Source organism: Centruroides sculpturatus, unplaced genomic scaffold (genome assembly GCF_000671375.1).
Source record: "Centruroides sculpturatus isolate CEXI.00-Female unplaced genomic scaffold, Cexi_2.0 scaffold2022, whole genome shotgun sequence".
In the NCBI taxonomy this organism is placed as follows: Eukaryota; Metazoa; Arthropoda; class Arachnida; order Scorpiones; family Buthidae; genus Centruroides; species Centruroides sculpturatus.
Genome location: NW_019386283.1, coordinates 1 through 70,070, shown reverse-complemented (window position 1 = coordinate 70,070; position 70,070 = coordinate 1). Strand labels below are relative to the sequence as shown.

Below are 70,070 nucleotides of genomic sequence, written 5' to 3'. Positions count from 1 at the left end.
GCTTTGAATTAAAAGATTTGGAAAAAAACTATAATTTAACAATTATTGTAAACTGGCAGTTAAACTAATTCAATTAAATTTCGTTTTCATTCCGTACTTACATATTTAAATGTATATACATTACATGTTTAAATCATTAATTTTATTTTTATTCATTTAAAAAATGTGTATAAAATACATGGGTTTTTCAGAATATATAATAATAACTTAAATTTGCATATCTACGCCATTATTTAACGACAGCATGTATAAACAAATCATAAACAACACACAAGGACGTTTCGAACGTCTGCTTACCATGCTGCAGCTCCTCCTCGATACCAAAATAACCAGTTTTGTTACTTTAAAATAAAAATAAATGTAATAATGCATATCGCATTACTTCAATCGCAGAAAGTAATCTTATATAAAACAGAAAAAAGTAGAATAATTTAACTGATATTTCTCGGAAACACATGTCGAAAAGTGTGGAGCACAAAGCAATAATGATTGCATAAGAATTCAAAATAACTGTAATTTCGAAAATTTCTGATGAAAATATGAAATATAATTGTTACTGTGAATGACCGATATCTGGAGAATGTCAACATTCTCCGGCGGATGTCAACATTCACACAGTCGTTTCGTGTATGTACGAAATATTAGCTAAATATCATTATTTCTCACTTACACCGGCAAATGTCGACATTCGGCATGCACTGATGGCGAATGTTGAATAAAAATATTATTATTACGTTAAGACAAAAATGCAACTTTTTAATGTCAAAATAGGAGAAAGCTTAAGTAACAGCAATGTAAATAAACTGTTGAACATAAAACGAACAGTACATTCTAAATCATTAAAGAGAATAATACAATAATAAACTTACACATAAATTATGCGTAACTTTATTCACATAAATTATGTGTAAGTTTATCACATAAATTATGTGATTAACGTTATACAATCTTATTTATTGTAACAACTTAAACTGTTATGGCACTTTGAATTGCACAAGAGTCCCTTGTTTTACAACTGCATTTATTCGTGGAACAATTCTTTTTGCAATGACAGCGTGTATAGCCTTGCTCTCCACTTTTCGAGCTGCAGCTGCTTCTCTCAGCGATATTTCTTGAGAAAAAAATCTCATCTATCGAAAGTAACTTTTCTTTACGAATTACGAACTGATTACGGGTATAAAGCTGCTTGAGGGTACCATTTTTGTTTGCTAATTTATAAAAGTCGGAATCTTCTATTCCAACAACAACCGCCAACACATTTCGGGCATCTGTACAGACACGGTCGACACAGGGACTTGTATTCGTACGGTATTACCAATTTGAGCAGAAGGACACAGCGAAGAATTTGGCGACAGACTATCGCCTCTGTCGACATCGGCTTCTCGGGTGTCGTTTCGACCTCCACCAAAGCTTATCTGTGCTTGTCGACATACACTGGCGATTGTTCGAATGTATAATAAGACAACCAAATATTCGGTCTTTCACCAACGTATTTTGTATGTGTCGACATTCACCGGAGAATTCTCTAATTTCGGTCTTTCACAGTAACATAATGATTTTATTCCTTTTAATTCTTTGTTTTGGAATCACGCAGAGTATAAATCGCATTGTAAATTGTGGTTTATAACCATTCTATTAATTCAAATTATCAATTTTCAATTTTCCATTTAACAACTGAATACTTGAGAGTGACAACCCAAGTCCATGAAAACAAATTTTCAGAAACATAAAAAGCTTCATATAACTCTTGGGATAAGCATTATCAAAAAATACTTTTTCTTCATTCTATAAGCTAAAATACAAACCATTTCTACATTTTGGATGAGTATTTCTCAAAAACAGAGGTGGATTTAGATTGCAGTTAATCTTGGATACTTTGCCAATAACATTATGTTAATGATAAGATTTAAAATATGAACAAATACTAACTTATCTCAAATACTAACTTAGATGTGTTTATTCTCATTGCCGGCTCAAAAAGTATATGAACCATGTATTAAATCACGTTGTAAATCTGACTGGATGTCCTCTATGCAGTCAAACTCATCTCCATCTAATTCATCACCAGCAGATACAACCTTTAGGATTATTTTATTGTTTTTGTTTACAGGAAGTATAATATATGCACGCAGTGACTCAGTCGAAAAAGTGGGATAACTATTACATTTTAAAATGGAATGTGAGAAGATCACTAGCATGACGATTCATGTTTCAGAGATGTTTATTTCACTCATCATCATTCATTTTCAGAGGCATTTATTTCAAATATATAATTAATTTTCAAGAAAATTAAATTTTTTCTTGTTTTAGAAATGCACTTCTTAATTTAAAAATACACAGAATCCAGGACTTAGGGTTTTAATGGTATTTTTTGTTTCTAGTTCGTGAATCATTTTATATAAAGACTTGGCATGTTTTTCAGCTTAAAATATAGTCCTGTGCTTACTCTATAACATGATATTACCTGCAAACTGGATGAACTCGGGTCATTGTCATCCTCAGATTTTAAAAAGCTAAAGAATAACTCCAGTAATGAGTTACTTAACTTTCTCGGCAATTTAAAATGCGTGGTGACGCCATCTGTTGTGAGATTTTGTTTTCATAAAATATAAATTATTACAACTTTTTTGAGGGTCTGGATGGGTTTTATAAATAAGAAAAATTGTAAATGCTAATAACGAGTAAAAGCGTCATTAACTCCGACCTACTCGAGATACGACAAATGATCTCCTCATCCCGTCGACCTTTAATCACCAAATTTTTATAGCATGAATTTCCCTAATTATACAAACCTTCCTGAAAAATTTCATAAATTTTCGATGAAAAGTACAGGAGTTATTAAGCTTCACAGAGGGTGCACAAAATTGTGCCACCCCACACACAAACATCCATACATACAGAAAAACCCCGATTTTTTCATTTCTCGACTTTTCAAAATGTCCTGGGTCCAAAAATGAAAAACTTCGAGAGAGGTTATTTTTCGCCACACATCCCCTCTGTTATATATAACAGCAGGGAAAATAAAAAGAATGATGTAACTAAGTTAATTCTGAGGTAATTGAGTAACATTCTCCGAGAAACGACTTAGAGCAGGTGCTTGGTAGCCCCCGAATTTGCCTTCAGCAGCACTCATTCTGAAAATCTTGGATACGTTAGTGACAACACATATAACACACAATTTGTGTATTTTTCGTTGCAGTTTTATTCAAAGAACATTAGATACTTCTTAATTTTTACTTTTCCGATTGTTATATATAACAGAAGGAAAGGATATAGCCCCCCAAATCAGCCGTACGCTCCACTAAGACTATCGCGTTTAATTATTTAGCACGAGACTACGGCGGCTTCGAGTAGCCCACTTGACTGTTCGTGGAGTACTTGAGGTTACATAGTTTTAGGGAGTGACTCGAGCGCAGAGGTGCGAACGACAGCGAACACTGAATCGCACGACTACATGCGGAGCCTTGACAACGCGGAGCAAGGAGAATAGGCAGTAGTACTGGTTGAAGGTAAAAACTGTTTTCGGTCAGTAGAAATTGATGCATTTATTATTTGTTATATGCACTGATCGCCGTGCCTATAACATAACTTGCTTGCAAGCTTGGCGTCTGCAAACAAGATGGCGACCGGAACAAAATGTATGGTTACTAGATACAAGAAATCCTTGTTAGTTCGAAATTCAGGAGTCGAAATATTCACGACTTCAAATTATCCGAGATTTACCTATTTCTGTATAATATGCCAAATGCCATAACTGATGTAATTTATTAAGCCAACGGAATACAGCTACTTGTATATATATATAAACTGCAAGTAAACAGCATGTGTCCGGCGAGAACATCACAGGTCTCCAGATGATAGGTTTTATAAAAAGTAAACCAGAATTCCTCGAAATGCAGTCCAAATGATTTTAAAAGTGTCCTGAAAAGTAGTAGCCTAGAGCCATACAAATATCTCAGTCTGCTACTCGTTGTCCAATCTTGCAATCTCGAAACCCTGCCGTATTTTATGAAATAAGAGAAAAAATAGATAATCCATATGTAAGATGACACCCGTAAATATGTTACTGTGAAAGCGAAGTCACACTGACCAAATTAGAGCTGTTCTTAGTCTATTGTTATCTTATAGCATGGAGGCACTTCGATCTAAACGAACAAGTTAACACGCATATCACAATTTGACAGAATTTTCACTTCAAATTTCGAAATAACCGAATTCCTTAACATGCAAATCCAGTAGCAAGGGGGGTGCAAGGGGTGTATCACGCATCGGGCGCCACTCGCAGAGGGGCGCCCAAATGGTCTCCAAGACAAACTATATGTGTTTCTGGGGGGGAGGGCGCCAATAAAGTGTCGTGCCCCGGGCGCCAGTTATGTTCGTTACGCCACTGTGCAAATCCATACATAAGTAGGTTACAAAAGTAGGGTTACGAACTACCGGGATTAGCAGCTCTCCAACCATATTATAGGAAATCCTCGATAATTCGAACTCGGATAGTTCGAATTATCGAGGATTTCCTGTAATATGGTTGGAGAGCTGCTATTGTTCTCACCCTTCGTTCTCGTTCTAGGGACAACTGCTCCCGATAGGTCTGCGTTCCAGTCGTCTGGTAAGCTCAAGGTGTATAAACACAAGGTCAAGACACCAATGTTCCCTATGGAGCCGCCATATTGGATCCTTAGTTCTAAAATCACGGTATAGATTTCATGCTATGTATGTGCAGTAAACTGCACGTTCCTTCGAGTTCAAGCCACAGAATTCATTTTATAATTTCAAATCGAGTGTCTTTTCATTTAGAGATTACTCTGACATATAATTATAGGCTTTAACTAAATAGGTTTCAAAATAAAAATCTGTCTATGGTTCGTACAATACAGTAGGAGGATAAATTTATTTAGTTTTGAAATGCAAAATTACAGAAGCACTTTGGAGATACTGTACTTGTTAAAATAGGAATATATTTAACTTTCTATATTCACATACATTTTTGCATTACACAAACAGCAAATAGGAGCTCAGAGTACACATTGTTATAAATTAAAATTAGATCAAAAGAAAAGAAAACCATTCTCACAAATTTTATATATTATGCAAAGTAAACCTTCAAAAGTGTTTGCAGAGATAATAAGAAGATTCCTAAATGATGGAAGTTATAAGCATATAAACTAAATTTAATTATTTTTATAGAGAATTAAATAAGTACATTTATTAAACATTAGACAATACCAACAAATAGAAATTCAATTTTATTTATTGTTTATTTTATAATAAAATGATTATTAAGCAGCATAATTACTCCTTAGAATGTGCAATTTGTACTATGTTACATTAATCTAAATTATTATGAAATATAATTTAAATGACTGAAAGTTTTAATTTCAGTTACTGTAATTTATTTTTAAATTTTAAAGTATGTTTTCAGTCCACAAACAACATATAACATTTAATCTGTTTAAGAAATCTGTCATTTTGTTTAATAAATTACAAAATGTTCTTATACAATCTGTCAGAAAACCACACACCTTACCACAGTCTATAGACTAGTAGTGATCTAAGAACCATGTTTTGATGTAATTTAAACAAGGTTAATGGAAACACTGTTTAAATTACATCAATACATGGTTTTAGAATAAGTGTTAAATGTTAAAGCAGTTTATATAAGTTTATATACTGGATTTTTGTTTTCATCTAACAACATAAAATATTTAAAAGAAATCTCTATTAGTAACCTGATACTGTATTTTTCAACTGTTACTTCAGAAAGTGCAACATATTGATATTAAAAGAAAGTATATGCAGCATTATTTGTATCAAAATATGAATTTATAAGAGCAATAATAATTATGAAACATGTGCTAAATTTCAGTTGAATTTTTCTTATTGAATATATTCAAGCTTTCTTGCATGGCTGTTGTTCCTGATAAAGAAAAACATCAACTAGAAAAGGAAATACTCTTCTAAGAGAGTAATCATTATTTATTAAAACATTTATTATTATATTACAAACCATAGCAGAAATCTTCACTTTTCATAATAATTTAATTAACATAAATAAGATGTTTTTGAAAAATAATTGATTTGTGAATAGTTCTTATGATAATATTATGTGGTTCCTGTGATAAATATGTATTTTTTAAATTTGAAAAAGCAATGTTTAATGTCCTAAAAACATTTGTTAAAAATAAGCTTCTAAAATGTAAACAGAGCATTTTTTTTTGTCTTAAAGATGTTAATATCCTGTAGAGGGATTTATAAGTATTCAATTTTAAATTCTTTCTTACATATTTACGTTTATATTACACAATTACTTACCATTCGTGCTACGTCTAGAACTCCAATCTCAAACACTTCTCTCGCATTCAAATCGAAGAACGCGCCTGCGCGAAACAAAAAGAGGGTGAAGGACGAAATGACCAATCAGAAGCGTCGATGCTCACGGTCGGCGTGTGCGGATTAAAAATATGCGTTAACAAATATGCCTGTAGAGAGGAACCTGGACACAGTGGCATAGCGTAGTGGGGGCGGCAGGGGCGGCCCGCCCCGGACGGCACTTTTAGGGGGCGCCAAAATTTCACAATAAATAATAATAATATCTTGTAAAAATTTGAACTATTTCATTTCATATTTTTGTCGCACCTACGATTTGGACCGATTGAAATGAGCACGGAATTTTTCATTACTTATTCTGTGACGAAACTGAATTTTAGTCTTTTAAATTGAGATACCTAAATAAGGGGGCGGCGAAATTTTCCTCCGCCCCGGGCGGCTGACACCCACGCTACGCCACTGCCTGGATAGTCGAAAAACTCGAGGAATTTTTTGAGGGTGATCCGTCCCGGACATATCGGGATCTGGACTAACCTACAATGTGCTTGATTTTAAAGGGCCTTGGTGACTACGGGCAGAATAAAACAATTCGTTGTTACGCATTCGATTGCACATATTACCGTTCGAAATTTTGAAAAAGTGTTTAATTTTCGCATGCGCAATTGATTAAGCATGCCTGTTTTTTTCGAATTTTGAATAAACGCGCGAAAACTTTTGATTTTTCTGACAAGTTTTTGAAGAACTTTTTCAAAATAAATTTCAAACAGTAAATTTATTTATAAGTGAAATTTTACATCGAATTGCTTAAATAGTTTTTGTATGTGTGCTTCATTACGTCAATCACACACTTAAAATCACTAAAAACTTCAAATACAATACACAAACTGGGAATTTCCAAACAAGCACAATGATGACAACAATTTAAATACAGTATTATAAAATATGTTTTTTACATAAATTAAATTGTCCGTTTTTTAAAGGCTAAAATATTAACAATATATTTAAATTAGATAAACATTAATTAAATAATGGAGACAATGAACAATTTTATGTAATTTAGACTATTACGTGTATTGTAGGTCATATTGTATCGGATATCNATACTTTTCTATTATTAAATTGACGTTTGTTTTTAAATGCTAATGTTTATTTATAAAATATAAGAAACAGTAACAATAATATTTATATCATTATAAAGTTCAGATAGAATAGAGCTTATTAAACTATTTTGATGTGGAAGTTTTTCCCAATGGATTGGTACCATATTTTTTCCCTTTAACAAGGTTCCCCTTCTTACTCGACTCTTAAATTTCCTGACTTTCCAGTTTATCCCTGACTTTCAAGACATATTTTACAGTAAACTTTTACTATTTTAGTATTATAAATTGACACGTAATAGAGCTGTATATTAGGTGGAAAACAAATCATTTCACTTAAAACCGAGCTTTTATAAAGATTAGAATGTCCTGTCAGCAAACATCCCACCTCGGTAGATCATCAACTTTCTCACACTTCATTTCAGTGACGATGGCAAAGAGTCAAATGAAATAAATAAATATCATTAAATTACATTTTCCTCATATTTATTATGATTATAATTTCGATTTGACTGTAATTACAAGTGTTTTAATAAATTTAAATGTATTAGCTTAATGATAAACTATGTCATTTAGTGTTTATAAATAATGAATATCTTTCTATTTTCCAAACTATACTTTTAACGGATACTTAATACTTTTTACTGTATATAATTCAAATACTCCTAAAAGCAGTGTAATTTTTGACTTAACGAATGCCTTTGCCTGTCGGATGGCTGAGGCAGTAAAGACGTCAGTCTGCCGCTCAGAAGAATCTAATTTCTAGGAAAATTCCTAGAAATTTTTCATAGAAGGTATATCTCGCATACGTCAGGGCTCGTTCTTCATCACCCGACCCCCCCAATTAGGAGACTGGCAGAATATGATAGTCCTGAAAAAGTCCTTTCTTAGTAGCCTATCCTACCCAAGAGAAAAAAGTCAAAATTTAAAACGACGACATATAATCGAGAAAATTATTTATAAGTAATAAAACGTCAAAATAAATTTTTAATAATTCTTGCCTTTGCAAATGAATATTTGAACCATCCAGTTTTACGACGAATGTTACCGGCCTGGACCACTGTACCGACTTTTTGCGACTCACACTTTCGATAACCATCAGAATTCACGAAAGTAATATAAAAACATTCTGTTCGCAATGAATAAAATCCAATAAACGGAAATAATAACAGCAATAAACTGATCAAAAGAAATATTTAGTTGTCAGCCGAACTGCTAAATCTGGCCCTAAGAAAATACAGTACATTATACTGATATAGGCTATAATATTCAGTCTATGATATTTACGAAATTGTAATCTTTACAAAAAAATATTTCGAAGTTATATATACAAAGTCCATACTTAAATTACCATTTGATGAGATGGCAGAGTTTATTTTTCAAAGTTTTCTTTTATCCAATGTTTAATCAAAACATGATATTTCAAAAGGTACACTATTACCACGTTTTAAATATTTAAATTGCATATATAATGTTAACAGACTACATATAAAATGTTAAGATAGGTTAGAGTAAGTGAGAAAAGCTAATTACAGTAGAACCTCGATTATCCGACCCCCGATCAACCGACCGTCCTAGTCGGCAAATTTCAAATGTCCGCTAGTGATGTGGCGCTACAATATTTGGCTATGTCTTGGCTACTTTAATATTATTTTTACGTGTATTAGCTGGCAACACTCATTCGACCATAAAAGGGAGCCAGTATTTAAACGAAGCTTAATTTTCTCATTTTTAACGATACAATCAATAGCGACGATTATTATTTTAAAAAATTTTTGTTAGGCTTAACATCGATGAAAATTCAACGCAAAATAGGTTAATAGCGATATACTAATATACTAATTACATGGGATATAATAATATACTACACTAATAATGGATTTTTTCATACTTTTCGGTTATCCGACNCAAAATAACTGTAATTTCGAAAATTTCTGATGAAAATATGAAATATAATTGTTACTGTGAATGACCGATATCTGGAGAATGTCAACATTCTCCGGCGGATGTCAACATTCACACAGTCGTTTCGTGTATGTACGAAATATTAGCTAAATATCATTATTTCTCACTTACACCGGCAAATGTCGACATTCGGCATGCACTGATGGCGAATGTTGAATAAAAATATTATTATTACGTTAAGACAAAAATGCAACTTTTTAATGTCAAAATAGGAGAAAGCTTAAGTAACAGCAATGTAAATAAACTGTTGAACATAAAACGAACAGTACATTCTAAATCATTAAAGAGAATAATACAATAATAAACTTACACATAAATTATGCGTAACTTTATTCACATAAATTATGTGTAAGTTTATCACATAAATTATGTGATTAACGTTATACAATCTTATTTATTGTAACAACTTAAACTGTTATGGCACTTTGAATTGCACAAGAGTCCCTTGTTTTACAACTGCATTTATTCGTGGAACAATTCTTTTTGCAATGACAGCGTGTATAGCCTTGCTCTCCACTTTTCGAGCTGCAGCTGCTTCTCTCAGCGATATTTCTTGAGAAAAAAATCTCATCTATCGAAAGTAACTTTTCTTTACGAATTACGAACTGATTACGGGTATAAAGCTGCTTGAGGGTACCATTTTTGTTTGCTAATTTATAAAAGTCGGAATCTTCTATTCCAACAACAACCGCCAACACATTTCGGGCATCTGTACAGACACGGTCGACACAGGGACTTGTATTCGTACGGTATTACCAATTTGAGCAGAAGGACACAGCGAAGAATTTGGCGACAGACTATCGCCTCTGTCGACATCGGCTTCTCGGGTGTCGTTTCGACCTCCACCAAAGCTTATCTGTGCTTGTCGACATACACTGGCGATTGTTCGAATGTATAATAAGACAACCAAATATTCGGTCTTTCACCAACGTATTTTGTATGTGTCGACATTCACCGGAGAATTCTCTAATTTCGGTCTTTCACAGTAACATAATGATTTTATTCCTTTTAATTCTTTGTTTTGGAATCACGCAGAGTATAAATCGCATTGTAAATTGTGGTTTATAACCATTCTATTAATTCAAATTATCAATTTTCAATTTTCCATTTAACAACTGAATACTTGAGAGTGACAACCCAAGTCCATGAAAACAAATTTTCAGAAACATAAAAAGCTTCATATAACTCTTGGGATAAGCATTATCAAAAAATACTTTTTCTTCATTCTATAAGCTAAAATACAAACCATTTCTACATTTTGGATGAGTATTTCTCAAAAACAGAGGTGGATTTAGATTGCAGTTAATCTTGGATACTTTGCCAATAACATTATGTTAATGATAAGATTTAAAATATGAACAAATACTAACTTATCTCAAATACTAACTTAGATGTGTTTATTCTCATTGCCGGCTCAAAAAGTATATGAACCATGTATTAAATCACGTTGTAAATCTGACTGGATGTCCTCTATGCAGTCAAACTCATCTCCATCTAATTCATCACCAGCAGATACAACCTTTAGGATTATTTTATTGTTTTTGTTTACAGGAAGTATAATATATGCACGCAGTGACTCAGTCGAAAAAGTGGGATAACTATTACATTTTAAAATGGAATGTGAGAAGATCACTAGCATGACGATTCATGTTTCAGAGATGTTTATTTCACTCATCATCATTCATTTTCAGAGGCATTTATTTCAAATATATAATTAATTTTCAAGAAAATTAAATTTTTTCTTGTTTTAGAAATGCACTTCTTAATTTAAAAATACACAGAATCCAGGACTTAGGGTTTTAATGGTATTTTTTGTTTCTAGTTCGTGAATCATTTTATATAAAGACTTGGCATGTTTTTCAGCTTAAAATATAGTCCTGTGCTTACTCTATAACATGATATTACCTGCAAACTGGATGAACTCGGGTCATTGTCATCCTCAGATTTTAAAAAGCTAAAGAATAACTCCAGTAATGAGTTACTTAACTTTCTCGGCAATTTAAAATGCGTGGTGACGCCATCTGTTGTGAGATTTTGTTTTCATAAAATATAAATTATTACAACTTTTTTGAGGGTCTGGATGGGTTTTATAAATAAGAAAAATTGTAAATGCTAATAACGAGTAAAAGCGTCATTAACTCCGACCTACTCGAGATACGACAAATGATCTCCTCATCCCGTCGACCTTTAATCACCAAATTTTTATAGCATGAATTTCCCTAATTATACAAACCTTCCTGAAAAATTTCATAAATTTTCGATGAAAAGTACAGGAGTTATTAAGCTTCACAGAGGGTGCACAAAATTGTGCCACCCCACACACAAACATCCATACATACAGAAAAACCCCGATTTTTTCATTTCTCGACTTTTCAAAATGTCCTGGGTCCAAAAATGAAAAACTTCGAGAGAGGTTATTTTTCGCCACACATCCCCTCTGTTATATATAACAGCAGGGAAAATAAAAAGAATGATGTAACTAAGTTAATTCTGAGGTAATTGAGTAACATTCTCCGAGAAACGACTTAGAGCAGGTGCTTGGTAGCCCCCGAATTTGCCTTCAGCAGCACTCATTCTGAAAATCTTGGATACGTTAGTGACAACACATATAACACACAATTTGTGTATTTTTCGTTGCAGTTTTATTCAAAGAACATTAGATACTTCTTAATTTTTACTTTTCCGATTGTTATATATAACAGAAGGAAAGGATATAGCCCCCCAAATCAGCCGTACGCTCCACTAAGACTATCGCGTTTAATTATTTAGCACGAGACTACGGCGGCTTCGAGTAGCCCACTTGACTGTTCGTGGAGTACTTGAGGTTACATAGTTTTAGGGAGTGACTCGAGCGCAGAGGTGCGAACGACAGCGAACACTGAATCGCACGACTACATGCGGAGCCTTGACAACGCGGAGCAAGGAGAATAGGCAGTAGTACTGGTTGAAGGTAAAAACTGTTTTCGGTCAGTAGAAATTGATGCATTTATTATTTGTTATATGCACTGATCGCCGTGCCTATAACATAACTTGCTTGCAAGCTTGGCGTCTGCAAACAAGATGGCGACCGGAACAAAATGTATGGTTACTAGATACAAGAAATCCTTGTTAGTTCGAAATTCAGGAGTCGAAATATTCACGACTTCAAATTATCCGAGATTTACCTATTTCTGTATAATATGCCAAATGCCATAACTGATGTAATTTATTAAGCCAACGGAATACAGCTACTTGTATATATATATAAACTGCAAGTAAACAGCATGTGTCCGGCGAGAACATCACAGGTCTCCAGATGATAGGTTTTATAAAAAGTAAACCAGAATTCCTCGAAATGCAGTCCAAATGATTTTAAAAGTGTCCTGAAAAGTAGTAGCCTAGAGCCATACAAATATCTCAGTCTGCTACTCGTTGTCCAATCTTGCAATCTCGAAACCCTGCCGTATTTTATGAAATAAGAGAAAAAATAGATAATCCATATGTAAGATGACACCCGTAAATATGTTACTGTGAAAGCGAAGTCACACTGACCAAATTAGAGCTGTTCTTAGTCTATTGTTATCTTATAGCATGGAGGCACTTCGATCTAAACGAACAAGTTAACACGCATATCACAATTTGACAGAATTTTCACTTCAAATTTCGAAATAACCGAATTCCTTAACATGCAAATCCAGTAGCAAGGGGGGTGCAAGGGGTGTATCACGCATCGGGCGCCACTCGCAGAGGGGCGCCCAAATGGTCTCCAAGACAAACTATATGTGTTTCTGGGGGGGAGGGCGCCAATAAAGTGTCGTGCCCCGGGCGCCAGTTATGTTCGTTACGCCACTGTGCAAATCCATACATAAGTAGGTTACAAAAGTAGGGTTACGAACTACCGGGATTAGCAGCTCTCCAACCATATTATAGGAAATCCTCGATAATTCGAACTCGGATAGTTCGAATTATCGAGGATTTCCTGTAATATGGTTGGAGAGCTGCTATTGTTCTCACCCTTCGTTCTCGTTCTAGGGACAACTGCTCCCGATAGGTCTGCGTTCCAGTCGTCTGGTAAGCTCAAGGTGTATAAACACAAGGTCAAGACACCAATGTTCCCTATGGAGCCGCCATATTGGATCCTTAGTTCTAAAATCACGGTATAGATTTCATGCTATGTATGTGCAGTAAACTGCACGTTCCTTCGAGTTCAAGCCACAGAATTCATTTTATAATTTCAAATCGAGTGTCTTTTCATTTAGAGATTACTCTGACATATAATTATAGGCTTTAACTAAATAGGTTTCAAAATAAAAATCTGTCTATGGTTCGTACAATACAGTAGGAGGATAAATTTATTTAGTTTTGAAATGCAAAATTACAGAAGCACTTTGGAGATACTGTACTTGTTAAAATAGGAATATATTTAACTTTCTATATTCACATACATTTTTGCATTACACAAACAGCAAATAGGAGCTCAGAGTACACATTGTTATAAATTAAAATTAGATCAAAAGAAAAGAAAACCATTCTCACAAATTTTATATATTATGCAAAGTAAACCTTCAAAAGTGTTTGCAGAGATAATAAGAAGATTCCTAAATGATGGAAGTTATAAGCATATAAACTAAATTTAATTATTTTTATAGAGAATTAAATAAGTACATTTATTAAACATTAGACAATACCAACAAATAGAAATATCAATTTTATTTATTGTTTATTTTATAATAAAATGATTATTAAGCAGCATAATTACTCCTTAGAATGTGCAATTTGTACTATGTTACATTAATCTAAATTATTATGAAATATAATTTAAATGACTGAAAGTTTTAATTTCAGTTACTGTAATTTATTTTTAAATTTTAAAGTATGTTTTCAGTCCACAAACAACATATAACATTTAATCTGTTTAAGAAATCTGTCATTTTGTTTAATAAATTACAAAATGTTCTTATACAATCTGTCAGAAAACCACACACCTTACCACAGTCTATAGACTAGTAGTGATCTAAGAACCATGTTTTGATGTAATTTAAACAAGGTTAATGGAAACACTGTTTAAATTACATCAATACATGGTTTTAGAATAAGTGTTAAATGTTAAAGCAGTTTATATAAGTTTATATACTGGATTTTTGTTTTCATCTAACAACATAAAATATTTAAAAGAAATCTCTATTAGTAACCTGATACTGTATTTTTCAACTGTTACTTCAGAAAGTGCAACATATTGATATTAAAAGAAAGTATATGCAGCATTATTTGTATCAAAATATGAATTTATAAGAGCAATAATAATTATGAAACATGTGCTAAATTTCAGTTGAATTTTTCTTATTGAATATATTCAAGCTTTCTTGCATGGCTGTTGTTCCTGATAAAGAAAAACATCAACTAGAAAAGGAAATACTCTTCTAAGAGAGTAATCATTATTTATTAAAACATTTATTATTATATTACAAACCATAGCAGAAATCTTCACTTTTCATAATAATTTAATTAACATAAATAAGATGTTTTTGAAAAATAATTGATTTGTGAATAGTTCTTATGATAATATTATGTGGTTCCTATGATAAATATGTATTTTTTAAATCTGAAAAAGCAATGTTTAATGTCCTAAAAACATTTGTTAAAAATAAGCTTCTAAAATGTAAACAGAGCATTTTTTTTTGTCTTAAAGATGTTAATATCCTGTAGAGGGATTTATAAGTATTCAATTTTAAATTCTTTCTTACATATTTACGTTTATATTACACAATTACTTACCATTCGTGCTACGTCTAGAACTCCAATCTCAAACACTTCTCTCGCATTCAAATCGAAGAACGCGCCTGCGCGAAACAAAAAGAGGGTGAAGGACGAAATGACCAATCAGAAGCGTCGATGCTCACGGTCGGCGTGTGCGGATTAAAAATATGCGTTAACAAATATGCCTGTAGAGAGGAACCTGGACACAGTGGCATAGCGTAGTGGGGGCGGCAGGGGCGGCCCGCCCCGGACGGCACTTTTAGGGGGCGCCAAAATTTCACAATAAATAATAATAATATCTTGTAAAAATTTGAACTATTTCATTTCATATTTTTGTCGCACCTACGATTTGGACCGATTGAAATGAGCACGGAATTTTTCATTACTTATTCTGTGACGAAACTGAATTTTAGTCTTTTAAATTGAGATACCTAAATAAGGGAACGGAGAAATTTTCCTCCGCCCCGGGCGGCTGACACCCACGCTACGCCACTGCCTGGATAGTCGAAAAACTCGAGGAATTTTTTGAGGGTGATCCGTCCCGGACATATCGGGATCTGGACTAACCTACAATGTGCTTGATTTTAAAGGGCCTTGGTGACTACGGGCAGAATAAAACAATTCGTTGTTACGCATTCGATTGCACATATTACCGTTCGAAATTTTGAAAAAGTGTTTAATTTTCGCATGCGCAATTGATTAAGCATGCCTGTTTTTTTCGAATTTTGAATAAACGCGCGAAAACTTTTGATTTTTCTGACAAGTTTTTGAAGAACTTTTTCAAAATAAATTTCAAACAGTAAATTTATTTATAAGTGAAATTTTACATCGAATTGCTTAAATAGTTTTTGTATGTGTGCTTCATTACGTCAATCACACACTTAAAATCACTAAAAACTTCAAATACAATACACAAACTGGGAATTTCCAAACAAGCACAATGATGACAACAATTTAAATACAGTATTATAAAATATGTTTTTTACATAAATTAAATTGTCCGTTTTTTAAAGGCTAAAATATTAACAATATATTTAAATTAGATAAACATTAATTAAATAATGGAGACAATGAACAATTTTATGTAATTTAGACTATTACGTGTATTGTAGGTCATATTGTATCGGATATCAGAGGCAATCTCGCAGATATTTTGAATACTAACTACTGTATTTACATTTTCATTTCACGTATATATCTAATTTATAAATACCTAGAAAATGGTCAAGGTAATTAAGAACGTACAAGTAACGGTCGGAAGTTAATGTAATATCCGAAGGCCTACGGATGGGTTCCGAAAACAGCACTCCGCCCAAATATTCTCCTCCCCAATCGAAGATCTGCAAAACAAAGTTATTCTTAAAGTTTCGACGATTATAAAAAACTTTTTCTATTAAAGTAGATGCTCGCTAATCCGGCCATTCTTTGTACAGAAGAGTGCCAGATTAATGCGATTACTGACTGTATAGATATAATGATGTGACCTGTTCATTTGGTACTGTTAACTTTTGAAAACGGGAGATCAAATAATATGGTGCACTGGCATGCAAGACCGTACAAGAAATAAAACCGAATAAAGAGGAAAACAGGATTAATTCTTTTTACCTCTATGTCCTTAATATTTTTCTTTTTTATTTTTAAATTGTCTACTTGGACTTTGTTTATAAACAGGACTTATTATACTGATGTAATTTCTGATTAATCTTTAAAGAGAGGAAGTTTTAATCAAATGTCAAAACAAAATATCTTTATTTTCTCTGTGCACTTTTTGTGTTTCGGATCTGTAGGTTCCTCTTCAGCAGGCTTAATCATTGGTAAACCTGCTGAAGAGGGCGTATTTATTAGTGAGCACACTGGATGATATGCCAGATTACTGGGAACCGGATTAGCAAGAGTCTACTATATTAGGAATCTGAGAACTGATTGATTGATTGTATGGAGCACTGAAAGACGGCCAGTAAACCTTTGCGTGAATGAATAGTGTTGAACACCATTAGTATAACCAGGGGGCCAGAGAGCCTTGAAGCAAGGATTTATTTACTAATAAATTTTGTAAACTGTTTCCCCTTTCGAAGCTGTACAACTGACTATAAAATAAGGTCTATGCTCCATCTAAACTATGTCGATAGCGTCTGAAAATAAACAGCAATCACATTGGAGGTAATGGATGGCCGCCGTCAGTTAGACGAAACCTGGCCGTCTTTCTCCATCCATTTACATCTCCACAAAGACTGTCTTTATCAGAAGGCTGTAAACGTGAATTAGTTAAGTCCACGACCACGTTTTAAACTAAAACAACATTTATTTACAACAATCCTCGAGTACACTTGAAAGAGAGCTACACGTGTTCATGGCAGCGATCACCCGACAAGAAGAAGAAGCAACAATACCCAGAATTCTCTCTGGGAAAAACCCAGTCCCCGTTTTTCCATCCGGGATTCACGGAAAACTCGTAGAGGAGTGGCCATCTCACCAGTCCGTGATTTGTCGCCGCAACATATATTAGAAGTAGGGTTGGTATCAACAACTTGTTATAGAATACTTAAAGAAACTCATCCACTCTATGCCAGAGTGCAGCAAAGCTGTTATTAATGTTTTTAAGCTTCAGTAGACAGTACAAAATATTGGGATGCCATTCAACAAAAAATAAATGTTCGTGTTATGCCTTTAAAATCCATTTACACTGTTGCCTTTTCTGTCATTTCCATAACTGCAAACAGCAAATTCTTGCAACGCTGCTTATTAGTAACTTATTATTTGCAATTTTTTTTTGGATAGAGAGATCGATTAATTAATGTAAAGCACTAGCACATTATAGGCCAAGCCATGTCAACCAACGCCGCAAATATAAAGTCAGCTAACACGAATGAAAGAGAAACGATGTCCTGATCTGAATTGCCTTTAAGGTGCAGTTCATTATTTACGTATACAGTTTAAAGGGGGATGGGGTTGCACAAAGTATAAGACCAACTCGTTATTGTACGTGACCATGAAACGACATTTCGAATTTTTTGGCCTGTTCCATAGTGGCTGATAATAGCTCTTATGTTCCAGCTGACCGTCTTTGTTAAACACGTACAGTACAACTTCGGCTGCCTACTCTCGCTTAGGGTCACTAACTTTTCGTCTTCTGTCAGCACCAATCCTTCAAACATTTTCATCTAATTATTTATACACCCACTTGTTCGTTACTATAATTATAAGCGTATATACGTACCGAAAGGCCTGCTTAATATTCTTTTGCAAATATTTTTGATGAACGTCCCATTAGAATCGTAAAAGTGAAGCAAATTGTCATCTTTGATAACTATATCCCATTTTGAAGCGTAACGACTGCCGAAGGCCTGTGAAAGTTCAATTGCGTAATTTAAATCTTTTAAACCTTCAATTGCTTTTCTAACTTACCTCGATACGTGGTATTGAACAGTACCTTTCTCTTTCCGGTTTCGTCCACGATCCAAACTCTATGATTTGCCGTGTCATAAACATGTCTTTATTATCACTCACGACAACGCCGATATTTAAGATCCACTCCTCATTGCTTAGAGATCACACGTGTGAGTTTGGCAGAGACTAGAGTATTTTTCGCTGAATATTTTAAAATAGAGAACATTAAAGAAGCTTGATATACAAAAATAGAATAAATTTTGGATGTGAATGAATTCTTATCTTTATCATCATCAGTATAAATCAAATTTTTACTATCACGAGCCCCATCATCTCTGGTCGAGCCATTTGAATTCTCGACTGTTTGCACAGAGCAAAACCAATTACCAATCTTCGAATTATTCATTCCGTTCTTGTTGGGCTGCAATTTGAAAAAATTGTAGACCTTTAAATTTCCGTCTGTCTGTAGTTTCTTAATCTCAAGAAAGCATTTAGACAGCTAAAAGATGAGACTAGATATGGAAAGCTTAGAGACAGGAGGCCATGATTAACTATATACGAACACCCGATGCAAAGCGAAGTCACGTTATTTCAATTCAAAAATTTTCTCTTGAAAGGAGTTAGATAGATGACTGGCATGACTCTATTGCTAACAGGAAACGTCTTATGTACAATACAGGGGCAAGACACTACTAATTTCAGGTGGAGAGCATATATTTTAAGTTAAAATAAATTAAAAATATGATAAAAAAAATTGCAACCCGGCATTATGACGATGTCACAATAAATATTTTCTCGTTTTTCTTGTACTTTCGTCCAACTCAGACTTTAAGAATGAGCTGCTGTTATTTGTATTCGTTAAAACCTCTTTTCTTATACTAATGGCGTTTTTTCTTTTTTTTCCTAACCGAAAAATTACCAAGTTTAATACTTCATTAGAATATGGAAGCATAGGCCTATATATTTTGCATGAATATCATTCGAGTCATCATATGTATATTATAATGTGTTTTAGTGAAATTTGCATCGTATGGGACTGAACTAGGCTGCGTATTCTTCAGATTTGAATTATTAAGATTTCTTTTCATGGAATTATTAAAATATTGAACTGACTACAGGGCCGGATCATCGCATAGACAAACGAGACAAATGTATAGGGCTCGGTTTTTAGAAGGGCCTGGTCAAACTGTCTATTTTGAAAATATTTGTAAATAAGATAGTTTACTTTTCTGTTGGACAACTGTATATAATAAACAAATAAATAAAAATATATTGTTTTTATATATGGTTATTGTGAATTCTAAAATCTAAAGAAAATGTGTTCTTACGTTTCTTCTTATTGAAAGTAATTCTTCCGATAATTTAGAAATTTTTTTAAAGCGATAAGAATAATATTAACTACAAGATGATGACTGATACGCCGACAGAGATTGCCATTTTTTCAGTAGCTTGTTTTAATTTTTTACATTATTTAGTTTTGTTTTATTTATTGTTTTATATTTTTTGTGTGCTCTATTTCTTGTGGGAGAGGGAGGGGGCCCGGTAAGAATAAAATGTCTAAGGCTCCAAAGTGGGTTAATCCGGCCCTGGACTCCGACATTAAAGAGATCAAATTGTCTATCAAATTTGAAATCTTTCTATTCCGAGAGACATTTTTCAGATAAATTCTGGGATAAATGATCAAGACTTCAATCTTGATCTTTAGACAACGTAATGAATACGCCTCAAAATAACTTCAAATGCTGGTGAAATTGATATCTGAATAACCCTTAGTTTGATTGTAACCATTAAATTGCATAAGTAATTCTCAATACACCCAAATCTACATACAAGCCACTAACAAATCTACATACAATACACTAACAAATTTTCAATAAATCTTTCATTGAATATAGTATATGCATAATATTAACCATTTTTACACGGACGAGTTAAAAAGTCCAGCAACAAGTTGCATAACTTTTTTGGATAAAAACTATTTTTGTTTAAGATACACTAAGACACATTATCATAAAATTGAAAATGCATGCGGCACCTCTGTTATGAGATAAAAAATAAAAAATAACTTTTATATTATTAATTATTATAAAATGGCAAAGGCTTAATTTTAAGATTAGAAACGAGTTTTTTAAAAATTTTAAATACCAGTAACGAGTAAAATTTTCATTAAGTCTGACCCCACTGGAGATATGTCATGCAGCCATCTCTATAATTCCCATCTCGATCTTTAATCGCCAATATTTAACACAATAAACTGGATTATTTCTAAATTTACTATCCACTTTCTTGTACAATACATTCAACAAATTTTCACTGCACTTTTATAAAAATTGTTTTAAATAAAACAATTTAAGATAAGATAAATAAAATTTCAATTGTTAAGATGCAAAAATATATGTGTAAAGTAAATAAATATATAATTACTGTCATATTTACCTATTATTACACAATTCTTAAGTATTCCAGAATTAGAACGTTATTTTGAACTTTCGAATTCGAATGTTCTGTATAAATAAGATTACTTTATATTCGGCCTTCGCATAAAAATAAATATATTCATTAAATTCTTTACATTTTGTATCGGGTAATTTAAATTTGTTACCTTTGAAAAGTTTTTATTACCTGAAATTACACTTGCGATATGAAATTCGTTCGATTATTTGATCGAATTGCTTTGAACTGCGCGAGATTAGTGCTCAAATATTCGTTTTTAGTAAAATCGCAGCGCACGTGACAAACGAATGTTCGGAACGAATAAACAAACGCGCCTTACATTTCAAATTTAAATCTTATAATGCCTTCTATAATCGCAATTAAAAGGTAATTATAGAATTTAAGAAAATTTTTAAAAATCATTCTCATTCAAAACTTAAAGATACGTAATTATATTATTTATTTTCTTTGAAATATTATTAAATTAATAGGGTCTTTTATCCCCTATGACACTCTTGGGTTCGGCCAAACCCATAATTAGAGCAGCCAGGTAGAGAGGGAAGAGTTAATTCTTCTCCTCTTTAATTAATTAATTTATTTATTTAAATTGATAGGAACTCAGGTACCGTAAGTAATTTTTCTTTAAATTTATTTACTGAGTAAATTTTTTATCTGGAGAAGTTTTGCCTTTTCTGTACGTAAGTCTCTAGGAGGCTGCTAGGTTTGTTTTCAGAGTCGAGAATCCCATTTGAAGGAGCAATTTTGCCTATAATACTAGTACTGGCAAGCATGAGTGGTCTCTGTCACGTCTTTTGTGTTGAAGATTTTCGATTTTCTTAGTTTAACGACGTCGCAATGAGCTTCGTTTTCCATTACAATTTATAAATTAATGAAACATTCATTTGTGACGTTTAGTATTATTTATAAATATACTCTTAAATATTTCTATTTTCTCAAAATGTTCCCATCTCTCTGATCTCTATGGATAATAATCATTTACTAATCTATATATATATAAATGAATGTATGTTGTCTGTCCTTCATGCATTACTATACCATTTATCCGATTGCCATGAAACTTTGGGAAGCGTTTAATACACTCCTGCGAAGGTTTGTGGCATAGTATAGTACATTTATCTTAGGATAGATGGCGAGCGTGGAAACGAGCATTTCATCGTGAGAATTTCAGCACGGTTAAGAGTTGAAACTTAAAATTTGGTACACGGTTAGGGTACGTCACGAGAACGCATACTAACAAGGGATTTTTTGAAATTCCCCCCGCGGGGAAAGGGACAGGCTTCAACAATAGAAGTGTTAAGAATGAAAGTGCTAAGAGAAAGCAACGTGCGTGATTTACAGACGCAGATGCGATTTTTTTGCGTTAAATCAAACATAATTTTAGACCCATCTAAAAATTTTCTAATTAGTCTGGAAACAGGAGAACCTAATCCTTGCATTCTGTGAAAACGGGTAAGATTGGCTATAATGTAATAATCTTAATCTTCGCTATCGTTACTTTTTGCCCAACAACGCCGGGCTTGTCTGCTAGTGAGAGATAAAAAAATATCTGTTGAAGTGAAATCCCAGTTTTTCGACTTGAGCACGTGACTTAACTCCTCGCAATATTTGCAATTACCCACTGTATAGTTGTTTTAGAATCCGTCCTGTACAACATTGTACCAAGTTATCTGCAGTCTCCATAACTCCAAATTTTCCATTAGTCAGTAAACGACCACAAATAGCACAATGATTCGACGAATTCATATAATCGCTTGCATTTGCAAGCTTATTTTCTTCTGACTTAGTCATATATTTATTTATATAATTACTCAACATCGTCGATTTTTCACCAATATACTGTATGTCCATGTTTCCTTCCCAAACAGTCAAAATCGCAAAATTGTAATCATTTATAAAGCCTTCTTCTGAGTACAGTACGTGGCAAATCACATAATCGACTTTGCTTTTTTAATTTTTTCTTCTTGCAATAGACGTAACAACATCTCGCAAACAATTTTCTCCGAGGCTGGTCTTTGAAATCCAAAGCAACAAACGCTAACAGTCTTATTTTTAACTTTCTTGTTTCGTTTGCAATATGAATTATCGACACGTTGTTGATGAGTAACAACGTTTGTACAATGTAGTTTTGAATTTTGTATTCGGCAAGACATATTTTGAAATAAATTTTGCTACTTCTTCATTGGATGCTTCACCAAGTATGAAAGCATCTTTTATCTATATTAATATGTAATAATATGGAGTGCCTCGCCCTTGAATCCAATCTTTGGATTCAATGTTTGAATGATCTTCGGAACATATAAAGTCGAGCATCGCACGGAATTTATTGTCAATGAATATACTTGCAGACACAGGATCAGCAGCAATTCGTTATCTGGTATTTTATCCTTAGCAGGTGCAGTGGCATCCAAATGAATTGTAATACTCGTAAATCAAGTTATAGGTATTCAGCCGGGCTGAGTGTAAGAAACCATGTCGCAGGTCCATAATTATATATCATACAAGTCAATTCGCTTTGCGGTTAGCGACAAAATTGATACGTAATTCTTAGTTTAGAAAATATCGTAGGCAAATTCTTCTGTAATTGTTTTTTTGTGCATTAACTCTAAATAATTACTCGCAAATCTCACCAAACTATTTCAAAATTCGAATATACATAGCCTAATAAAAGACAAATATGCAGTGATACCTTCTAGTGAACGATTTCCAACGATTCTAATTTCGAACGTCCAGAGTTAATATATTAATTTATTAATATATTTATAGATTAAGTTATTAATCTAATTTAATAATCAAATTTTTTAAATAATATGATATTGAATTTATTTAAGCTTCAAAAAAATTAAATTTAAAATTAAAACTTAAATTAAAATAACGTTCATAGTGATGAGCACGCACTTAGCGGACATTTCGCAAAACGTAACTTTTTTGACTGGAGAAAATAATTTTTAAGTGAAATAAAAATATCGATAAAAATCGATATCTCCGGAACGAATGGACGGAACTCGATCAAATTTGATACGTACAGTACGTAGGGAAAATATAACAGATGACGCGTATATCTTTAGTTTTTAAATAAAATGTGAATTAGGATAGAAAGTGTTCTAATTCCAGTATAGTAAGGTTCGCTTCGTTGAGTCGTTCGTTCGTTCGCTCGCTCGCTTACTTGATGGCTTGCCTCTATCGAGCCTTATGATCTATATCCATTTATATCCATTTGATATATATATTAAAAGCAAAATGCTTGTCATCACCAACCGAAATCTAAACAAGCAATTCTTTATTGTAACATCGTCACAATTCCGAACTGCAATTTTTAATTTATTTAATTTAAAATATATGCTCTCCATCTCAAATTAGTAGTGGCTTGCCCCTGTACTGTACATCATACTTTTCCTTTAGCAATCGAGTCGTGCTAATCATTTATCTAACACCTTTGTGGAGAAAATTTTTGAATTGAAATAACATGACTTCCAGTTTGCATCCGATGTTCGTATATAGTCAATTGAGGGCTCCTGCCCCAAGCTTTCCATATCTTATCTATCTAACTCCTTTCTCGAGATTAAAGAACAACAGACAGACGGACGACAGTGGGAATTTGCAGGTCTACAATATTTTTCAAATTGCAGGCCAACTAACTTTACAAAAAGTGCTATAAATAGATTCGACTCTGCCTGGATGAAATATAACGAAATCAACCAAGACAGACAACAAGTACTTTATCCACACTTTCCCAAATATTATGTTTCAGTTTCTTTGATTTAAATTTTAATTTAAATTAATTAATTAATTTTGATTTTAATTTTAGTTTCAGTTTCGGTGTAAAAAACCAGAGTTTTAATTGTCATTTTATTATTTTTAATTAATTAACTGGCTATCTAGTATTAATAAATATTATATTAAACATTAATATTATAATGTATAATATATTAATAAATGTTTGTTATTTAATTTGAATTAAGCATCTTTAAATACGAATTCTTAGGTGTCATTTATATTACGCAAATGTTAATTAACGATTTTTTCATTAATTAATAATTTATTAATGAATGAATTAATTAATATGATTTAAATTGTGACGCGTACCAAAAACCGGAAGTAGTATCTTACCCCTATGCGCATTGAAATCTAATTTGAATAACAATGTAGTCCATGGTTCGTGTTGTGACGTCTGATGACATGAGGTGAATTTCAGATAGGTAGTCCTGTCGTTGATTGATCGGGCCATCCACTTTCTTTAACATAGGAAACATAGGAAGTTGACAATCGGTGGCCGACTTTACCAAGTAGCTTGTTCGGAAACCGAGTAAATATATTGTACGGTAACCGGAGCAAATATAGCGTTCAAAATTTTGTTCGTAACCCAAGGTTTGACTGTATATTATACAGATGTTACATATATTACTGTGCACATAATTATATACTAGAATATTTAAAATAAATAAAATTCAGAAAATTATAAAATCCATTGCATTTATTTATTCACAAAAATAGTGAACATAATAAATTAAATAAAATTAAAACCCCTTTTTAAAAAATTAAAAATAAAATTAATTTTTAAATAAGAAAGAAGTTTAAAAATGAAACATAAATTAAAAAAATAACAACTAGCATTACTTGCACATTTTGTAATTTTTTTTTTACGAAATACACAAATCATTTTTCAAAGGAAATGTTTTGTGCAATAAGATATTACGAAACGTTGAGATCCTCAAGTAGATAATTTATCATAAAACTTGTTCAAATTTTTAATTTAAATATTAATCATTATAATTTACGTAAAATTATATTATTTTACTAACTATTTTCTTTTTCGTCTTTAAAGCTTGGCGTAACTTCTTCCAAAAAAGGTCTTGTTCTTTAGGATCATTACTCCATTCTAGATAAATCTTTGTCTTTAGTAGATAATTTAATTGAGTAGTAACTAAATGGTTTGACAATTCTTCTAATTTGATTAATAATAAGCCTTCTCTTTCTTCGTCAATCAGAACGTGATGGGCTAAATCTGTTTCGAATTTACACCAAGGACTCTGCAGAAAATTATTCGAAAGAATCAAAATTGTTCTTCTGCTGCACTTAATGCTTTCCATAATACATTCGCTAATTCCTCTACCGGCAACAAAATCGCGATCGTAAACGCATAATTTTAAATCACTTGTATTTGTTTCTAAACGAGGAAGTAAAGTGCTGAAGACCCAATCAGAATCATTAGCGTTATAGGAAATGAAAGCATCATAAGTAAAATTTTCATCAGAAATACTTAACAATCTTCTTCCGAAATAAAATTTATATAAATATCCAGAAACTACTGCTACAAGAATTAATATTAAAATAACAGCTAATACTATTAAAGCAGCAAATGCAGGATTTGCATTGCAATCTTTATCCAGAAAGTTGTGCACTTTGAATAGTTCAGAGTTAAACAATTCTTTTGGACTATCACATTTGTACCCATTATAATCGTGTTTAAAATAATCAGAAATGATAATTTCTGAGCTGTTTACCCATTCCATAAAGGGTAAAATATCACAGGAACAATTGAAAGAATTCCCTGAAAGGTCTACTTTTGGAATTTTTTCAAAATCTCCCATCATTGAGCTTGTTACTGTCACAATATAGTTGTGAGATAAATCCAGAGAAATGAGATTTGGAAACGGAGAAAAAATAGGTTCTCTCCATTCTCTGATGAGATTATGCGATAAATAAATATGCTTAATTTTATTTAAATTAGCAAAAATATTTTGAGAAACTAGATTTAACGAAGAATTTGATAAATCAATATGTTCCAAATGTATTAACTCGGAAAAAAGTTTATCACTTGCAGAAAGTGTTAATGGCACTTGCTGAAAAGTAAGACTTTTTAGTACTTTTAAATGAGGAAATATTTTTTTAATCAGTAATTTTGTGATCAAAATGGAGTTAAAACTTATATCCAGTGATAATAAATTTGAGAAAGGTGCGAATGTTACATCTTGAATATGATGTATTCCACATCTTCTGATGCGTAGATGTCGTAAATTTGAAAGTCCTGTAAAAGATGTTTCCGATAAACGTATTAAAAAGTTAAATGAAAGATCCAATGTATGTAAATTACCCATTGAAGCAAAACTAAAATCGAATATTGTAAATCTTTTGGGACTCCATGGTCTTCCACTAATATTTAAATAATGTAATCTTGAAAGAAGTATTCCTTTAGGTAAACTGTTTAGAATATTAGGCACTATTGTTAAACTGGTTAAATTTGGTAAATTTTCAAAAGCATCATCTGTTATATTCATAACATTAGCATTTACTATGGTAAGTTCTTTTAAGTTATTTAAATCGCCAAACACGGTCTTCTTGATAACAGGAATATTTGTAAAGCCAAATTTAAGTTTCATCAAATTTAAGTCTCTTAATGCAGGCAACACATCTAATGAAGAGGGAGCTGAAGCAATATCTACATCTTCAAACGAATGACCGGCGAGACTTCTGAATATTTCACTTAAATTTTCAATTGTTAGATTATTTTTTGAAAGTATTAAATATTTTAATTTTTGAAGATTCATGAATGATATCGGATCAATATGATTAAGATTGCATGATGATAAAGATAGAACCTCAATGTTATTGTTGTTCATAAATTGAAAATCATCGCTTTGTATAGTTGTTAAATTATTCTCAGACAAATCGAGGTTGGTTAATGATGGTGTGTATTCCGATAATAAATGAGTTATATTCTTCACATTTGTAATATCGTTATGTGCAAGAACAAGATTTGTTAAATTTTTTAAACTACAAAATTTCTCCGAACGTAGTTCTGATATTCTGTTATATGAAAAATTTATTATTCTCAATTCAGTTAAATTGCAAAATGAATGAAATTCCAAGGCTTGTAACTTACTATGAGTAACTTCCAAATGTAAAAGATTTGAATATTTGTTAAGATGATTCGTTGCAAATGATGAAATCGAGGTGCCATTTATGAAGAGATGAGTAGTATTAGGCGATGGAGGAAGATTATATAAACTGTCACATTTTTTTCCAGAAATATATAAATATTCATGCACTGTAAAAACATCGCAGTGACCATAAGTATTAAAATGTCTAATCACATCGAGAGTTTTTACTCTCGAAATAAAGGCTATCAAGATCAATAATTGTGCTGTATTCAAAATTAGGTCCATTTTCAAAACACGAAAGAATTTTTTTCTGAAAAAAAGATATTAAACTTATTTTAAACAGTCATCATTTTAAAGAATATAATAATTAATATATAAAGTTAATAATATATTATTTGTTTATAGAGACCAAATTTTTTACTATGGGGTCTATAAAATATTCATTAGTAAGTTTATCACTATCTTACAGAATTAGAAAATTTTATTTACCGTATTTTACGGCATATAAAACGAAATTTTTGTATAAAAAAAAGAAGAAGAAGAATAAAGCGAAAAAATTATCATGTGGTCTTACGAGTGAAGTTGCAATCTTTCGCAGGCTAATGAATTTCTTCATATTTACGAAAACGTACAGTACTGTACAGTAGGTTACAAATGACCTCTAGCTAATCAGACTCTTGAATATAACATTATTGTTTAGTTAAACATATTATTGTATTAGCATTATTTAATATAGCTAAACAGCTTTTGCATGTATTCGTGTAGAATATATTTTAATGATAAATTTTAATTGTGAATGACTTCTTTCAAACTCCTATTTTTCCCTAATACAGTAGAACCTCGATTATCCGCCCCCCCGATCAACCGACCCCTCGGTTAACCGACCGTCCTAGTCGGCAAATTTCAAATGTCCGCTAGTGATGTGGCGCTACAATAGCGACGATTATTATTTTAAAAAATTTTTGTTAGGCTTAACATCGATGAAAATTCAACGCAAAATAGGTTAATAGCGATATACTAATATACTAATTACATGGGATATAATAATATACTACACTAATAATGGATTTTTTCATACTTTTCGGTTATCCGACTTTTCAATTATCCGACCAACCCCAGTCCCCAATTAGGGCGGATAATCGAGGTTCTACTGTAAATAAAAGTGTGCATTCTAAATTTATTTTATTATTTTTAAACCAAATTACAGTAAAAAAATTAAAGCATAGTTCCAAAAGCGTGGGATGGCTTAAATAGTCTACACTAAATATTTTTTTTTTCCTAAATATTCTATGCTGAAATGGAGATACATCTCATATACCGTAAAATACGGTAATTATTTTATAACATCGTAATTTTCACGATAGATATTCAATTAAATAAATCCTTATTAATACATTAATAAGTATTTCATTCATTAAAACCATTAAAATTAGCAGCATAAATTTAAATTCCATATTTTGTATACGCAAAAACAAAATTATTCCATTAAAGTATTTATTAATCTGATTGCTAATTTTAAAGATTTATTACAGAGAATAGACAATAGCACTGTACTCTATGTATATATATATTTCTTAAACACATCCCTTATATAAATATTTAAGATAATATACTCGTATCAAACTTATATATTCAGGATATGGTCTTAAAATATCCACAATAACAAATGATAAATACTTTTAGACTTCCTTTAATTATTTTTTTTCAAAATATTTAAATTAACCTATTCATCTAAATATCAATTGTCTCTTTCTGAATATTCTCAAAGATTAGAATTAAATTAATATTTCAATATATATATATACATATATACATTATTATACAGTATCCTATTATTTAATGATGTGTAGATGTTTAAAATATTCTAAATATTTTAAACAAATTATATATATAATCAAGTTATGCGAATACTTCAAGTTTTACTTAATCTGGTTAGGTTCTAAAGGTAAAAGTTTATAACAATTTAATTAAAAAATGATTACATGGAGATTGCATGAACGTTCTAATTAATACTATTTCAATAATAATTTTAATAACTAGTTAGATGATTTTTAAGTAAAATGATTCTCTTAAAAATCTAATAATTATACAGAGTAAGTTATACTTACATGGCTTGATTATATTAGAAACGTAGAAGTCATGTTAGTTAATTTACGTAAGGAAAGCATTTTAACCTTCTCGCGCGGGGAATATTTTAACCGTAGGTGCGCCTGTAAAGCTCATTTATAATCAAGGAAAGTGATAATCCGGACATTGGAAAAGCCTAAAAAAACCGGTTCGTGAAGATATTAAAAATGTGCTCCTGTTTTTCTCGAAATACTTAATAAAGAATTACTTCACTGCGTATATACGCTCGCATTATCAAATATATCAAATCAAAATATACAAACATACAGCAGAATTTAACTGCAAACTATTTATACACGCCTACTACAATTAACAAATTTAACTATACATAAACAGGTTCATTAATATATTCGCTCATTATAACTGATTTAAAAACTGTAGAATCAGTCATCGGAACAGCGTTATTATTTTCAATATATTTTAAACTTTATAAAATATCAGTTTATTTCTCTTTACAAACATTACAAACTTAGACGAAGATCGTTTTATCTGGAAAATTATTTCTCGTACATACATTTAACTTGTGAAATTTTATTTTAACTTTATAAACCAAAGTAAATTTAGGTCAATGTTGATAGAGAGCACTTTTACTAATCACTAAAGCTATTGATTATAACACTTTTTAAAATTATTAGCATTTTCCGATTTAATTAATATCTTTATGTTAAAATTTAGATTTGTTTTTCTTACATTTACATTTCGAACAACATTATCTCTGAAATAAATTACCTTAAAACTAAATTCAAGGTAATAACATAATTAGATATATTTACTATTTATAAGTAATATCAAACAAAAGAAAAAAAAACTGACTTACTTCAATCTATTTGTATACAAGCGAAAAACTTAATATGACGACAATACGACCGTTCATCGTAGTAGATCAACAACAACAGGAAAAATGTTTCGCAACTCCCGTTATAAATTTGAACTTCCCAGTTTCATTGTTAGTATTATTTATTTCATATATATATATATAGTCTATTGTTCACATTTTCCATGCAAAATTTTAACTCGAAACGAATTATTTTATCTAAGTTAATTCTACAGTAAAATCTACAGTAGTGAATTTATCATTCACTACTCTATCCCTCTACTAAAATAATTTTAAAGTATTACAACATGCAGCTGATCAAATAACGGTAAATTTTATTCGGCTTTTATTTTTAAAACGTGTAGCAGTAGAAAATCTACTAACATCAAAAAAATTGATTAACTCGTGAGAAATCTTAATTATATTCTTATTAAGTTTTTGTATATTAATTGTCTATTAAAACGACACGTTTTATATAAACCGTAACAGGAAATACACACAAACTGCTGAATTTATTGTAGTCAATATTTTAAATTTGGCATAAATTATAGCATATTCATAAATTTAATTTTTAAGTAAAGTTTTGAAGATTAGTACGAAATTTCCTTATTTTATATAATCCAACTATTAAATACAGTAAATATCGTTAGTAATCTTCTGCGTTTCTCCACGCGGAGAGTATAAATACAATCCGTTAAAAACTGAAAATAGTAACTTGCAGACAATATTTCGTATTTGGTTTCTGAAAAGTACGAAAATTGAAACATATGTAATAAAATATATTTTTGAGAAACTTTAATGGAACTAATTGAAATAAAAAAGATACGAGAGCAAGGCCGTGCGGTAGATTTTCTCAGTATGATGCAAATCTTCGAAATGCCCTTAAATGCTTCTTATACCGCCCTCTTACCATGCCGTCTCTCTGTATCATAGTACGGCTCTGTACGATAGTGCTATAATAGGCTATAAAGATATAAATACTATAGTCATAAGCAACAATCTTATATGTCTAGCATATGAGTCGAATTAGATGATACAGTGGAAATGGCGAGAGGCAAAATATTCGGAAATACATCTAAAGTAATATTTCTTGATAATGGCTTAATTATGAAAATTAAAATATTTGTCAACAGATGTCGCCAACCTTTAAACACGATAGAATTCTGCTTATGGAACTGCACTGTTGGAAATGATCCTAGTGTGGAACTGTTCCGTCGAACCTGCACAACTTGCGGCCGCCGAAAAATGTACAGGATATAAAAGGAAATAAGGATGTAACTAGTGCATTAATGTGATTTTATTATAAAAATCTTAAGTAAGAAATGTAATTAATTGGTATTCAAATTTCTTTTACTTTCCCGGTTGTTATAGTATAACACGGGAAAGTAATGTAATCATCTCAAATTTTTATTTTTTTGTTATTTTCCTGGCTGTTTTAATGTAATATGGGTTATATTCTTGACTGTTATAATAAAATATAGTAATCGTGTCACATCTGACCCTCAGAGTTTTTGAAATCGTAGTGTTTTGATACCTCTGAACCCCCAAAAAAGTCAAAACAACTGATACCGGAAATATGTGTTGGTATTGTGGCTACACGCCATATTTTAAACCGTAATTTAAACCGTATATATATATATGTATATATATCTTCACTTTACCTTCGTCTGTCCTATTTGTTTACTCTTCTATAATCTTATCGTCTTCCCATTGACTTTAATGTGTGGGTGAACTGAGATGAAAGGAATGAATGGAAGGCTTTTGAGAGGGGATATGAGTGGACTGAGGTGAGGGGAGGAATGAGGGGGAGTTAAGAAGGGGGAGAATGAAGGGAGTGAGTGGAGAGGAAAAATGAGGGCAGACTGGAAGTGAGGGGAGAAGGGAAAGGACAGAGACTGGAAGGAAGGAAGTGGAAAGAGGAGGTCGAAAGGAAAGCCTCCTCTGTAAGTTTGATTGTATGGTGAGAGAAGAAAAAGAGGACCTTAGAACAAGAGAAAGAAAAAGGAACTGGACTGAGAAGAACCAGACGGATCGCCCCTTTTGGATTAATATCTCAGTGTGAAACAAGAATTGAGTGAATCAGCCCCCCTTGACCGACGAGAAGCCTCATCCACGAACCCACACACTTCAACCTGCATCATCAAGTTTTGGGTACCCTCTTTCCTTATTCTTTTCTTTCACCTGAATCTTCGATTAAGCCGGCTACGTTCAATTAGTTTAAATAGTACAGTAGTAGGAACCTAGTATTAAGTAAGACAACTTTAGTTAATCGGATGTTCGGTTCGGGAAAAGGGACAACTAGAATTGTTGGTATCCTATGAAATCCTGTATTCGAACTAGCGAGTTAATAAATAATTGTATTTTATGTTATCAAATCTGGGTTGTATGCCTTTATATAACTCGCAGAAATCACAGTATTTATTCGTTTAATATTTCAGGATGGGGTAAAGTTTAAGAGACGAAATTTGGCACCGTAATTTGTATGTAAGGGCCATTGATGCTATTAAATTTTAATGGTTAAAGGTCGAGGATAAGAAAAGATACAGTTTGGTCACGTAGCCTATCTCCAGTGGGTTGGGACTTAATGAAGATCTTACTCAGGGTTGTGGAGTCGCGTAAAAATCTACCGACTCCAACTCCGACTTTTCCTTACCATCCGACTCCGACCAGGGGCGGACTTGTTACTGAAAGAGACCCGGAAATTCTGATGTCATCACGTGACCTCAGAATAAAAGATTCAATAAATAGAGTTCTAATAAAGATAGAACGTAGAAACTTTTTATTTCAAAGCTAAAACACTCCTCTAAGTAATATATAAATATGTATTCGATAATTTTTNCGGGCTATTTTTTGCTACAATTAATAATTAGAAATTAAGTAATAATTAATAAGATGTTTATATATACAAAATAGTTTTTTTGTTAGGAAACATCACAAATCCATCAATTACATAGTTATATATAATAAACTTGATAGATTAAATGATTTTTCCAATCTAACTTGCTTTTCAGTGAAAGAACTGGTTAACTTCATTTTCAGAGATGGATGTCAATGTCACCTTCATAAAATTCTGTCAAATTCTTTAAATGTTAATGCTTTTGATTTTCATTTACACATTAACCAAAGAAAATTGTAAAAATGTCAACAATCTGTTTGTAGTAAAATTGAGCTCTAAAGTTTGCTGGTTGATACCCTACTGGCTATATACAGGATGTTCACTTTAGCATTTATCAAGGGGCAAGAAATTTTTTTCAGCATTGCATAAGTTTATGGATATGGTGCATCAGTTCAACTATGATGTTTACAGTAAAATAAATCATTCAAAAAGGGGACATGTAAAATCGCACTTTCATTCTGCAGCAATGAGACTTATTTATTATTCGTTCTTTAGCAATGAGCTCAAAGAACGAAAACTTAGTTTTTAACTTTAGCAGCCGATTTTTATGTCATCGTGTAGAGTGCATCGAGCACCTACAAGTATATGTAGTTTGATCTTTAGCACTTTTAAGCAAAACAAAAAAACCAAATGTGTATTTTTCTCCATACATTTTATTTCTTTGAAATTTTTAAAATATGAAAATTAAATTTCTAGAAAACTTGTAGAGCTGATGTTCATTATTAAAAATTGTAAATAGAAATGTTTCGAGGCTAGAACCCATATTTTAAAGTTACAAACCACTGTGCATCGTATCACCCTCTATCGTGGTTGCATCAGCTAACGTTCAGAACGCGTTGTGGTCAAATATCACGAAAGCTACGACGCGAATTTCGTTTTGTGTTCCTTTTGAGTTAGTCACAATGCGTTGTGGACCTTTTTTTCGCTGAATGAGCGTTTTTGTTCTTTGAGCCTAACACATACACAAAATATCAAAACTGGGAACATTCCCCCTTTATTTAAATAAAACAATTCGTTTCATAAATTTGTCTGGGCTGTAAAAATGCGAAGTAGCAGGAACCATTCAGTCTATCCAAATAAAAAAAAAGTTGCGCCAAGTAGAAAATTATGATAATTTGGATGACAGTGAAATTTTTTTTTTTTTTGGTAAAGATAAGCTTTTACTTGGCGAAATATTTTTACATCTCGGATGTTTTTGTTTGGATATCAATTGTTTTTGTTTAATAATTGTATTATTATGTCAGAATATAATATCGATTGGCGCTCAGCGACCGCCGACTGAACGCGTCGCCGACCAAATACATTGTCAACCGAACGCGCCGCCGACCGACGTTTAGAAAAATCGTCATGAAAAGTTTTAATTCACATAAATTTAAGATTTTGTAATTCTAAGTAATATTTCGAATAAAATTCATTTATTTACACGCAATTTTATCCTTATAGACATAAAATTAAAGCGAAAAACTGAATTAGCTCTACGGGGAAACCACCGTGAACTTTAACCTATCAACCTGGAAGTTTGACCAGAACCTCATTGATAACGAGAAAGTCTAAAAGTTTCAGCTTTCTAGACCCAGTAGTTTTTTCTCTACGAGCATCTGCAGTGCCGGTGAAGAAAGAGGAGGAGGAGAAGAAAATACAGCGGTTTTTTTCGGCGAGTTTTGCACTTTTCAGTTGCATTTATTTCGGCAACCGCTTTATAGAAAATCTTGAAAATTTGCACACTATCTAAGAAAACAATTTTCTTTCGAACAAGATATTCGGAATTACTTCAGGTGTTTTGGGGCCGGAGAAATCGACCCCCGAAAATCAGCAACTCTGAATTCCTGTATATACTCGTATAGTCAGTGACTTTTTTACTTGGCGGGGAGTCACTGCTGTTATTGCTGATCATTAACTATACTTTACTTGAAAAGTAAGTCATTAAAAACCAATCTTAGAAGTTTAGACTATTTTAATTTTGACCCTCTACCTATTGTCAATCAAGTTGTGCAGGTCTGGCTAGACGGTTCTGTCGGAATTACCTAATCTGTTGTACTAAACGGTTCCTCGTCGGTTTATATATATATATGCTGTATATAGATAATAAAATGTTGTGTCTTTCTGTTCTTAGCTTTTTGGTCACTCTGCTCCAAATTTTTCATGCTTATTATCTGGGAATCCAAGGAAAATGTATACTATGAAACTGGACAGCCTACTTTTCCCGATTTCATCCCCCTTATTAACTCTTAAACCTTTCGCCCGATTTGCACCAAATTTTTTATACATATCCCTGGAACTTCGAGGAAAATTAAAGATTTCCATTAAATCTGGATGCTCTTCTCCTGAGTTGATATCCTCGATACTTTGTGATAAACAGAACAATGGTAAGCAAAAAGAACGAAACTTTTAATATGATTTTCATTTTAACGTTTATCCCTTTACTTTTTGGCCGGGAAATGCCGGACATACAGTGGTGCCTCGTATAACGGACGCTGCAAACAACGGACTTTTTTCGAACAAGTGCGAATGATGTTTCCACTCTTTTGCCGTTGCCAATGACAATCTGCTATTTTTAGGATATATTAGTATTATTAGAATGTATTATTAGTATATCTGAAGTAGAAATGTAATGTAATATATGTTGACGATTCAAATAAACNATATATTGTTTTTGTTACTTTTGTTCCTGTTCTGTTCTTTAAAGTATAGGTTATAGTAGTGAAAAAAAGTTTTATACTGAGTTTTACAAATTAGTGAGTGAGAAAAGAGAATAAGTTTATTCAAAGTGAACTTATTTGCTTTTCTCTTCTCCACGAATTTTCCAAAATGAATATGTCAAAAAATTGTAGTGGTAAGGATAACAAAAGAAATATTAAAGATACCTGGCCAAAAAAGTACTCAATTATTAATACATTACAGATTGTTTATGAAATATGATGTGCTGGTTTTCAATGGCAGAATGAGCCTCATCAAACAATAAACTTTAATTCAGATAAAATAATTTATTATATTAAATATGAAGAACTGTTTGATATTCTTTCAAAAATACACAATGAAATCAGTTATGGTGGAAGAAACAGAATAGTGAAGGAGATATCACAAAAATATGTAACATCACAAGAGAATTGGTGCATAGGCATATTTGTCCTGTAAGCCTAAACAGTATAAATACAAATAAGATGTGAATAAAATGTATCCAGGAAACAGAAAAGTAATATAGACCTACACTAGAGTTTGTCCTATTTAGGCTTTCCTCCTATTCATTCTTTTTTTAAATGATGGGACACAGGAAGTCCTCAAAAAATAAACATTGTGTATGCATGTGTTGTATAACAAAATAAATGTTCTTAAAATAATCATAGGTGTGTGATGCTCTAAGAAAAAAGTGAGCCAGAAAAAAAAAAGAGTTTATAATATTGATATTCAACAATGACCAATGATTGACTACCATTTATTTCAATGCCTGGTCATTGTAGACTGTATTAGACTGTAAACAGCATGATGTCTGGTGAAAGATGTGAATATTTAATATTTAAAGTACAAAATGAAGAATGCATTAGTAGTTCCGACTGGAACTATCTCGACACTAGGTGTGGAACCGTTCCTAGTAGTTCCGAATCCCGAACGATACCGAAATACGAAAACGAAACTAACTTGTAAGCTTATTCAAATACTGTATAGTTTAAGAGATCAATAATTACATTAAAAATTGGTAAGTATGATATTTTTGTGAAGTATATTAACTAGATTTAATATTCAAATTATTGATATATTTAGAGACGAACGGAAATGACAACTACAGATCATTATAATACTTCATATGATCCGGATATAAAGAATGATCGATCACGTTGGATGTCCCAGATTCCAGACGACAAAAGCTTGGCTGATATATCAATAGCAGGCTCTCACGGATCTGTAGTTTATTACGGAGGTGACGCTTATCAATGTCAAACATTTCCTATTAAAAAACAATTCCAGGCCGGTATACGCTTCTTAGACGTTAATTGTAAATGTGAAGAAGAAAAACTTTATATCTATCAAAGAAAAGTCAACCAGAGAACAAGTTTCTCAGATGTTTTATGTAGTATTTTCGGTTTTTTGAACGATAACGATAGTGAATGCATTATCTTAAATGTAACACCAGATGGAGACGAAAATATCGAAAACTGGAATAATCTGTTACATTCTTATATAAATGCATTCGGAAAAGAAAAATTTTGGCTTAATGATAGTATACCAAAAATGAAAATGGTCAGGGGTAAAATTGTCTTACTGAAACCATTTGTTAATGCAGAAATAGGAATAGGAAATAGTCATGTGGAGTTATTCCAAAAAGAAAATGTTCCTACTATATTTTCTGTTGCTTCTACCTGGGAGGATATAAATCGCCACTTAAAATCTATAGAAAACAATCCTAATAAGTTGTTTGTTACTTATTGTTGTGGACATAGTTGGTTTGCCTATCCATATTCTGTGGCCAATACTTTAAATCAAAATCTTCTGAAATTTTTGGAATATCAAGAGTTAAGATCCTGGGGAATTATTGCATTGGATTATCCAGGATTAGAATTGATAGAAGAAATCATTAACAGTAATGATTAAACTTTTTATTGCATACATACAAATTAAATTCTAACTTTAAGTGTCTTCATAAACATATGAAAAGTTTACTTGTTATATCTATTGCAGATCTATAGTACTTGATCATAATTAATTTAATATTTAACACAACAATTAACACCTAAATGCTAATTCCAGCACTGAATGAACAAAAAATTTTTATGCTCAAACATTTTTTATTTGATATATTTAATATAAATATTAAATTAGATATTTGGAAACATTAAAAGATTTTAAATATTTGATTTTACAATTAACAATGAAAATTAATTTTATATATTGGTCAATACAATTCAGGAGTCACAAGTCAATTTCCATATGATCTGCTGGATTTCTAATTATTAAATTTATTAAGAGAAGGCAGTTTAACTGCCTGCTTACTTTTAAGCCAAATTGCTTTGTTTCTGATCATTAAAATAGCCATAAGTCAATAATGTGAAGATACAAAATTGTATAAATAACTGGTCATTCACATTTGTGCATTGTATAAGGCAATGACAATGAATAGACAGAATAAGGATGTCAATCAGATCTCTGACGGGCAATATTGGCAATGTATTAAAACAACAACACTCCATTGCTGCTTGGGCAAAAATGTGAACTGTTGTGGCAACCACTGCACTCCATGTAATGTAATTTTATATTGTTTTTGTTACTTTTGTTCCTGTTCTGTTCTTTAAAGTATAGGTTATAGTAGTGAAAAATGGAAGAAAAGTTTTATACTGAGTTTTACAAATTAGTGAGTGAGAAAAGAGAATAAGTTTATTCAAAGTGAACTTATTCGCTTTTCTCTTCTCCACGAATTTTCCAAAATGAATATGTCAAAAAATTGTAGTGGTAAGGATAACAAAAGAAATATTAAAGATACCTGGCCAAAAAAGTACTCAATTATTAATACATTACAGATTGTTTATGAAATATGATGTGCTGGTTTTCAATGGCAGAATGAGCCTCATCAAACAATAAACTTTAATTCAGATAAAATAATTTATTATATTAAAAATGAAGAACTGTTTGATATTCTTTCAAAAATACACAATGAAATCAGTTATGGTGGAAGAAACAGAATAGTGAAGGAGATATCACAAAAATATGTAACATCACAAGAGAATTGGTGCATAGGCATATTTGTCCTGTAAGCCTAAACAGTATAAATACAAATAAGATGTGAATAAAATGTATCCAGGAAACAGAAAAGTAATATAGACCTACACTAGAGTTTGTCCTATTTAGGCTTTCCTCCTATTCATTCTTTTTTTAAATGATGGGACACAGGAAGTCCTCAAAAAATAAACATTGTGTATGCATGTGTTGTATAACAAAATAAATGTTCTTAAAATAATCATAGGTGTGTGATGCTCTAAGAAAAAAGTGAGCCAGAAAAAAAAAAAGAGTTCATAATATTGATATTCAACAATGACCAATGATTGACTACCATTTATTTCAATGCCTGGTCATTGTAGACTGTATTAGACTGTAAACAGCATGATGTCTGGTGAAAGATGTGAATATTTAATGTGTTTGAGCAATGATATGAATGTTTCATCAAAGATATCATTGTCATGTTACTACTTTGGCCATTTATGTAAGTGAATGGAATTTCACATTAGTTTATATTTCACATTTTGACAACAACAAATACAACAATAACAAAAAATCTGCTTTATTGTTATATTTTTAAAGGAATTGGAATTGTTTCTCATTAGATACTTCTTGAATACATTTTTCTTTCCTCCCTGCCCTATGGACATTAATTAAATTAAGAGGGATCTTTTTCCAGATCCATCATGGGTTTGGTCAGACCCACAGTTTGAGTAACTGGGTTGTTAGGGATGCACATCCCAATATATCTGGGACAGATCATCCATGAAAAATTCCTAAAGTTCTTCTCTCAGATTTGATCCTGGGTCTCCAGAGTGGCACACTGACACTTTTAATACCTTAACCATTCAGCCAGCTTTTGAATACTTAACACTGAAATGATTATTTCATATTACATCTGTGTATGTATTTGTAATACAAAAATTTCTGTTTTGCTTTTGTGTAATAGATATGTATACACTTTAATAGTTTGATAAAAATTTTGAAATATTTCTATTTTTATATCTAATTAAAATAAAATCATCATTGATAACTGAAATATTCAGAAAATTACTATATAATATTGTATATATATATAAACTGTTTGAGACCAAAATTATTAGTTTTTTAAAATTTTTGTTGCTGTTTTATGTTTCTTTTTGTTTTTATTTCTTATTTTCTACTTGCAACCCAAAGTCAATCACACACTGATCAGCCAATGGAATGCAGAGCCCAACCAATCAGCAGATGCTAAATGATTAGAAGATAATAAAAGACAAAAGACTCACAGGTCTGGAAAAAGAGAAGAAGAAAGAGGAAAAAAGAGAGAAAACGAAGGAATGCAAAAGTAGAAGTGTTCTAGGTCTGGATTGCTATCCATCTAGACCAGGGGTGTCCAACCTTTTTGTTTCTCTGGGCCGCATTGGAAGAAGTCAAGGAGTTTTGGGCCACAAGTATATATTATATATACTTCTAGCTCAATATACAAGTATATTTAAGGATTAACACGTCTAGATCAGGGGTGTCCAANTAAAAAGAAATTTTTCGAAAAATTCCCCCCACGGGGAAAGTGTTATAAATTTATAATAGATACATTTTGAGCCACAACAACGCGTGGCGGGGTCTGCTAGTTTTTAAATATATAAATTTTGATGTGCTGCGGGGCCCCTTCAAGCACAGGGCCCGATTGGCACATATCGCTCCAATTGCCTTAAATCAGGCCCTGATTTGAAGTCTAAGGCTAATGACAGCCTTAGACCCATGAAGCTTGAAAGACATCTGGAAACAGTTCATGAAGATTATGTACACAAGGATCATAAGTTTTTGTTTGAAAAGAGATGGAATTGAAACAGCAGAAGATTGTAATGTCAAAAGAAGCTATAGTATTGCAGAAAGCATTGAAATATTCTTATGTATTGGCTATAAAAATTGCTAAATGTAAGAAATCACAAACTATTGCTGAGAATTTGTTACTTACAGCAGCATGTAAGAAATTACATGCTGAATTACATACTTACAGCAGCATGTAAGAAATTAAATGTAAGAAATTACAAACTATTCCACTGTCAAATAATACAAACAGTATTATTTGACAGTGGAATAGTTTGTAATGCCTTAACAACATTTCTCATGGCAAATCAATGACTTGGCTATAGATTTGAAAAGAGTTAATTTAACAAGTAAAAGAAAGCCAAATACTGTATTTGTGTTACAACTCACAAGTCAGTGAATCAACCAATATTTCATCACAGGCTCAGCTTATTTGTTATTTGTTATATTTCCTTCCATAGCATATATGGAAAGAAATATAAGAGATAAGTTAATGTTTTGTAAAATGATCCCAATGTCAGGTGAACACACATTCATTTACTTGTCTATTTTTTTTTTTTTTTTTTTTTGTTGTTTAAGCACTATAACATATATTAATATATTGTCAATTAACAATATAGTTAATATACTTTTTAATTTTGGAAAATTAAATCTAGTTAGTGTAAAATTAAGTTAATTTTGTTTTTATTTACATTGAATTGCTTAGTAAATTTTAAAAAATTCAATGTAAATAAATCATTAACCATTAACAAATGTTTTGTTTTATTAATAATATGTTTGAGAATAATTATTTCACTTTTAATAACTGAATTCATAAATAAAGATATAGAAAAAATTATATGAATCATTGTTTATTAGTGAAATCATCATATCATATTGAAATTATAATGTGGCTATATTGACCAATAAACTACATCAACCTCAGCAGAATAATTCAAAATCATTCCATAAACACATTTCTGGCTGCTGGGATTTGTTTTATTTAGCTAACATTTTCAGCCTAGTCTAATAAAAATTGCAGTGTGAGGATGGCCTATTAGACTAGACTGAAAACATTAGCTAAATAAAAGTGAACCCAAGCAGCCAAAAAGGTGTTTATAGAATGAATTTGGATATATTGAAAATATATTATTGGACTGCAAATCTTCAGGGAAGGTATGCAATACTATTCAGTGTTTGACTGATGAATGAGTGTATGCGGATAAAAACAGACACTCCTCCAAACACAATGTGATAGTCCTCCACAAGCACATGATGTTTTTCCATCACTCTCTAATATGTTTTCTATCATCGCACAAATAACATTTGTTGGAACTGTTGCCATATATTATACTTAATTAATCTACCTATTAAACTAAACCAATTGTCTTGATATTTAGAATGCACTGCTATTTGAAGAGAAATATGAGTAATGAAGAATCTGCAAACCAAAGTGAATCTAGTAATAGTAGCAGGATTACTACTGACAACCCAAGTATAGCCACTGATAAAGGAAAACAAAAAAATGCAGGCAATATGACACAAGTTATACCAAGTTTGGATTTTCTTGTTTTCATAGCAAATCTGGCATTCAACAGCCCCAGTGTATCATTTGAAGCAGGGCCGAATGCAATAGGTGCGAGGCCCAATTGAATTTTTTTTTGCAGGACCCCACAAACTCTAAATAACAAAATTAATTAACAGTTAATTTACATATTGAAATATAGATTTTAAATAGTTATTTAAAACAAAATCCAATTATAAAAATCAAGTCATGAACCATAAGGTAGACAAATTTCTACATTAAAAAACCTGTACCAAATATAAAAACAACTACATTTTATTGAATATAAACATACGTAGATATGTTTTAGTATTTCTATAATTTTAAATGAATATAACTACATAAATTTTTGCCATGAAAAATCTTCTATGTTGATGAATGAATATAACTGAATTTTATCTATACTAATATTATAAAGAGGTAATGTTCGTAAGTTTGTTTGCAGCAGGTAATCTCTGAAACTACTCATCCGATTTCAAAAATTCTTTCACCAATATTTAGAATGGAACCTCAGGGTGGACATAGGCTGTATATTATTCCATTAAACATTCATATAAATTAAAATATATAATCTAGGTTAAGGCTTTTATGTCTACAGATAGCACTACGAGTACGACGTCCTAAGTTTGCTTTTCTGTGAGGCATTATGCTTTTCTGTGAAAATGAACTAAAGCAGATTATCTTCTATCTATTTATATAAATAAAAATGTAATGTTTGTTTGTTCCTACTGATTCCTTTGAAATTTTGACACAATGCTGCATTCGAATACGCAGGTGTTTTTATATAATATACATGTCGAAATTTAACCCCACTGAAGGGAGATGATTAGGATTAAGGCTTACGGTAAAGAACTCTCCTTCTATTTGTACTATTTTAGATGCGGGTTTTTGCGTTTTTAATTGCGTTTTAATAGAGTACGTCAACAGAATGTACACTAAGAAGAAATTTTTCAATATTCCCCCGCGGGGGAGAGAGACAGGATTAAGGCTTACCGTGAAGAACTTGGCTTCTATTATACTATTTTAGATGCGGGTTTTTGCGTTTTTGATTGCGTTTTAATAGGGTACGTCAAGAGAATGTACACTAAAAAGAAATTTTTCGAAAAATTCCCCCCACGGGGAAAGTGTTATAAATTTATAATAGATACATTTTGAGCCACAACAACGCGTGGCGGGGTCTGCTAGTTTTTAAATATATAAATTTTGATGTGCTGCGGGGCCCCTTCAAGCACAGGGCCCGATTGGCACATATCGCTCCAATTGCCTTAAATCAGGCCCTGATTTGAAGTCTAAGGCTAATGACAGCCTTAGACCCATGAAGCTTGAAAGACATCTGGAAACAGTTCATGAAGATTATGTACACAAGGATCATAAGTTTTTGTTTGAAAAGAGATGGAATTGAAACAGCAGAAGATTGTAATGTCAAAAGAAGCTATAGTATTGCAGAAAGCATTGAAATATTCTTATGTATTGGCTATAAAAATTGCTAAATGTAAGAAATCACAAACTATTGCTGAGAATTTGTTACTTACAGCAGCATGTAAGAAATTACATGCTGAATTACATACTTACAGCAGCATGTAAGAAATTAAATGTAAGAAATTACAAACTATTCCACTGTCAAATAATACAAACAGTATTATTTGACAGTGGAATAGTTTGTAATGCCTTAACAACATTTCTCATGGCAAATCAATGACTTGGCTATAGATTTGAAAAGAGTTAATTTAACAAGTAAAAGAAAGCCAAATACTGTATTTGTGTTACAACTCACAAGTCAGTGAATCAACCAATATTTCATCACAGGCTCAGCTTATTTGTTATTTGTTATATTTCCTTCCATAGCATATATGGAAAGAAATATAAGAGATAAGTTAATGTTTTGTAAAATGATCCCAATGTCAGGTGAACACACATTCATTTACTTGTCTATTTTTTTTTTTTTTTTGTTGTTTAAGCACTATAAAGCCTAGTGGTCGATTAATTGCACTTTATAGTGCTTAAACAACAAAAACGTATATCAACATGGTTTCTGATTGGGGAAAAAGTATTTGTCTATGTTAAAGACTTGACTTGGATTGATTGTATAGGTTTACGCACTGATGGCACTGCAGCTATGAGGTATGATGGAAGAATAGGGGCCTGTAACTCCAGTGAAAGCCATAACTCTGGCAGTAAAATGGATTCATTGTATGATACATTGTGATGCTTTGACTGCCAAAAAATGCAGTCAATTATACCTGGTATTCTTATGGATGCTGCTTAAGATTGTTAATTACATCAAATCTCAGCCAATACAGACTCGTTGCTTTACTTAACTTTTGTGAAGAAATTAGATCTGAACATGAGAATCTGCTTTTTCACTGTGAAGTCAGGCTGTTGCATGGAAAGTTCTACAGCATCTTTTCATGATAAATTTAGAATTTTTCTGCTTGGGAAAAAGGAATTAGTAGAACTTATGTGTAATGTTGAATTTTTAGCAATACTGGCCTATTTGGCAGACATTTTTGAAAAACTAAACAGTTTGAATGTGTCACTGAAAGGAAAAACTCATATATTTCAGATACACAAGACAAAATTAAAGGCTTTGTGAAGAAGCTAAATGTTTGAAAAGTTCATATTAACTGTGGGGTTACTGAAATGTTTCATTGCTTACAAAATTCATAGCAGAGGAAGCTGATAATAGCTCTATTATAAATTCTGTTATAAAAAGTGACAGTGAGTGATATTCCAGAATTAATCAAGCATGGTTGGTCAAGAGCAATTACTTGAACTTTTGAGCAACAAGATACTAAAAATAGTCTTTTGCAAAATTTCACTTCCAGAATTTTGGCTTCAATTTGGAGTGAGTGTATAGAAATTACAAAAAGTGCTCTGGAAGGGCTCCTTCAATTTCCAATGAGTGCCTGTGCAAAGCTTGGATTTTCAGCAATGGCTACAGTTAAAATGAAGTACAGAAATATGCTTAATGTGCAGAATGACCTGCATGTAGGACTGACAGAGTTAGAACTAAACATCAAATTCAAAACAAGCTGAAATTTCACACTGATGTTTACAGTTTATGAAAATATGCAAAGAATTTTTAAAATTTACATTATTATAACTTTATTCAGAAGGAATAAACTCCTGGTTGTACACATATTACCCATTTTTACTCATGGAAAGTGTATAGATAGGTATAACTGTATTTTTGTTTCATATTTCCAGTCAAGCCTTACTGGTATCATCTAATTTGTAATAAAAGAAAATAAATACTGAATACACAGCAATAAACACTTGTGTGTATGCTGGGGAGACGCCATTGCATGCAAACCCCAATAGGGGAAGAATCTATATATATAACCCATTCAACGGGTGTCTGTCCGCCTAACCATTTGATAACGGACACTAGAGGTGCCCTTATCATGTGTCATATTTCAAACATTCAAATTAACAATTTTAATTATTATTATTCATTTGGCCCATAAATTATTATTTGGTCAATATAACAATATAAATAAATCAGTATATTTGTAATAGGAATTTATTATTTCAGGGGCTTTTATCTCGCGAAGGGTCGTGAGTAGGGGTATGGTTCCTTTGACTTTATTGTTCGCACAGGGGCTACAGTTTGGGGGGGTCGCCACTGCTTCATTCGGAGGGTAAATCTTACCATTGGGACTTTAACAGAGCTGTACAGCATATTGATAGGAACAAAAAAGTCAAAGGAACCGTGCCTCATGGAAATTTGTAAATAACGTCCACTAGGGGGCGTCCCAGGCTACTAGTACTGTAGAAAAGGTTGGGAACCTCTGGCTTAGGATGTGCTTAGGATAGATATCTGTTAAAAAATTGCCATATATTTTAAAACACTTCTTGATTTTTTAAAATAATTTGTGATAAAAACAGAAGTCAATAACAGTCAAAAAATCATCAAAATTATATGATTATTTTTATGTGATAATTAATTAACATAATTTGACACTAGCAGTGTTTAGTGCCAAATTATTAATTAATTAATAATTAATTTTGAGAAATCTAGAAAAACAATCTGGATTACAGTGGAACTCAAAACTGCAACTATAACAAGCTAGGTAGTCAACATTACCAACTTTGCTATCTAAGCATCCAAAGTAGAATGTTTGGTAACTTTCCCAACACCTTACTTGATTCATTCTTGTTTTGTTATTCTTACCTTCAAAATTCCCTTTGTTAGTTAATGCTACTTTCCATCATGGAAGGAAATGTCAGTATCAATCTACTAATATTTGATGCAGATAATGTCAAAAATATTATCTAAACATGGAAGTGTAAAAACTCATTTGACAAGTTTAAAGACAAAATTCTATAGAATTATGACACTGAAAACAAACATGTTATCTTTTAAATGATATTTATGATAACATGTAATCCATTATACTCTCTGCAGAAGTTTTGGAGACTAGAAAAGATATGAAATATTTTGTCATTGTCTGCTGATAGCAATGTTCATTTAATCAAGGTAAAAATATATCAATAGTCTTATTACTATGACAGTAACAGATGTTTTGTTGATGTTGATCTTAAATTCCTCTGGCCCTTTACTTTCATACCTAATTGGTTCCTAAAATGTGTATGAAAGTAGAGCAATGTAAAGAACATCAAAAAGGGTTTTCAACTTATCTGGTATTTTCTTTATAAATTCGTCAAGAGATAATTGAATTGTACTCTTCTTTTTCTTTTCTTGATACCATATTTTAGCAGAATGACTGGCATGCTAGTCTATCCAGGGAGACCATGAAATCAGATATTTCCATATGATAAAAACTGGCAAGCTGGTTTATTCCAGGGGAAGTGCAGTTATAGGATAGATATCTGTTAAAAAATTGCCATATATTTTAAAACACTTCTTGATTTTTTAAAATAATTTGTGATAAAAACAGAAGTCAATAACAGTCAAAAAATCATCAAAATTATATGATTATTTTTATGTGATAATTAATTAAGGTGGGTGCATAAAAAAAAAGAAACAAGTTACATTACATAAAAACAAAAGAATTTTTATTCTAAAACTGTGAAATTGTCAACATTACATCAAAAATTACAATTATATTTAATTTCTTCATTTTGTCTTCTTTCTAACAACTTAAAATACTCCTGGAATTCCAAAAGTGCTTTTTCATGTATATTTTATTGTTATTTGATTCAAAAATGCAAAAATAAACATACTAAATTTAAGAAACTCTCTGTAAATTATCTCCACTTGTACCAGTTAAAATCGGCTTTGTGTGAAATGTGAGGAATGTGTTTTTAAAGTCAGGGTAGATTGTCAGTGTAGCAGTTGTTAGTGTTATGCACTAACAACTGCTGCTGCTAATGTCAATAAGTCGTTAATTGTTTTATTGTCTTGTAAATTGTCTTCCTGATTTTAAGTTGGTCAAATTACAATGTTATTATTTTATTGTACTCTGAAGAATGTTTTCTTTAATCTTTAATTAACAACTAGTTTTGTTAGATCTGATTAATTTTATATTTTAGTTGCAGTTTAAACAGCATGCCTGTAACCTCAGGGTTTCCATCATGTTGATCTCCCTCCTTTTTTATGCAGCATGCCAACCATTCCACAAAAATATGGTAAAGAGTTCTGTAACATGTGTCTTTTTCTATTGCCCTTTGTATATGAGATATATGCTCTCCATTGGGATCACATTCTTCCATAATGGTCAAAAATTTGTCAAGATGCATGAAGGCTAACTAAAGACGTCCACCTCAAGACTGAACTTTAATGCTGAAAATGGACATGATTAATGTCAGAGAGGTGGGGAAGGACTAGTGACTAATAGTTCATGAGAAGGGAAGTTTTGCCATATATATTGATAAATAGTAAGTATAAAATGTGTAAGAAAATGCAAATATACAAAAGTAGAGGACTGCCTATATATTGAAATTACAATTCCAATGTGAAATGTTTATAATTCACATAATTTTTTCTATATTATTTATGAAGAGAAAAAGAAATTCTATTGAAAATTCCTATATCTTTATGAATTTTATTTCATTTTAAAATGTATTAAATTTTAAAATTTTATATATATTTATTAAAAAATTAAACAAAATTTATTGCATTCATTAACATTATTATAACTCAATCATATAATTTGTAATAATAATCAAAATCATTTTAGTGATTGGCTAACTACTGATGTGAATTTAAAGAACACCTTTTCATATCATATTCAATATTCACTATGCAGAAGTTGGCATAAATAAAAATTTACTTAAATTTTTTAAAATAACTTACCATGAGCTAGATAGATCTTGACTAGAGCCAATAAAAATGTATCAAATAGAAAGTAGTCATTTTTGGCAAATCGTACAATTAAACATTCCAAAACTTTATTACTAACTGTAATTCCTAAATAACAAAATTTCTTTTATAAAATTAATGCTTTATTTATTAAATCTTAGATTTAATCTAACTTATATAAATATATTGGAAATCTTCTGTTTTGTTATCTGTATGTAGCACAAGATTGTACTATTGCACAATTGCATACAGTGGTACCTGCAGACTATAAAAAAGGGGGTGCACAAGTTATAAAAAAGAGCATCATACATACATAAAATTTATACAGTAGAGCGTCGATTTTCCAAATCAATTGGGGACAGGGATTGTTCGTATAACTGATATTTTGGATAACTGATTTATGTACAAAAAAATAGTTTAACGTATCCGATGTTGAAATTTTTCTCCGTTGCGTGTCACTTTGCGTTGAATTTTCGTCAATGTTAAGCCTAACGAAGACTATTGTATCGTAAAAAATTATTTTTTTATTTTGTACAAACAAAATAAATATATTGAAAAATATAAAAATAATAAAAAATTATACTTCAGATGTTAATTTAGTATCAAAAACGTAAAATATTTGAGTAGCCCAAGACATAGACAAAGATTGAAGCGCCACAGCACTGGCGAAAATTTAAATTTGCTGACTGGAATTCTTTTGGATGATTGACTTTCAGAAAATCGACGCTCTACTGTATATATAACTTAATTAACTGCATTAATAAAGGGATGCCTTGATTAATGCAGTAATTAAGTTATTAATTAAGTTAATTAATCCTTCAATGCTACGATGTATATCAAAATCAAGTTAATCAAATACAGTGGTATGTTGGTACTTGACTGAACAATCAGGATCTGCTAGAACAAATTTTCAGTTAATAACAAATATTTTTATTTTAATTCTGTCATCAGTAAAAAGCAGTGTTACCACCCATCCGGTTTTTACCCGGACAGTCCAAGAATTGATTCAACCAGTGAATCAATTCTTCAAACCCGGAATCAGAATTGATTCCGGGTGAACTATTAATTTTGTCTGGGAATTTTGTAGAAATAGTGAAATTATGACAAAACAAAGTTTTTACAAATTTACACTATTTTAACAGTGAAAGAACTCACACTCACTGAAACTCATCTGCAATTCTGCTATGTTAGCCTATTTACACCGACGTGCGGCATGCAACTTGCCGACCTTTTTTTTTTCCTTGTATGATCGTACACATCTCGAATAGAGCTAAGTTATCTGTACCTGTTCTTTCTTAATTTAGGTTACGTACATTACTCCTACGCAAGTCCCTAGTCCCTAACTGTAACTGATTTAGAACCAACATACACGTTATTCTTCACATTGTAAAATGACATTGCGCATGAGTCAGGAACTTCTGTTCAAACAAACCTGACCTGTCGTCTGGGTCAGTGATTTTGAAAAGGTGGCAACACTAGTAAAAAGTTTTCTGTGATAAAAATGAGTAACTAAATAAAATGAAGTCTTAGAATTCCCTTGGGGATTAAGAAAAGGGCAACTAATGACAAGAGGAAGATGTGTCCCAAGTGTCTCAATGTACGATTAATTCTTCAACTAAGATGTGGTCAAAATTATATTTTTGATAGAATTTGTAGGAATTGTAACATGAAAGTGTATGAAACTTGGGAACATGTATTTTTCTATTGTGTGAAATTTGAAACAAAAAGGAAAAAGTATTTGATGAGATTATGAGATTTAAGTCTTGGAAAAATATGATTAATTTATCATGNTCTTCATAATATGCTTTATTATGAATTACATGAAGATAAAACCAATAAATTGCATTATTTAAATAACTGTTTTCATTTATGTGAATTATTCCAGTTTTGATGCATAATTGCATAACAAGGACTTTGTTTTGTTTCTAAGTATGCTTTTTAGGTTCTATTTTGATTGCATTTGAACAATTTGATTCAGTTTAATGTATGTAAAAATTAGAACAAATTCAAGGAAACTACATTGGAACTCCTTCATAATTGGAATAATTTGCTATGTATGGAAATCAAGGAAAACATTACCATTTCAAATGATAGATGAAGACTTGTTTAAGTTTTTCTTTTTAATAAAATGTAGAGAATTAATTTTTATTATTATTATTGTTTCAAGGTCCTGATTCCAAAAATTTTTAAATCAGCTTCAGCTGTATATTATATTATAATTTCAGACAATATCTTGGACAGATACCATCTAATCATTATATTTGAATCACAAACAGATATCTTTGAAATTAATTTGTAAAAATTACATAATACAACATATAATTTATAAAAGTCTGAATTACTACAATGCAATCTTATTTTGTCTGGGATTGATATATGCAGATCCATATTTTCACAGATGACAAAAACATTTAAGATGGTTAGATTAACCCCTGACTATTATGAAATTCATTGTAAAGCAAAAATAATGGTATAAAAGTTAAAAGCAATTTTCTTCAGCCTGTCTTTGAAAAGTTATCAAGATGAAATTAAAATAATTGTGCACAGCACAAAAACAAAATTGTATGCATACAGTATGCAAGTTGTGTAAAAGAAAACAATCTAAAATTTTTGACATTATGTAATAACACTGAAACCATAACAGGAGGGTGAAATCTGCTATTTCTTAATACTGTTATTTGTATACAAAATAACTGTATTTAAATTATTTATATGAATACCATTTATTCTGAAAGAAGTGCATCTATGATGGAGACAAGCATAAAAAGAGCAGAAATAAAGGAGTTGGTAATGAGAATCAGTGATATAGAATTTAAGGACAGAAGAGGAGGACATTAAGGATTTAACTGATGTGCAGACAAAAGTATTAACAGATTACAATTTGGAAGAACTTCCTCAAATTCTGAGGGTGAGAATGAAGTTGAGGAGGAAGAACTTCAAGAGAAGAAACTCAAACTTAAAAATTTTATGTAGACAATGTATGATGTGAGTGTCTTGAAATCTTCTTTTATGAATATGACAACCATTTGATTTGTTCAATGAAATTTAAGAAAATACTTGACTGCATTTTAACACTATACACAATTATCTGTAAAGAATTAAAATGAATAAAGCAGCAACTTTGCATCACTATGTTCCTTTAAAAGAAACCATATCAATGAACATGGGCATTTGAAGAGGAAAACAAATGGAGCACTTTTCCCTCCCTCGAATCAAGTAAAAATTCCACAAATTGTGATCATAAAAGTGATTAAGTATATGAGATGATGCATTAAGGGTTAAGGTATATAACCTTAACCCTTAATTCATCATCTGTCTTAAAATTTTTTCTCTCTTAAAAAGTCCCAAAAATTAAATAATTAAATAAAAATTAATTGATATAATTACTTGTCTCCAAACTTTACCCTCTCTAGAAAATTTTCTGCAGACACCCATGTCAATGCTTAACACTCCTAGTGTTACTGAATAAGACTTTTGAATCAGCAAACCATGCTTTTCCAGCTTCTGATATTCAGAACATGAAAAACTACTGAATATTATTCACTGTTGTGAATTTGTGATTTGCATGAACTATTTTCAAGTAGTGTACTTAATACAGTATAATAAAATTTTATTTCTATATTCAGAAACATCTGATCTGTATATTCATTATAATAGAAACAAAAGTAAAACATTTTAAATGATTTTCTGTTAATATAAATAGTTGCATAATTATTTGGTCAATCATCTAGGACTACTCACACAAATTTACATAGAATTTCATTTTACTGATACCTGCTTACATGCAATCCTCATAAAATAAGACCACACTGTAATTATTTACCTGCTTCCATTAGTAATGAGCGAAGATGAAAGCTGCTTATTCTTTCCTTATGACTTGAATCGAATTTCAAAAAAACTGTCTTTAAAATAAATTAAAAATTAACAACAGTTCTTTATATTTATTTTATAAACTCTAATTTATAATAAAAATTCAATATATAAATACAAATAATCAGATATAAAAATTTAAAACAACTATTACTATTAAGAAAAATAATAGTATATAATAACAACAATGTAGAAATATTCAATGAGTCTTCTTTCTTGTATACAGTATAAAACAAATCTTGTAACATAAGAATTAAATAATAATAAAAAAGCTTCACAAAGCTTTATATACTAATCATAATGCAGTTAACAGGCAGGGATTTTAATACTATTATTTCAACACAGATAAAATTTATTTGTGGAAGTTTAATAGATATATTGAACTCTTTTGAATGTAATAACAAAATTAGTACCAAATGAAACTAAAAGTAATTCATTCAGTATTTCAATATAATATCTTGTTAATTGTCAACAAGTTTCAAGACTTTCTTAAAAATTGGTTTACTGAAGAACAAATATATAAATGTATAGATTCTCAAAAATGGAATTAAAATTTTGAAAGTTTCTTTTCTTCAGAGATTATCCATGGAGGAAGAAACTTTCAAATATCTAGAGTTCATTCAATTATAATATTTTATAGACAAATTTAATTATATGTTATAATATAACTTCAATATAAAAACTACATATGCATTGATTCAACAGCATATTTAAATTGCAACTAAATTGTTAGAACATTATTAAAGTAAATAACATTTATATTATTCTGGTTTGTATGTATTCCTTTGGAATTTTATAATGGATTCAATAACCATAATTTTCAAGGAAAAACAACGATAATAAAAAAATATGATTCTAAATCTTTTATTGTTAGATTGACTATTTCTTGTTTATCATACAAATATAAAGACTTAAACAAATGATTGCCAGATATTAAAGCCCAATCTAATCTGGCAATTGCTTGGCTTTAATATAACTGTCAAGTTTACAGTTGTTTATACTTAAATAGATGCAATAACATTTCTTTGCCAAATAAAATTGTTTATGATTGCAATTTTTAATTACAAACAATTCAGATAAACATAATATTCAATCTTGAGAAGTTTAATAGATTTCAATAAACATACTGTCATAATACAGTAATATCTTGGTTTTTGTTGACTTCGGTTATAATCAGTTTCGGTTTTCGTCGATTTTTTTCGCGAAAAATTTATGTTGTTTTCATCAATTGCCTTGGATTTCGCCAGCGTGCCCAAGTGACCTCGCTGCTAATTTTGTGAAAACAAAAGGTGACCCACGCATTTTCTGGCTCAGTGTGACATTATTTCTCATTCTGTGAGCATTACCTCGCGACAGCCCACCATTGGCCAATGTTTCTGTTCCCGGAACACTGGGAGTTTGGTTGTGCATTTGCATTTCACGAGGACAGGCTGGTCATGTAGAGTTTTCCGGGTTTTCTCCACGTCTGTAATGCCTGAATAGGGGCCACTTACCCTTAAATGGACCTCCTGGAAGGCATTATTCCCTGCAATACAACCATCATAAATGATTACAACTACTATTACATGACAATTATATCACACTTTACCACAGGAGAATATAGGCTAGAAGTTCATGTCCAACTAACTTCTATAAGATAAGACATTTCTCCACATCTAGCCAAACAATTCCATTGCTTTCCTTTAGATTAGTTTGTTTTTATATTAATTTCTTATTGCTTTTAGTATTTAACACTATATTAATTCTCTATAAAATGTGTTTTTGGTATGTATTTTGGACTGTCTAGAATGAATTAATTTGATTTACATTGATTTGTATGGAAATAATTGCCTTGGTTTTCGTTGGTTTTGGATTGACAAATTATTGACGAAAACCAAGGTATTTAATAGAAAACAATGCCAGAATTTTATAAGTCTATATTTGATAAGAAATCTCCATATTCTAACTACAAAATTTTGTTACAAGACACAGATTTATAGAATAAATTAAACTTCAAGTATAGACTGCCAAGCAGACAACAAAGTGTCCACATCCCAGTAATTGACACAATGCTGTTTATTGTGGACTTTTTAGATTTCTAAAATCTATGAATATCCAAGGGTAAAAGGATTTCTGAATGGTCTAATTACTTTGGTCACCTCCTATTTAAGTTGTACCTGCTGCAGGTACAACTTAAATGGAAGGTGACCTTTTTTGCATTCTTTTTGGAAGAATTTATGATCAACATTTAAGATCAGGTCACCAAAATAATAAGAAATACAAAATGCTAATACATAACATATCAATAACAATTTTTAACAGATTAAGGACCATATGTGAATTGCTGGGTGTGTTGCATATTTGCAACATGTCCAGAAATTCACCCATGCTATAAATTGAAATTTATACTGTGTTACTTTGGAGCAATATACTAGCCATATAAACATAATGGAAATAATTAGAGCATAGCCTGTGTGAATGGAAACTGAACTTGGTCCTTTTTATGATAGAATGCTAATAGAAATTCAATTTTTTCCCTTATAAAATATGAGAAATATGCAAAATTTGTTTTCCTAATGTTTTTCTTCATAATGAATAAGTACAATATCATGAAAATATAAAGCACAAAAACAAATATTCAAGAAATAATCTTTATTTTCTTTTAGTGAACAAAAATAGTAAATGTATTATTTTAGTGATTATTCCATTTTTCTTAGATTTGTATCAGTCAATTTATGCCACCTAGAATTTATATATTTATGTGGTAGAAGTTTTGTTGAATTTACAACCTGATAAGCATAAAAGATGGCATAACACAATCAGAAAAAAAATCATTAGGGTATGTGTTGCAATTCTGCAATATGCCAAAAAATTAAGTTAAAGTTTTTCAACAATGAAGACAAAATTATATTAAATGGCAATAATTTTTGTATTATTTTGTCCATAAAAAAGATCATGGCCCAATGTAATATTTTATGCTTCTCTATTGTGGTGCTTAATGTGTTAAAGACATTTGTAAATCCTTTACAATTGTTATTAATGAAAACATATATAACTGGTGAGACAACATGATACATCACTTTAAACTGAACATTTTTTCTTAGTCAAACTAAATTTATGACATATCAAAAAAGTTTCTGTTAACTTAAAATTTACACCTAAAATTAATCTGGTTTAATCATTCAGAAATTTCATATGTACTTAAACATTTTAGAATGTACAGTACAAGTATTAATTATATAAAAATCTTTTTATTACAATTATTTAAATTCTGACATTGCTATCTTGAAAAATTAACTAAAATTGATTGATTTCTTGCTTATCTTCTATTAATTCTCTTTCTACAATTTTATTTGCATAATATTAAAACATTTTACTGATAGATAAATATATATTGAAATGTTTTAATATAAAAATAAATTCTTAATCATCATTGTTCCAAATAAAATTACAAGTTATTAAACATATCTGAAAATTATGGACAATTCCTTTAAATACAAATTACTTTTCTATTACAGTAATACCCCGACTTATGCGAACCCGGAGTTACGCGATTTTCAAATCTCGTCGATTCGACTTTTGTTTGAGCGCCACGCAACCCTTGATTACTCACTCCCCCCACACTATTGTTCAGCTTACATGTTCGGATGTGTCGCGCGGAATCCACACATAGCTACAATTTATTTTGTGTTATTTATTTCTGTGTTTGTTATATCTACGGAGACTCGAGAGACTCTACTATGTCATCCAAACGAAGTAGAACTAATTCTTCTGCATCAAACAAGAAAAGAAAAACTTTATCTTTGGAATGTAAAGTTAACATTGGGTATGTTCGTAAAGTCGAACGAGTTAAACGAGAATGACGTCATCGTTATTCCTATTTCGTTAGACTTTTCGAACGATTCGTTACTAACGCGTTTAACTCGTTTGACTTTACGAACGTACCCATTATTAAAGACTTCGACACAAAAATGAAAATTTGTGAATTGGCAAAGAAGTTTGATCTACCGAAATTGTCGGTCAGAACGATTATAAAAGGCAAAGAAAAAATTCTTGAGGCTGTGAAAAATGCTCAATCTTTAAATTTAAGCATCATTCGTAAATGTCACAGTATTATCGCTGAGATGGAAACAATGTTAAAATTATGGCGTAATAATCAAGTAAATGTGAAAAACTGTAAAATAATATAGGCCTAATTTGTTATACATATGTATTATCTAAGATTTTATTAAACATTTTTTTTTAAATTATTGTATTCTTTAGTCTCCGGTCCCAATTAAAAATTATTTTTATGTATTTATATGCGAAATTATACCCCAACTTATGCGAATTCGACTTACGCGGTTACCGCTCGGTCCCACCTATCGCGTAAGTTCGGGGTATTACTGTATTTGTAATATACTACATTAAAAAATCCAGCAACAAGTTGCTTAACTTTCTTGGCAACATTTAAAACTGCATATGTGGCACCATCTGTTATGGTATTTTATTATTAAAAAACTTTTTCTATTTTTAATTATTATAAAATAACAAAAAGCTGAGGATAGGGATAGGTTTTATAAAAAATTGTAAATGCAAATAAAAAATAAAATTGTCATTAAGTCCAACCTTACTCAAGTTATGGCACATGACCCCTCTTTATCTCCCCATCTCATCAACCTTTAACCACCAAAATTCAAATAGCATCAATTCCCATGATACACAAACCTCCCTGCAAAATTTCAGAAATTTTCAACAAAAAGTCCAGGAGTTATTAAGCTTCAAAGAGTATGAACAAAATCATGCCCACCCACACACAAACAAACAAACACAAACACATATTCAAAAAATATCTATACAGTAGAGCGTCGTTTATCCGAATCAATTGGAGACTGGGGTTGTTTGGATAGCTTATTTTTCGGATAACCAATTATGTTCAAAAAAATATATTAACCTATCCCATCCTAAAATTTTTCTCCATTGCATGTCGCTTTGTGTTGAATTATCGTCGATGTTAAGCCTAACGTAAACTTTTAAAAATAATAATAGTGGCTATTGTATCATTAAAAATTATTTCTTTATTTTCTACAAACAAAATAAATATATTGAAAAATATAAAAACAATAAAAAATATTGAAGTTAATTTAGTATCAAAAACATAAAATATTTGAGTAGCCCAAGACATAGCCAAAGATTGCAGCGCCACAGCACTAGCAAAAATTTAAATTTGCCAACTGGAATTCTTTCAGATAACCGACTTTCAGATAAACGATGCTCTACTGTATATATAGAGAAAACACGTGAATTTTTTTCATTTCTCAATGTTTCAAGGTCCTGATTCCAAAAATTTTTAAATCTTGGGTGATCATTTTTTGACCAATCATCATACTTTTCCTCTGTTATAAACTGAAGTGAGAAAAAATTTGACACACCTATGTAATAATGTGTAGCTCTTCTCTGAGCCTGAATAACAGCAGCTAAACAATGTGTCATAGACTCTACAAGATGTCTGAGTTGTTGCGTAGGTATTTCAATCCAGACACATTCAATGGTTCTCCATAATTCAGTTGCATTTGTTGGATAGTTGTTGGATAGTACTTCATTAAGTAATGTTTACACAGTGTCCAATAAATACTCTTTGGGGTTCAAATCTGGTGACTGAGGCAGCCAAGGGAATAGCTGAAAATCTGTCAAGTATTCTTGAGCCAATGTTGTGACACCTGTACTCTGTGAGGAGTATCATTATCGCTGGTACAAACTTTTACTGTAGCAAGCATAAACAAGTGCAAAACATCTGTCACAAGATTAGTATACATTGCACCTGTCAAAGTCAACTGCAGTGTCACCATTAGTCTCTATGCCAATAGAACACACTCCAAACCAGGACAGATCCACCACCAGCAGCTTGCACAACACCTTGCTGGCATGATTCATTCATAGCTCTATGTGGTTATCACCCCACACAAGCACACAACTATCAACTTGAAAGAGCTAATAACAAGATTCTTCTGACTACATAACACTGCGTCAGTCACACACTGTCCAATTTCAATATTCTTTGGCTCAGATGAGACACATTGCCTGACGCCTGGGTGTTAGTAGTGATACCATAGTGAGTAGGTGACTACCAAACTCCAAGGAATGCAGTGTACAGTACATTGTACAGTGCATTGACTGATGAGTTCAGCAATACCACTGTTGAAGTCCGATATGATTTGATGCCAAATTGCATTTTGTTGCATGGTTACTAACTTGGTTAGTCACCGGCAGTCACAATCTTGCATCAACCATGGGCACCCACACTGTGCATATTGTTCTGATGTCTGTCTGGAGTTTAAGTATTCCTGATAAATCCTTGAAACTGTTGCAAGAGAAAATCCAAGAGCATTGGCCACCTTGTTGATAGAGTGACCCATTCTTCTTCCTCCAACAATCTGTTTACAATCAAATAGCAATAAATCCTTTACATGGCCCATTGCTATTCTAACCAAGCTAACACACAACTGATAAGTATGATACCTATGATGCCAAATGCAAATGTTCCAGTTCAAAGCGTTTCCCCTGTGGGTAGAAGGTAACACCATTGTATGTGCTGCTGTCTCTAATTTTTTGGCACTTCAGTTTAATAAGAGCTAGGAAAGTAAATCTTAAACACTAACTTAGATATTTAAAATTTTAATCATACATTTTATAGGTTATTATTATTATTCAAATACTTACTCTCCAAAACTGAACTGCAGAAAAAAGAGAAACAATATCAGTTTTGTATATTTTTCCTGTTATTAATGGCTAGCAGTAAAGTTAAAGAAGTATTTAATGTTTTAATTATTCAAAAAATTTTTCTATCAGATTTAATAATTGCAATTTTTAAAATATTTTTTCATAACTGTGTATATATATCTCGGCAGATAAGATGATAGTTGAATCATAAAAAAAAAGGCCTCCAAAATCTAGGGTCGTCTTATAGGACAGATACAAAAAAAATTAGATTGAAATTTATATAAATTAAACCATTATAAAAAACGGACAAACCTTAATTATTTGATAGTATAGAGAGTAGGGTATGTGCACAAAATAGAATAGTCCATACGACGTTTTGTGAATAGTCAAGATCATTACCCGAATGCCGAATCAGTGTGAATGTTTGCAACAATCGTAAGGCAGTGCTACCAGATGCAAGAAAATAAAATTTGTTCATTCGAAAAATTACAAATAGGACATAATTCCGTATACACTATACAGTATTATTATTCAGATGATGAACGCTGACCTAAATTAAATTCATAGGCCGTTGATAGTTTGGAGGTCATCTTATAGGATAGATATATGCTAAAACTATAAAACTTCGATAAAAATTTATATCTCATCTTATCTGCTGAGATATACAGTATATACCAGACTTGGGCAAATTCAGCTCTTGCTGAAAGTGTTAATTTCTGCTTTTTATCATTACTTTTACAATTTTATTTCCACAATTTTGTGAAAATATGTTTATTAAAAAAATTCAATATTTGTTTTATATTATATTTATATTATATAATAAAATCACGGTACAGAATAAAAAAGTATAGAATTGTGGCTCCCATGCATTTTGTAAAACCTACATTTTGGCTCCCACTGAACTCTTGCTTGCCCACCCCTGGTATATACTGTTATGAAAAAATGTATAAAAGAGCAATGTTTTTTAATAAAATCAGTTTTAGGTTTTATTCTTTTTTCATTTTAGAAACATTTTATACAACGAAGTTATTTAGCAGCTCAATTAAATTTCATTTATTTATTTAATTATAAAATATTTCCAATTAATCCTTTTTGCATCAAGTAAAGATTATAATATTTAATTATCATTTTCAATGTGATCTTTAACAGCAGTTTGATTATACTACTTTGTAATAGATATGTTAAATGTAAAACTATCATTTAAAACTATTTACTTTTAACACTGTTATTTCTATCTATACTAATATTATAAAGAGGTAATGTTTGTAACTAAGTAAGTAAGTTTGGATGTAACGGGTAATCTCCGAAACTACTCATCCGATTTCAAAAATTCTTTCACCAATATTTAGAATGGAACTTCGGGGTGGACGTAGGCTGTATATTATTCCATTAAACATTCACATAAATTAAAAGATATCATCTAGGGTTAAAGCTTTTATGTCCAACAGATGGCGCTACAAGTATGATGACCTAAGTTTGCTTTTCTGTGAGGCATTATGCTTTTCTGTGAGGATGAACTAAAGCAGATCATCTTCTATCTATCTATCTACATAAATAAAAATGTAATGTTCGTTTGTTCCTACCGATTCCTTTGAAATTTTGATACATTGCTGCATTCGAATACGTACAGTACGTGTTTTTATATAATATACATGTTGAAATTCCCCCCACTTAGGAGAGATAGACAGAATTAAGGCTTACCGTAAAGTACTCTGATTCTATTTATACTATTTTAGATGCGGTTTTTTGCATTATTTATTGCGTTTTAATAGGGTACGTCAACAGAATATACACTAAAAAGGGATTTTTCGATATTCCCCTGTGGGGGAGAGGAACAGAATTAAGGCTTACCTGAAGAACTTGGCTTCTATTGTACTATTTTAGATGCAGTTTTTTGCGTTTTTGATTGCATTTTAATAGGGTACGTCAACAGAATGTACTGTACACTAAGAAGGGATTTTTCGAAAAATTCCCCCCCTTAGGAAAAGTGTTATACATTTATAATAGATACATTTTGAGCCACAACAACACATACCGGGTCTGCTAGTTTAATATAAATTTTATATTAATAGATTTAAAATAATCATGATGAAGATGGGAATTATTAATTTACTATTACTATAAGATATATTATTATTTTTATTAAAGGATACATCTTTCAACATAATTAGATTTCTGCAAAGTTCTAGACCTGGTTTCTCAGCTAATAAATGGAAAGCTGAAATAACAAATTAAACAGTAAGAATTGTAAAAATTAGAATCTTATAATAAAAAGTTTATATCCTGTAAAAATACTTCATTTATATTATAAAATCTAAATAAATCAATTAAGAGTAATTTCTTATGATAATTGTTAAATGAATTATTCAGGCCTCTAGTCTTCATAATATGCTTTATTATGAATTACATGAAGATAAAACCAATAAATTGCATTATTTAAATAACTGTTTTCATTTATGTGAATTATTCCAGTTTTGATGCATAATTGCATAACAAGGACTTTGTTTTGTTTCTAAGTATGCTTTTTAGGTTCTATTTTGATTGCATTTGAACAATTTGATTCAGTTTAATGTATGTAAAAATTAGAACAAATTCAAGGAAACTACATTGGAACTCCTTCATAATTGGAATAATTTGCTATGTATGGAAATCAAGGAAAACATTACCATTTCAAATGATAGATGAAGACTTGTTTAAGTTTTTCTTTTTAATAAAATGTAGAGAATTAATTTTTATTATTATTTTTTTTAATGTTGTTTATCAAGTTGATGGTTTCTTTTGGTAGTTTTATTTTGTGACATTTCCTGTCATTTAGAAAGTTAGACTTTTTAGTTGTACCTATGCACTTTAACTTAAAACACAGGTTTTAAATTAAAATTTAATGCTACAAAGAATGTAGCCACAGTTATCACCATGTGCCGTTTTTGAATTATCATCATGTTTTTTTAGTACTGCACAATTGGCATTTTGCAACAGTTTAAGCATTGACGTTACAAACCCCCCTACAAAACAATGTGACAATACATGCCGTCAAAGAACACAGTGCTTCGAATTGTATTGCATGTCAGCATGATGAGTAATGTGCTAAGAGATAACCAAATTTTTTTATTTAAGAAAAAAAAGTTTCTTACATTTCCAATATGTTCTCAGAATCTTTAATAGTAAAACTGAATCTACATCATCTGGAAACTAAACAGAAATAACTAAATTATATTTAATGTTTTAATTTAATATAAATTAATTAATGAAAAATTATTTACTTTTTCTATTATTTTTATAACAACATTTCTTCTTTTCTAAATAAAATTTTAAAAAATTATTTAAAGATAAAATTTTACAGGATTTAAAATTAATATTTATTATTATTTTACTTGATTTAACTGAAAATCTTCAGCTCTGAAGAAACTTAAATCCCGATATATTATGTTGTCATCATTTACCTCCCTATAAAAATAAACAAATAAATATTAATTCATAATGTATATTTATATTTTTTAATAATTTTCTGAAAACAGTTTAATCATTATATTTTAGGTAAACTGAGATTATTGATGATATGAATCTTTAGAACAGTTTAAGTAATGATCCCTCCTGAAATATTTACTTGTAAATTGTATTTTTCAGAATTCAGAATTTTGCATTAAAATTATTTTAACAACATTACAACTTTCCTGTATTTAAGAATAGCATTTTTTAATTTCATTATATAGAATATCAAATCAACAATTAATAATTTTCAGGATATTCAATACATTATGCAATATATAGGGTGTAACAAAACTCTCTGCCAATATTTTAGGGATAGCTTATACAGTCAAAAATAAGCTTAAAAACCTCTATAAAGATTCTCAAATTTACTTCATTTTCAAGATCTGATCTTCCAGAAAATCAATTATGCATCTGTTTCTGAAGAGGCTATTTTGAGTCATCAGTTTCACATGAATATGAAAGGAAAAAAAATCATATTTTACTACATTTCTAAACATTAGAAAACTGTGTGTTATACAATTTAAATATATATTAATGCAGTGAATGGTTTTGGTTCACTTTTACACTTACATATAAAGAAATTTCAATTGTTAAAAAAAAAAATGGATATTAGTAGCAGGGGGTGCAATTACTCCTGTGTGCCACTAGTGAGAAGGCTAGCAGTAAAAAAGAACTGAAGAATGTCATGAAAAACCAATATAATGATATATTGAGTACAATGTTGCAAAATAATTGTGAATTCACTTTTTACTATTTTTTTATAAAAGAGAAATACTGTACTTTTAACTTATGAATGAAGTGAAAACTATTATTAATTTAGGCTTGGTTTTTATTATTGTCCATTTGCACCAATTTTGAGTCACATTATCATATTAAATTTAAAAGCAATTTTGTGTTATATTTTAATTAATATTAGTGACTTGTAATTAAAACATATAATACCAAATATAAAATTGTAAATGAATATAAAAACTAGAAAATATCTCATATTTATTAGCTTTTCGTATTGCCCAAAGTAACATATTAATATGAATTCATCTCAAGAATAAGTGTCAGAATTATAATCGATATAATCTGCTGATATTTTGTTGATGTACAGTATGTCTTTTATCAACTCTAAACATACAACAATGTGTTCATAAATTTGATACACCTCTAAGTTAGCAATGAAAAAAATTTTTAAATGAATATCTATTTATAAGTGTTGAGTTTACATTTCAAGAAATTTAAAGGTTCCCTTTAAGGAAAAACAAGCTTCTTACTCTGACTAAAATTTTCTGGTTGATACTAGAATTGGCTAGCCAGACTGAAATTTGAAGTACAAGCCAGGTGTTTTTTGAATTTTGGTTAAGTCAGCTAGTCAAAACTAGAAATAGCTGGCCATTTCAAGCATTGGCCAGAATTTAGACCTTAGCCCTCATATACATAATACAGTACAGTAATATTACTGACTGGCGCCCAGTACTATTCTGTTAACTGGGCACCAGTCAATCGATCAAATTTGATTTGCGTTCACATCCTAATATTTACTGTCTTTTAGTTTTAACTGTATGTAAAGATTATTTGAATGAAAACTTACCTTTTCCTTTAAGTTTGTATAAAAGTTATAAAAGTTGATTATGAATTTAAACAGTGATTGTTGATACACATTTGATATCAAAAACAATTAGCATAATTTCACATTGGTATAATTAAAAAGGTTAAATTTCAACTTCTAGTTGTATATTTTACATATAACTTGTTATTTTATGTTATTTGGTTGTAAATTCTAAATTAGAATAATATTAAAAGTTAAAATTTANGCATAATTTCACATTGGTATAATTAAAAAGGTTAAATTTCAACTTCTAGTTGTATATTTTACATATAACTTGTTATTTTATGTTATTTGGTTGTAAATTCTAAATTAGAATAATATTAAAAGTTAAAATTTAAAAATTTATTTTCAAACTACTTTGCATAGTTTTGCATCATTCAACATCATGTGGTTATGTAAATTATGTTTCTTGATAAAAGTGATGTACTTCATACATTCTGTAATGTTTTTTTCAACGTTCACTGTAATTGTTCCTTTTGGTCAGTTTGTTATTCTTCGATTTAAAATGGTTTTTTAGAATATGGCATTTGTCAACTGATGAAAAAATTATATTTTGTTTTTTCCTAGAAATTGGAATCTTACATGGTTAGTAAGGAAATAATCCCAGCACATTTGTTGATTGGAATAATTATATGCATTATGTTTGTACCAATTTTTTAATATCTCTAATCATTGTAAAATTAGGTGGTGCAAACAAAAGTCATTGAAGTGTATGGAAGTCAATTTACACACAGAAAACAAAATGTTGGACATGTTCTTCCGCAACAGTGTGTGTTTGGTGGAATTTGCCGTGAATCGAAAAAGTGTTTTTCAGTCAATGTGCGAGACTGTTCAGCTAAAACATTGATTGATGCAAAACAAAATAATATGAAAGAAGGTAGTATAATATTTTCAATTGTTAAAAATCGTACAAAACTGTTGAGTTAGAAGACGGATACAAACATTTGCAAATAAACTACAGGTATAAACTTTGTAGACCCTGAAACTTGTTGTCATACTCAAAATATAAAATTAATTGTAAGTTTATTCCTTTGTTAATTGTTCATTATTTCATTATAATTTTAAATATGTTTGAATTACGAAATAAAATAACAATTTCGCTAAAAATAGTAATAAAAATGACTGGTGTCCAGTTAATGGAATAGTTCCCATAATACTGTGGCCGTTGGCCATATCGACATATGTATTTTAATTGTATATAGTTATAATTCCAATCTTCTTTCTCTATTTCTTCTATTTCCTTTATCTGTTCCTTCTAGAACCTTCCAATTGACAGTTATAGCCTTTGGGTGGTATTAGCCGTTCTGAGAATCGGAAAGAACAATAGCGTGTAGGATTAGCCGTTCTGAGAATCGGAAAGAACTATAGTTGTAGGAGGGACGGTGGAAAAATAGCAACAGAGAGGAAGACAGTATTGAATGAGACATGGAGAGAGCTAGACGTGTCGAAGGGAGCTCCAAACGTGACTTCGTGGTGAAGAACAAAGGAATTCTTCGAGAAGTCGAGTAACGGACTGAGGAGGAACCACAGTCAGATCATAAGGCCTACGGATGCCTCGAGATAGATCGGGAAGAGCCCAAGGAAGTGGAATCTCCACAATTAGAGATCCGGAGACTAGCGTGTTGAAGACCTTCCGGAAAGTAAGGAGAGTCAAGAACATAGTGGAAGCGAGAGCCATCGTTGTTAAGAGAAAATCCTACCCAAAGCACAGAGACATCAGAACATAAAAGGAAAGGCCCGGGTGAAGTTATCTCTTTCTTTCTTTTACCTTCCCGCTGTCCTGTATTCCTTGTCATTTCCTTAGTATTAAGTTAGCCTTAAGTTAGAATTAAGTTATATTTAGTTATGCGAATATAAAATATTAATTGTTATGCGCTAGGAGGACGTCATACCGTGAATTATTGTAAAACCGAAAGATTTTCTGTTGATACCCCTCGCATTGTAAAGATTTCATACATCAGTTGGGATCCCTGATAAAACCAAACCTGTTCATATTGAAATAAAGGAAAGTGTTTATTATTGTAACTGTCACAACATTCCTTTCTGTGTGTTTTATTCGTGGATCGTACTATTTCAATCACACGAACACCACAATACAATATATAGTAATATAATACCAACTTTAGTTTAAATGATATACACATAATATATCTCTTAAATTAAAAATTAGCTGTAACAAAAATAAATTCATTATGTTAGTCTATTATCTGTTTTATGTTAAGAAAATAAAAATAAAAGAAATATTTTAATTTAATTTTTTTTTGTAAAATTTAACACACCTTTTACCTGTTTATTTAATGATTAAATAAACTTATATACAATGATTTCTTAAGTTAAGCATGTTTTATATTTGCATAATTTAAAATAACATGTGACAACCGTATTTACCTGCTGATTCCTATAGAAAGCACTAGGTAAATATATCAGTCTCATAGCTTGCCATTTTCTCATTTTGTTTTGTTGAATACTGTATTGCTGATTGGTTATGTATTGAAAATGCATAACTTTTTTACTTTTCTACTTAGTTTTATTTAATTCTCAATCCAGATAACTTAGTCAGAATATGAAAGTTACTCTCAAAGGTCTATTACTTCATTTTTGGTGAATATTTACATCAGGCATGAAGTTAAATTGCTTATAATGCTCTGAAACACAACTCTTGCATAAATTAAGAAGTCACTGTATATACTTTTTAAATTTATAGCATTTTATAATCCTTTAAAGTTAAAAATTAAATATTTCATATTACCATATTGTACAATGTTCATCCATCAAAATCCGCAATAAAAATTTTGTTTCACAATTTGGTGAGTTTGTACATGGCATAATAATAAAATCACCAGGAGGTAAGGTAAAAAATGTAACTGTTTCTCTAGCAGGTGAATGTATTGTAATATCTAATGGATGATGAGAATAAATAAATTGAGTTGTCAGCCTGGACATATTTGTTGGAACCTATTTCAAATAATATTAAAAAATATACATTTAACAATAATTTTTTTGAAATTTTGTAGCACACTACTTGAGATCCATTGGGTTATACCAGGGGTGGCCAACAGTTTTTGTCCCCGGGCCAGATTGGAAAGAAAACTTTTTCCACGGGCCGAACCAGAGAGTGCCTAGGAAGACTTTGAGGTGGTGCGAGATCTCATTGTGGTGTCACCCCATAGAGACTGAATTGTAGATAGAGATTACAGATACATTTTTCACATTATCATGTTTTATCAACACTCTATGCTGTACTTAGGAGATTTTTAATGGAGGGTTAACTCCAAACACACAATGAGTTGACTTTTTTTTTTTTTTTTTTTTTTTTTTTTTTTTTTTTTTTTTTTNAATTGTTGCCATTATCCCTCATATTAAAAGTTCTACCAGAGCACTTCCAATACAGCATACAGTCGACCCCCCTATAACACGGGTTCCTATAGTTCGGATTCCTATATCACGGCGAAAAAATTGCGACAGTATTCGTACAAACATGCTAAAAAAAACTCGTATAATTCGGTAAAACATCATCGCCAACTCGTGTCGCGACAGGATTGGTCAAATCTAGGCCAATAGTGGATATTGTACAAACTGTTGAGTTTAAACGAGCAGCAAATCTACTAAAAACCATTTATTATTTAACAGCCATAAAAATTATATTTATATTAATAATGTCTCCAAATTTCAGCGAATTTTTCGCTGAAAAATAACTTACTTAATAACTTATCGGGAAACACGCGCCCACCATTCAATGACAAGCTCCATGACGAAAACAAGCTTAAGCACTGGCGTAGTCGAACAGTGCACACTCGGCAAGTAATCCTACAATTTTTTGTTTATAGCATAGTTTATATGGATTATTCCCAAAAAATTATATGTATTTTGGAAATGTTGAGTCGAATTAGTCTAGAATCAATTAAATTTATGGAAGAAACCTTTCAAACAGCCATAGTCTGTAAACTGCATAGCTATGATTGGCTGGACTCGTAGAAAATGGATTCATAAAAACTAGAACGTATCTACTGTGTTATAGGGAGGTCGACTGTACATATATACATATGGGCTTATCACACCAGTGAATGAGATTGATTAACAAATTCTTTAATGATTATTAACACCTTAATAATAAAAATTTACAATAAACATGTATCATACATAATATAGAACACTCAAATGCATTTCAGACATAATAAACAGTCCCTCTTCAATTGGTGTTCATATATATAAAATTATAAAAATAAATTATAAATACCATATATTTCCGCAGATAAGACAAGGTATAAATTTTTGTCTAAGTTTTATAGTTTTAGAATATATCTGTCCTATAAGACAACCCCCAAACTATCAACAGCCTATGAATTTAGTTTAGATCAGAAATCATCATCTGGCTAATAATATTGTATAGCATATATGAAATTATGTCCTATTTGTAATTTTTCGAATTAACAAATTTTATTTTCTTGCATCTGGCAGTACTGCCTTGTAATTGTTGCAAACATTTGCACTGATTTGGGCATTTAGGTAATCAATCACCTTGACTATTCACAAAAACATCATATAGGCTATTCTATTTTGTGGACACCCTACTCTCGTATCCACTAGTAAATAATTATGATTTGTCCGTTTTTTTTATAATGGTTTTAATTTATATAAATTTCAATCTATTTTCTTTTGTATCTGTCCTATAAGATGACCCCAGATTTTGGGGGCCTTTATTTATGATTCAACTATTGTCTTATCTGCAGAAATATAAAGTACATTTAAAAGACTGTTGTAAACAAGACGACTTCACAATCATCACAGGTGATGTCTCATGAATACAATTGTTTCACAATCATCACTTCTTAGCCTTGGAACATTAATAAAATTTACCAAAATTACTATTTCCATAATTAAAGTATTATAAATGTAAAGTGATGGTCATATTGGTTGAACTGACTGGAACTCTTATGACAATACTGAAACATAGCATTAATGCTGCATACTACTACTGCTAGAGCACTACAACTAATTTGTATATTTACACACATCACATGGCATCAATTATTGCATCTTTAATTATTAATTTATTTTTATAATTATCAATAAAGTCATACTATCCTTAATCTAATTTCACTCCTAAATTGTCATTAATTTTTTTTTCTGTTTTTACTTTTAAAATTTCTATATGTTCATAGTATTTCCTTTTTTTAGCATTAGTTTTATATTTTATTGCCTTTATTGAGTTTTTCATTATTTCACATCCTTTGAAATTACAATGTTTAGCAACAGCAGAATTATGCATATTATATTTTATTGCATTTATATGTTCTTTAATTCGTACTTTTAAATTTCTTTTTGTTTCTCTTATATATATTTTTTCTACATTATTCAACACAATATGTTTTTCTTCTTTATTACATTGATCTGGGACTAATACAATATTAAATGTTTTTAATTCATTTTTT

The 70,070-nt window shown here is 30.9% G+C and overlaps 3 protein-coding genes and 2 long non-coding RNA genes across 6 annotated transcripts; 2 read left to right on the top strand and 3 right to left on the bottom strand.

Moving 5' to 3' along the window:
• Positions 1–17,147: 17,147 nt before the first annotated feature.
• Positions 17,148–21,235, bottom strand: LOC111614400. The gene is made up of 5 exons (XR_002754923.1): positions 21,135–21,235; positions 20,949–21,046; positions 18,556–18,933; positions 18,343–18,469; positions 17,148–18,270 (listed from the first exon to the last, which is right to left on the bottom strand). It is a non-coding gene; the product is annotated as an uncharacterized LOC111614400 (long non-coding RNA).
• Positions 21,236–21,271: 36 nt separating this feature from the next.
• LOC111614401 lies at positions 21,272–36,146 on the top strand. The gene is made up of 3 exons (XR_002754924.1): positions 21,272–21,332; positions 31,919–32,100; positions 35,125–36,146. It is a non-coding gene; the product is annotated as an uncharacterized LOC111614401 (long non-coding RNA).
• Positions 25,579–30,870, bottom strand: LOC111614398 (toll-like receptor 4). Of its 2 annotated transcripts, none has more exons than XM_023355766.1 (2): positions 30,789–30,870; positions 25,579–28,154 (listed from the first exon to the last, which is right to left on the bottom strand). In XM_023355766.1, the coding sequence occupies exon 2, from the start codon at positions 28,127–28,129 to the stop codon at positions 25,748–25,750; it is 2,382 nt and encodes a 793-aa protein (XP_023211534.1). In that variant the 5' UTR covers positions 28,130–28,154; positions 30,789–30,870; the 3' UTR covers positions 25,579–25,747. The 2 variants fall into 2 exon arrangements, with proteins under 2 accessions (XP_023211534.1, XP_023211535.1); XM_023355767.1 differs by lacking the exon at positions 30,789–30,870 and adding an exon at positions 29,953–30,414.
• A 1,093-nt stretch (positions 36,147–37,239) lies between the features above and the next one.
• On the top strand, positions 37,240–39,657 carry LOC111614402 (1-phosphatidylinositol phosphodiesterase-like). Its single transcript, XM_023355768.1, has 2 exons — positions 37,240–37,375; positions 37,441–39,657. Exon 2 carries the CDS (start codon positions 37,453–37,455, stop codon positions 38,266–38,268), a length of 816 nt encoding a protein of 271 aa, XP_023211536.1. The 5' UTR covers positions 37,240–37,375; positions 37,441–37,452; the 3' UTR covers positions 38,269–39,657.
• A 6,744-nt stretch (positions 39,658–46,401) lies between these two features.
• On the bottom strand, positions 46,402–67,593 carry LOC111614397 (calpain-11-like; the record flags this gene model as incomplete). Its single annotated transcript, XM_023355764.1, has 9 exons — positions 46,402–47,572; positions 48,999–49,112; positions 52,828–52,906; positions 59,553–59,621; positions 61,706–61,770; positions 62,684–62,741; positions 62,813–62,848; positions 62,924–62,996; positions 67,388–67,593. Coding segments are annotated over 9 exons (735 nt in total), but the record flags the coding sequence as incomplete, so codon positions are not given.
• Between the last annotated feature and the right edge of the window lie 2,477 nt (positions 67,594–70,070).

Bases quoted from the DNA above. Each gene is read 5' to 3' on its own strand.
- LOC111614398 (XM_023355766.1), bottom strand. From the start codon at position 28,129: ATGGACCTAATTTTGAATACAGCACAATTATTGATCTTGATAGCCTTT.
- LOC111614402 (XM_023355768.1), top strand. From the start codon at position 37,453: ATGACAACTACAGATCATTATAATACTTCATATGATCCGGATATAAAG.